This window comes from Palaemon carinicauda, chromosome 40 (assembly GCF_036898095.1).
Source record: "Palaemon carinicauda isolate YSFRI2023 chromosome 40, ASM3689809v2, whole genome shotgun sequence".
Taxonomy (NCBI): Eukaryota; Metazoa; Arthropoda; class Malacostraca; order Decapoda; family Palaemonidae; genus Palaemon; species Palaemon carinicauda.
The window spans coordinates 15,331,212-15,403,300 of NC_090764.1; the positions used below are offsets into that span (position 1 = coordinate 15,331,212).

The 72,089-nt window shown below is 44.8% G+C and overlaps 2 protein-coding genes across 5 annotated transcripts in view; one reads left to right on the forward strand and one right to left on the reverse strand.

Annotated features, from left to right (window-relative positions):
• The first annotated feature begins 1,528 nt into the window (after nt 1-1,528).
• Nucleotides 1,529-54,822, forward strand: LOC137631544 (EEF1A lysine methyltransferase 1). Of its 3 annotated transcripts, none has more exons than XM_068363325.1 (4): nt 1,529-1,694; nt 33,417-33,595; nt 42,310-42,457; nt 54,011-54,822. In XM_068363325.1, exons 2-4 carry the CDS (start codon nt 33,440-33,442, stop codon nt 54,361-54,363), a joined length of 657 nt encoding a protein of 218 aa, XP_068219426.1. In that variant the 5' UTR covers nt 1,529-1,694; nt 33,417-33,439; the 3' UTR covers nt 54,364-54,822. The 3 variants fall into 3 exon arrangements, with proteins under 3 accessions (XP_068219426.1, XP_068219427.1, XP_068219425.1); XM_068363326.1 differs by lacking the exon at nt 1,529-1,694 and adding an exon at nt 1,846-1,869; XM_068363324.1 differs by lacking the exon at nt 1,529-1,694 and adding an exon at nt 1,999-2,142.
• Nucleotides 54,823-69,863: 15,041 nt separating this feature from the next.
• LOC137631545 (serine-rich adhesin for platelets) overlaps nt 69,864-72,089 on the reverse strand; it is a 127,519-nt gene continuing 125,293 nt past the window's right edge. Inside the window, exon 12 of one of the 2 annotated variants that reach the window (XM_068363328.1) lies at nt 69,864-72,089. This exon is cut by the window's right edge and continues 2,548 nt beyond it. In XM_068363328.1, coding sequence (XP_068219429.1) covers nt 70,096-72,089 — 1,994 coding nt within the window. In that variant the 3' untranslated portion in view covers nt 69,864-70,095. The other variant, XM_068363327.1, reaches the window with a different exon arrangement.

Below are 72,089 nucleotides of genomic sequence, written 5' to 3' on the forward strand. Positions count from 1 at the left end.
ATCTAGAATAGTGTGCCCGAGTGTACCCTCAAGCAAAAGAACTCTAACCCAAGACAGTGGAAGACCATGGTACAGAGGCTATGGCACTACCCAAGAATAGAGAACAATGGTTTGATTTTGGAATGTCCTTCTAGAAGAGCTGCTTACCATAGCTAAAGAGTCCCTTCTACCCTTACCAAGAGGAAAGTAGCCATTGGACTATTACAGTGCAATAGTTAACCCCTTGGATGAAGATGAATTGTTTGGTAATCTCAGTGTTGTCAGGTGTATGAGGACAGAAGATAATCTGTAAAGAATATGCCAGACTATTCGGTGTATGTGTAAGCAAAGGGAAAGTGAACCGTAACTAGAGAGAAGGATCCAATGCAGTACTGTCCGGCCAGTCAAAGGACCACATAACTCTCTAGCGGTAGTATCTCAACGGGTGGCTGTTGCCCTGGCCAACCTACTACCTACAAATTTCAAACTATACTAACTTATAATCACTTTAATGAGATGTGTTGTGAGCGCTGTTAACGTGGTTGATCCTGTGATTGGTTATGACATCATCCGGAGTTGGATCTTATTTCATCCGGAATCTTTGCAGTGACTTTAGTCACCACAAGGTATGTTTAACTCGGTGAATAAAGACATTATTATTATTATTATTATTATTATTATTATTATCATTATTATTACTATTATTGTTGTTGTTGTTATTACTTGCTAAGCTACAACCCTAATTGGAAAAGCAGGATGCTATAAGCCCAGGGACCCTAACAGGGAAAATAGCCAAGTGAGGAAAGGAAACAAGGAAATTTAAAATATTTTGAGAACAGTAACAACATTAGAATAAATATTTCCTATATAAACTATAAAAACTTTACCAGTAAATGAACAGCCACTGGAGATAATCAGTCATGTCTGCAAAATAATTTCAGCTAATGGGCAATTTTTTATTTCTATTCATTATTATCTGTAATCAGATGCCTTTATGATAATCTTTACTTATATGTGCCAAAAACACCTTTTCATTTATTGCCAGCAGTCTGGTGGTTGAAGGTGTCTGGTTTCAGTTCTGTTTTCATCAGAATAGATACCCACCAGAACGTCAGCCAGGCAAGCCCAATCCCCCACTGTGGTGCTCAACCACAGCTATGGCCTCCCCAGTAAACAGTTTAAACTCGCAGTCCAGGGCCGGAATCGATCTGCTGCAATGTGAATGCTAGACGAACACGTTACCACTGTACTAGCCAGTGTTATGTTAAAATCTTTTGTGTTGGGCGTCGGTCATTTTTGCCCTTAATATAGATTTCTGTCTTCATATATATGTTTCTGCAATTATTATTATTATTATTATTAGTAGTAGTAGTAGTAGTGGTAGTAGTAGTAGTAATAGTAGTAGTAGTAGTAGTAGTAGTAGTTTGGTACCATAGAATACTTAACAAATATCCCCAAAACATCTTTTGACGATTTACCTCGGGCTCTTTTCTTTCAGTGAATGACCGGTATTTAGACTCTCTACCGGTTTATTCAGGATGAAACGGTGTGCACATGGTTCAATAAAAGTTGTGGAGGCGGGAATTCTGGCAGGATCCAGCCCAGGGTGTGGTCTGAATGTACCAAACTGGTGCCTGTTGGCCATAGCCACTAGACAGTGCATCGACGTCCATCGACAGTGTAGTCATCAGCAGAAGTCTTCTTCTTCATAGTATGTAAGTGTCACAGTGTCAATCATCTTACCTAGTGAATAACATTGAGTAAATTTATTCAAAATGATACTTTCAAACCAAGTTACAAGTGGAGAAGATTTATTGCTATAATATATATATTTTATATCATAAACAATACAATTTTGCAAATCAGCAGAAGTCTTCTTCTTCATAGTCTGTAAGTGTCACTGGGTCAATCATCTTACCAGGTGAATAAAATTGAATAGATTTATTCAAAATGATACCTTCAAACCAAGTTATAAGTGGACAAAATTTATTGCTATAATATAGATATATTTTTTATTATAAACAATACAATTTTGCAAATCTAACTTAACACCCGTGACCCGGTTCCCGAAACATAAGAACCAAAGTGTCATGGCCGCCTAAACATTTCAAGTTATAGGAGTCACGTTGTGTGTTTTCATTGAAACTAAAACATATTAAGAAGGTAGGATCAGTTATTCAGGAGAATTATCTTGTAGAAACCATCACTATTGTAATCCACTCAATTTTAACGTTGTAATTTGCATGAATACCGAACAAATGACAATTTGGAATTTGCACAAATACCTGACAAATGACAATTAGGAAAATTGAAAGTTGTGTTCATCATATGTACAGCAATTGTGTCTGTGCCCTTTGGAAGTTTTGGGTGTATGTATGATAACGGCCACCTGTATGTATCAGGATGTATGATGACGGCCGGAAAAGAATACTGCAGTGTAAAGGGGGTCGCATGGGAGCATTATCCTCCCCCCCCTCATTAGGTAAGTAGGTAAGGGTCCTGCTTGTAAGATAGGTTAGGTGGGGAAAGTTTAAGTTAGGTGGTGATCTTGTGTAGAAATTTGGCAGAAAAAGTCTTACGAACGACTAGAAAGGGGGAAGAAAATGCCATTTTCTATACACGGGGGAGGAACTGGCTGTTGATGTACAAAGGGCCCGTAATTTTCAAGTGCCTTATCGCATATCATGTTGGGTAGTATTATAGTATAATAATTCTTCGGTAAAGTTTTAGATTCAACCAAATTGGAAAATGTATTATATTAATATATTTTCCTAGTAAAGCACGTGATAACAAAAAACTTTCTCTCAATACATTATTGACGCTGATGTCTACTTACAGAGATAATTATTTCAGTTAATGTAGGTCTGCATTTCATTTCTAAGTGTTCTGTATACCTTTACGCTGCCACGGGACCTAGCTCTTGTTCGTTTGTATGTCTGTTTTCATCTTACTTGGCTCCGCCCCATTGCGTAATGTGACAATATTTACTTGAATGCGCATTTGCTCCTCCCACTAATGTCGCTCCTCCAATCTAAATACTACTGGGTTCTTTTCAAGGGTTATTATTGGACGATTCATTGGTCTCTCAGTCTTGTTTCAAGGATCTGTTTTTCGTGCAATATAACATTGTAAACGATAGTATTTTGTTTTTTTCCCTATTTCATTATGGGAGAAACCCGTGATTGTCGTTTGTTTTCGGTTTTCAAAAGTTCCGGTTTCTATATTTTCATCACACGTCACTTAACTGTCATGGATCCTCCGGTACGGTTGTGTGAAATATGTCGTTATTCCTATTTTGATGTGATCGGCCGATTTCATGGGAATTATAATGGAACTCCTGAAGTAGTGAATCGTTTTCTAAGGGAGCATTCCGTATTACCTTTAAGTGTCCAGTGTGGTAAATGTGATTCGCCTTTACATTTTCGTGAGGATAGACATGTGTGGTATTGTACCAAATCTGAACGTATTCCAGTATTTGATGATTCAGAAGAGGGTCAACCACAACCTTCCACATCTTCATCGTCATCTTCCGTTTAAGGTAAGAAGTGATTTAACAAAATATATATATTCAAATTTACCCCTGGTTAAAGGGGGGGTCGCAGAGGGGGCGAAGCCCCCCCCGGTAGGGGTACAGGGCCCCTAGGTTAGGTTAGGTGGGTTTGTTAGGTTCTGTGGTGCCCTGAAAATTACTGTGGCCTTAAGGGGGGGTCGCAGGGGGGGGCGAAGCCCCCCCCGGTAGGGGTACAGGGCCCCTAGGTTAGGTTAGGTGGGTTTGTTAGGTTCTGTGGTGCCTTGAAAATTACTGTGGCCATAAGGGGGGGTCGCAGGGGGGGGCGAAGCCCCTCCCGGTAGGGGTACAGGGCCCCTAGGTTAGGTTAGGTGGGTTTGTTAGGTTCTGTGGTGCCCTGAAAATTACTGTGGCCTTAAGGGGGGGTCGCAGGGGGGGCGAAGCCCCCCCGGTAGGGGTACAGGGCCCCTAGGTTAGGTTAGGTGGGTTTGTTAGGTTCTGTGGTGCCTTGAAAATTACTTTGGCCATAAGGGGGGGTCGCAGGGGGGGCGAAGCCCCCCCCGGTAGGGGTACAGGGCCCCTAGGTTAGGTTAGGTGGGTTTGTTAGGTTCTGTGGTGCCCTGAAAATTACTGTGGCTTTAAGGGGGGGGTCGCTGGGGGGCCCTACCCCCCTCCCCCCGGTAGGCCTAGTTAGGGGTATGGGGGAGGGGTGCTGGAACATTAATTATTCATTTATTGCAAATATCACTCAATGCCCCAACACCCTCCCCCCCCTTCCCCCACCCAAAACCCCGGTTCCCAAAGGGTGTCCCCCATAATTGGTGGGATGAACTAGGGTATACATAGTAAATATCTAAATCGGTTGGTTTGCAGTCAAAATAAACGTTAAATTCATTGAAACCACACTATTTCTGATGCAACAAATATATTTTTATTGCATTTTTCCAAATTTGGCTGAAATTAAAAATTTACCAATTCTTCTTAGGGGAAATGTACTTGGTTGATACAAACTTGAACTAACTTATTACTTGTCAAATTGATTTTCTGGTAAAATTACAGAATGGTGCAATAAACGGTTTGTAGAAAATAAGACGAGTTTGTTATGTATTTGTGGGTTGTATGTTTGATTGCGGCCACCTATATTCGCAGGGAGGCGGGGTTTTTGCGCAGAAGGTCGAAACCTGCTATGTACAAACGAACGAACGGGAGCGACTACAACCAGGAAGTAGAATGAGAAAAATTAAATGAAAAACACTTCTAATGTTAGCATGTTACACTAACTTTTGATCTACATCACACGTTGGCAGCTCTGGTTACCGTATTTTTTCATGAGACAGAGCCTTTGCAACGGCGCATCCAAAGTTTATCCAGTATACTTATTTGTCTTTTCCTCCGTTTATTATACATCCAAGAAGGTAATGTATAGAGAAGAAAAGGCTTGTTTTACATTTATATATCGTTTCCCCAGTATGTTTTCCCCATCCAAAACCTCAAGTTCCCACTGGGGATCCCCCATTATCGTAGGATATAGATATATATATATATATATATATATATATATATATATTTCTGAAACTATTCATTTGCGACGGGAACGAGTGTCATTTTCAAAGAGAGCGTAATTTTTTCTATAAGAAAAAGTAGTTTTTTTCCTTGGTTACATTGCCCTGTAATACAGTAAAATAATACCAAATATAGTGTACTCGGCCAATTGTGTTGGTATTTAAATAAACTCTTTTAAACTTTAGTTCCCGTCAGATATCGTCATAAAAAAACACAGCATTGTTAAAAAAGTTACTGTATATCAAAACCGAGTAACACTAATGAAACACTGTCAAAACATTGGAGCTTTTGTTTACCAGACTTCGGATGCATATTTTTCAATATTAAACTTACCCGATAATCATGTAGCTGTCAACTCCGTTGCCCGACAGAATTCTATGGAGGGATACGCCAGCTATCACAATACTAGAAGGGGGTGTACTTACCAGCGCCACCTGTGGCCAGGTACTCAAGTACTTCTTGTTGACACCTCCTCAATTATTCCTCTGTCGTGCTTCCGGCAAGACGTTCTGGGATACGCTTATGTTCTTGGAGTATTTTCACGACTTTGGTGAAGTATTTCTCTTTGATTTCGGCTGTCGCTTTACTGGAAACTTCTATATTAGCTTAGTTAGCTTTTGGAATTAATTTGATTAATTATGGTGTCGAAGAGAGCTCTCTTTCACCTTTCAATGGCCGACCCTTCCCTTAGACGGAAGTGTTGGTGTTTAAGAGAGTATACACTCTCTTTCTTAATTTTGTAACAAAAGTTATAGATTTATTTTATATCTCTCCGCCTCTTATAGGCCTCTTCGATTAACTTCCTTTTATTATAAACTTATTAAAATTAATTTTTATATTTGTTTATATTCGACCTTCCTAATAGTAGGCGGTCTTTTCTTGGTACCGAAGTTAATTAACATTGAGCCCGTCATTTCGGTTTTACCTGTTAACATATTATGCTATTTTAATGTCTTTGAAAGAATTTCTTTGATAGTCTAGTACTGTTTTCAAAGTTGAACTAACGTTTTGTTTTGTCTCTGCAGTTGTTGACGTTCAGAACGTTCAACTTGCACTCTATCGTTACGATAGAGAAAGAGTTTTCACGGTTTCACGTTGCAGTAAGAGTAACCGTGTCTAGCGTTTTGTTCATTCTTTCTTAACTTAATGGTTTTGATCCTAATAAAGGAACTTTTCATTTTGGGAAATATTTCAGTTTTTTCCTTTAACAATAATATGTTTTAACGATATATATGATTGGGCTCTTCTCTCAGGTTCTAAGTCAAGAGAGAGAGAGAGAGAGAGAGAGAGAGATATAGAGACGGAGGGAGAAAGAGGAGAATAAACGTTTCATTCAAGCCTGCCAGGCGTACGAATAACGTTGTTATCGTTTTTACTCTTCTCCCTAGTCTCTTTAGGGGAAGAAGGTAAACGTTTCTAGAGTGATCTAGTGTTTAGTCTCTTTCCAGCCACTGAATTATTTATCTTTCATTAGATTTTTCTGTTACATTGTAATTCTGTTTTCGCAATTACTAACTTTTGAGAAAGGATAGAATTGCGTGTTTCAGGTACAAACCACTTAAAGTTTCGAGTTCAGTGAAATAAGTACAAACAGAAAATCAAAGTGATAAGTGATTAGCGCAAAGTTCAGTGTTGTGCGTGAGGGTACTTCTGTGAGCGCCAGTCGTCCTCCCAGTCCGGGACCTCTTGCAAGCTCCCAAGCCCAGGGGAGAAGCAATGTCGAAGGGCAGAAGGGTTCAGCAGGCCTTGATCGGCGCACAGAAGTATCCTCGGTGGTTGTGGGCGTGTCTTACCGAGACCGTCACTCCCACCCGCAGACGATTGAGCCCTTATTTTGCTCGTCTGCAGAAGAAATTTAGGGGAGAAAACGCTGGTCTCAGGTCTCAAGACCTCTTAAACGTAAAGTCCAGACCTATGCCAGACGTACGAAGTTAGAGTTCAACAACCCGGATGCAGTCATTGGGTTAGCTCTGACTCTCCTCAGTCATCAGTTGAATGCACTCCGCCTAAGAGGAGTAAGGTTCTGCCACAACAGAGCTCGACTGTTAAGGCTTTACCTCAGCCTACTGTAGTTTCTGCCGACCCCAAGTGGACTCTACTACAGTCCATGCAAGCACTGCTTTCGGACTTGATGCGTGAGTGTCGGGCTGAGAGTGTTGCGCCTCCGCCTCCGCCTCCGCCTACACTCCCTCCGCCTGCGCTCGCTCCGCCTGATCGCAGTTCCACCTGCCAGGCGTACGATGTTGAGCCACGTTCTGAGTTTGCTGTTCCCAGTGGTGTTCAGCCTCCGCCTTCCTTAAGGCAACTTTTACAATGGGATCAGGAGGATTATACCTCTCTTCCTCCGCCTCCACTTGCTGCTCCACCAGTGATGCAACACTCGGTTGAGGTACAACAACCTCTCCCGTCCATGAGTCAGTCTCCTCAGCTCTCGCTGCAGCGAGCTCAACCCTCCTCAAGGCAAGCACCTCAACACCTTAGCCTTGCGCCTCAGGAGCCTCAACTTGCGAGATTTTTACTGCGTTCTGCGCAGCCACTACCTTTTCGCTCTCAGCTCACACCGCAGGAACCTCAACTCGTTCCTCAGGAACTTGCTACTGCGCATCCGCCAACCACTCAGCAAGCGCAACCCTTGAGTTCAGCCACTCATGCCAGGAGTCAGCCTCCTCCACCCATGAGCCTACCTTCTGCTGATCAGCCTTTGCAGACTGAGCCTCTGGTGTTCCCTCAACAGAGTCTTGAAGAGGAAACCACAACTATTGTTGTTCCAGCTCGTTCTGACTCTGCTGTTCAGCATACCTTACCTCCATTTTCAAACCTATGATAATGGAGGTTATTTGTATTACTTATAAAAATATATTTGTATTCCTGGCAATATATTTTTAACAATATCACAAAATATGGCAAAAATATGAATCATGAGTTATGAATGTAAGGTATATATTATGTTGATATTAAAACCCCATGCAAGCATGCATAAAGCACTCTAGCACTGGTCATGGAATTTCTGAGAAATGTTAAACGCCATGCACACGCTCTGCTTACCTTACATGCTCTGCTCCAGCATGCTCTGCATACTACATGCTCTGCATACAGCATGCTCTGCATTCAGCATGCTCTGCATACAACATGCTCTACATACAGCATGCTCTGCATACAGCATGCTCTGCATACAACATGCTCTGCACACAGCATGCTCTGCATTCAGCATGCTCTGCATACAACATGCTCTGCATACAGCATGCTCTGCATTCAGCATGCTCTGCATACAACATGCTCTACATACAGCATGCTCTGCATACAGCATACTCTGCATACAACATGCTCTGCATACCTTACCGCATGCTTCTCAGTCACACATCTTTGGTTGTTGCCAACTCACTAGACTGTCAAGCAGTTTCATAACGTTGCCTTCTAGTCTGCTGCTTTTGCACCAGTGAACCCTCACTGAGAGAACTTAGCTTTTCTAGGATATGGTCCCTGTAGATGAGAAAGTTCTTTTCTCCCTCCTTCTGATATTCCCTTGAGGACTCTGTCATTTGGAGGGAGCCTTTAGCTGCATAGCCTCCTATGGACTTTTATTTAAGCATAACATGCTTCCAGGGAAGGTAATGGTTCCACTTCAGTCGCTAATCCCGTCTGTTACCACACCTGCTCCCATAGACCTTGAGCTGTGTTACAAGACATGCAGTCCAAGCTTAGTCCTTGTTAGAGGATTTTTTGTTTACGGAGTCAATGTGTCACGGGGAAGACGTTCAACAACCAACAGAAGTGACTTGTTGTGACGCAGTGCGGCAACCTCAGCAACCCGATAAGGAGTTTGTCTGTACGACCCAGACAGTCTAGACAGATTCGGGTTGTCACTGTACTTCCTCGCTTGCCCATGATTGACAGTTCACAGACTGTGCAGCAGTACCATGATCTTGTGTCCGGCTCCGTCAGACGACTGGCTTTTAAGAGCTCCCACAAGTCGTCGCTGTCTGGAGATTTTCAAATGGACTATGGATCTGACCAAGGAACTGGGCCTCCTGGTCAATTTTGAGGAGTCTCAGCTCGTCCCATCCCAGACCATTGTCTCCTTGGGTATGGATCTTCAGAGTCGAGCTTTTCGGACTTTTCCGTCGGCCCCAAGGATCTTCCAAGCCCTAGAATGCATCCAGAGCATGCTGAGAAGGAACCGATGCTCAGTCAGGTAGTGGATGAGTCTAACAGGGACACTTTCATCGCTGGCCCTGTTCATCGTGTTAGGGAGACTCCACCTCCCCCCCCTTCAGTATCATCTAGCTGCTCACTGGATAAAGGACATGACGCTAGAGACGGTCTCAGTCCTGTTTCCGAAGAGAGGAGGTCTTCTCTCGCGTGGTGTAAGAACAGCTTTCTTCTCAAGGAAGTCTACCTTTGGCTGTTCAGAAACACAACCGCCGTCTCCTCTCGGACGCATCAGACACGGGCTGGGGTGCGACTTTGGACGGACAAGAATGCTCGGGAACTTGGAATCAGGAGCAAAGGACACTTCACATCAATTGCAAGGAGTTGTTGGCGGTTATTCTGGCCTTGATAAACTTCAAGTCCCTCCAGCTTAACAAAGTGGTGGAGGTGGACTCTGACAACACCACAGCCCTGGCTTATATCTTCAAGCAGGGAGGGACTCTTTCGTGGAAGTTGTTCTAGATCGCAAGGGACCTACTCATCTGGTCTAAAGATCGAAAGCTAACTGGTAACGAGGTTCATTCAGGGCGGTATGAATGTCATGGCAGATCACCTCAGACGGAAGGGTCAGGTCATCCCCACAGAGTGGACCCTTCTCAAGAATGTTTGCAGCAGACTTTGGGCCCTGTGGGGTCAGCCAACCATAGATCTGTTCACTACCTCGATAACCTAGAGACTCCTGTTGTATTGTTCTCCGATTCCAGACCCAGCAGCAGTTCACGTGGATGCTTTTCTGCTGGATTGGTTCCATCTCGACCTGTATGCATTCCCGCCGTTCAAGATTGTCAACAGGGTACTTCAGAAGTTCTCCTCTCACAAAGGGACACGGCTGACGTTGGTTGGCTCCGCTCTGGCCCGCGAGAGAATGGTTCTTAGAGGTACTGCAATGGCTGGTCGACATTCCCAGGACTCTTCCTCTAGGAGTGAACCTTCTAAGTCTACCTCACGTAAAGAGGGTACACCAATCCTCCACGCTCTTCGTCTGACTGCCTTCAGACTTTCGAAAGACTCTCAAGAGCTAGGGGCTTTTCGAAGGAAGCAGCCAGAGCGATTGCCAAAGCAAGGAGAACATCCTCTCTCAGTATCTATCAGTCTATAGGGGAAGTCTTCCGTAGCTGGTACAAGACCAATGCAGTTTCCTCAACCAGTACCACTGTAACCCAGATTGCTGACTTCCTGTTATATCTAAGGAAAGTAAGATCCCTTTCAGCTCCTACGATCAAGGGTTACAGAAGTATGTTGGCAGCGGTTTTCCGCCACAGAGGCTTGGATCTTTCCACCAACAAAGATCTACAGGACCTCCCTAGGTCTTTTGAGACCTCAAAGGAACGTCGGTTGTCCACTCCAGGCTGGAATCTAGACGTGGTCCTAAGGTTCCTTATGTCATCAAGATTTGAACCTCTCCAATCAGCCTCTTTTTAGGACCTCACATTAAAAACTCTTTTCCTCGTGTGCTTGACAACAGCTAAAAGAGTAAGTGAGATCCACGCCTTCAGCAGGATCATTGTTTTCACATCTGAAACGGCTACATGTTCCTTGCAGCTCGGTTTTTGCTAAACGAGCTTCCTTCACGTCCTTGGCCTAAGTCGTTCGAGATCCCAAGCCTGTCCAACTTGGTGGGGAATGGTCTGAAGAGAGTACTTTGCCCAGTTAGAGCTCTTAGGTACTATCTAAAAAGGTCTTAACCTTTACAAGGACAATCAGAAGCCTTATAGTGTGCTATCAAGAAACCTTCTTTTCCAAGTTCTAAGAACTCAGTTTCTTACTATTCAGGCTTCTGATTAGAGAAACACATTCTCATCTGAAGGAAGAAGACCTTGCTTTGCTGAAGGTAAGGACACATGAAGTGGGAGCTGTGGCTACTTCAGTGGCCTTCAAACAGAGCCATTCTCTGCAGAGTGTTATGGATGCAACCTATTGGAGAAGCAAGTCAGTGTTCGCATCATTCTATCTCAAAGATGTCCAGTCTCTTTACGAGTACTGCTACACCCTGGGACCATTCGTAGCAACGAATGCAGTAGTAGGCGAGGGCTCAGCCACTACATTCCCATAATCCCATAACCTTTTAACCTTTCTCTTGAATACTTTTTATGGGTTGTACGGTCGGCTAAGAAGCCTTCCACATCCTTGTTGATTTGGCGGGTGGTCAATTCTTTCTTGAGAAGCGCCGAGGTTAAAGGTTGTGATGAGGTCCTTTAGTATGGGTTGCAGCCCTGTATACTTTAGCACCTTTGAGTTGATTCAGCCTCCCAAGAGGAACGCTGCGCTCAGTAAGGAAGACGATCTTATTAAAGGCAGAGTAACGGTTCAAGTCGACTTCCTTACCAGGTACTTATTATTTCATTGTTATTGTGGATAACTGATTATATGAAATACGGGATACTTAGCTATCCTTTAATCTTGTACACTGGTTTTCACCCACCCCCCTGGGTGTGAATCAGCTACATGATTATCGGGTAAGTTTAATATTGAAAAATGTTATTTTTATTAGTAAAATAAATTTTTGAATATACTTACCGATAATCATGATTTAATCGACCCTCCCTTCCTCCCCATAGAGAACCAGTGGACCGAGGAATAATTGAGGAGGTGTCAACAAGAAGTACTTGAGTACCTGGCCACAGGTGGCGCTGGTAAGTACACCCCCTTCTAGTATTGTGATAGCTGGCGTATCCCTCCATAGAATTCTGTCGGGCAACGGAGTTGACAGCTACATGATTATCGGGTAAGTATATTCAAAAATTTATTTTACTAATAAAAATAACATAATACGGGTTTACATCCCATTTTCTATGGAGTCCTTTGTAGCAGTGTTCATCTTATTACAAATACCTCCTCTCCTAATTGAGCTAAAGATTTACAGTATTAGTTTTTGCTCTTGCCGTATGCTCGCCTCGCTCACAATTAAACATTATCTCACTGCTCCTATGTTCTGGCAAGCGTACTATGTTTCGCTACTCGCGTCAGCCGCATGGGCTAGTATTTTGGCATTATTTACCTATTATGTTAATTGAAAGGGGTAAATACACTTAACAAAGCGGTGAGATCTAACTTCGTGCTTCAGCATTTGTTTCTACCCTAACCTTATATTATTAACATGATCAATAAAATAAGAGCTATGATTACATTGCATATTCCAGTATTGAAAATAATTAATAGAGAGATTTTAAAGATAAAACTTTGGGCCCTTTATTCTGTTCGAACAAATAACTTATTGCAGATGCATCACCTATCTGTGTTTTTCTGAACTACTGGGTGGAAGGAGGCTACTATGATATGTGCTATGACATCAAAAGAAGCAAACAGGTATATTTTAAAATCTGTAACTTCGTTAATAGAGGTTTCTGCCAGTAGTATATGGTATTCAAAATAGTGTATTTGCAAAGATTTATTCAATTATGCGAGTTTCTGTGTCTTAACTAATATTGCACCATTCTATGATTGAACTGATTTTCTTTAAAAAGAAATGTTTATTTTGGTCTGAATACGATATACTGGATACGATTTACGAAACATGATTGTGTTACATTTCCAGGAGTGAAGCCTGTTGGGAAGCAAATGTTGGTTTGAGACTTATTCTTAGGGTAAACTAAGGATACAACGGTCTAAGGGGATTCGTAGGACTGGTAACTAAGGATACAACTCCTAGGTTAGGTTAGGTGGGGATCTTAGATTAGGTGGTGTTCTTGTGTTTGTACCTTTTTAAATAGTGGTTTTTCAGGATTTTATTTTACATTAACATAATTTTCCCAAAAAGTTAGCGGGGGTAGGGGGGGGGGGGGGGGTAGCTTGCTACCACTCCCATTCACACACCTGTGATTTAGTCACTTTACTTTTGGCTCAGATCGAGAGCGGTTGTTTCCTCTCTCCCTCCTCGCCTATTCTGGACTGCCATTAATTTTTGTCTTTTAACTTACTTTTCTTATACTTGTATATATATGAAAACATTCTTAATGTTTATGTATATATATGTGTATAGAAATGTGGTAAGTTTCCTTTTCAGTGTTTGTGCTGTGTGTGTGATACATATACGACAACGACACATGCGTATTAGCAAGGCCAGCACAGTTCCACTTCGTGGGGAACGACCTCTCCCTCTCTGGTCCATCGGTCTTCCCGTCGGCATATATCCGTTAATTCGGCCGCCGCAGGGGAATTGTCATCGCCTGGACTCTCTTCATTCAACTATGTCTTCGCCTCTCCTTTTTTCCTACGGAAAACATGGATTTTTGAGCGAAGGGAATGGGTCCTCTCAAAGTTTGACTACGGCCTTTCTCTTGTCGAGGTCGTTCACCTTTACGACAACAGCGTACTATTGGGGAAACTCCTTTCCCGTGCATGGGTTAGGTTGCTCTTCCGATTGTTTGTCTCAATTATTTTTAAGAGAAATTAATATTGTATTTTAACTTTTCAGCTTTTCTCCGTGGGGAACACTTCCCTTCAGAGGATCGGTAGTTCTCACTATTAGTGATTTTTCTTAGCTGATTTAGATAATTATAATTCTGTTTTATTACAGTTTCTCTGCTCCCCCCTTCTCCCGTGGATGTTGACTGGGGAAGGAAGGGCGCAATATTTAATTTTTATGTTGTTCCCTCGGGGTTCCTCTTCGGAGTTCTCCCTGGGGAATTTGTTAAATAATTAATTTTATTGTCAGCGCAATACTTATTTTATGTGGTTCCTCCGGTGTTCCTCCCTAGGGAATTTCTGTTAAATAATTAATTTTATTATTTTTCCCAGTTAACTATGCAGTTTCTCTTCGTTTGACTAAGAGTGCCAATGAAGCATTGTTCTGTTCATGCCTGGAGAATCTGCTGTCACTGCCGTCCCTCAGAGGACGTCGTCATGGGCGTCCTCACTTCTCTTAGAAGTACTCCCGTGACAACATGACCAGCACTTCAGATTATCTTAGAACGATAAAGGAGGTTCGCCTCCAGGGGTTGGACAACTTCCCTTCCGAGGGAAGTTTCCTCCCCAGGTGTGAGGTTGTTTCTCCCTTCAGAGGGAGAACATCCCACATCTTAATAAATTCATAGTCTCCGACTGCTGTTGCTGCCTTCGCCCAGACTTCTCTCCCCCCTTGCTAGGTTTCTCTTCCTTCAGGGGCAGAGCACAGTCTTGGCAAGTCTCTTCAACGAAGTGTTCACCTCCCTCGTTCGCGAGAGAGGCCACTCATAGAGAATCTTCTTCAGAGGATCGCTACTGTTAAAGGTCAGCTTGCTGATCCACTGGCCCTCAATGGGCATTCTTCTAGTCTCTTCTACGAAGTGTTAACCTCTCTCGTTCACGAGAGAGGCCACTCATAGAGACTCCTCTTCGGAGGATCGCTACTGTTAAAGGTCAGCTTGCTGATCCACCGGCCCTCATGGGTGTCTTCAATTCTCTTCTACGAAGTATTCACCTATCTCTTTCGCGAGAGAGGCCACTCATAGAGACACCTCTTCGGAGGACCAAGCAGACCTATCAGCGCAGCGCCCTTTGATCGTCCTGCCGGTTGACCTACCGATCTACCAGCGCAACCTTGTGCTGCAACGTAGTCCTTTGGAGTTCGGTCCTGGACTCTGACACAGACCTTTTTTACGGTCCCCATCGGTGGATGCTCGCCCTTCCAAAGGGCACATCCAAGTTCCTGATTATCCTGCCAGCTGACATACCGATCTACCAGCGCAACCTTGTGCTGCAACGTAGTCCTTTGGACTTTGGTCCTGGACTCCGCCACAGACCTTTTTTACGGTCTCCATCGGTGGATGCTCGCCCTTCCAAAGGGCACATCCCAGTTCCTGATCGTCTGGCCAGCTGACCTACCGATCTACCAGCGCAACCTTGTGCTGCAACATAGTCCTTTGGACTTCCGTCCTGGACTCTAACGCAGACCTGTTTAAGGTCCCCATCGGTGGATGCTCGCCCTTTTTAAAGGGCACATCCCAGTTCCTGATCGTCCTGCCACTGGTCGTCCTGCCAACCTACTAGCGCTACCTTCGCGCGCGCGCTCTATGATAGTCTTGTGCGCGCGAGTGTCGACGATCTTCCGCGCACGGGTGCCGATGGTCTCCCGCGCGCGCCAATAGTCTTCCCCACGCGTGTGCCAACAGTTTTGTAAGCACACGCCAACAGTCTTGTAAGCACACGCGCCAACAGTCTTGCACGCGTGCGCGCCGACGATCTACTGCGCGTGGGCGGCAATGGTCTCCCGCGCGTGCCCCGATGATTTTCCACTCACGCCAACGATCTTCCGCGCACGGGCACCGATGGTTTCCCGCGTGCTCTAGCGCCAATGTTTTTGCGCGCGCCGACGATCTTCAGCGCGCTTGCCCCAATGGTCTCCCGCGCATGCCCCAATGGTCTCCCGCGCATACCCCAATGATTTTCCGCTCGCGCCAACGATCTTACGCGCGCGGGCACTGATGGTCTCCCGCATGCTCTAGCGCCAATGTTCTTGCGCGCGCCGACGATCTTCAGCGCGTTTGCCCCAATGGTCTCCCGCACGCACCGATGATTTTCCGCGCGAGCGCCAATGCTCTTGCGCGCGCGCCAATAGTATTACACGCGCCAATAGTCTTGCACGTGCGCGTGGCAACAGTTCCGCGCGCGCAGGCCTACTTTCTTCCCAAGGGTCTCCCGCGCGTGTGCGCGCCGACTTTCTTCCGCGCACGGGCGCCGATGGTCTCCTGCACGCACGACAACAGTCTTGCGCGCGCGTGAGCTCACCAACAGTCTACCGCACACGCGCGCCAACGGCCTTCGCGCGCTCGCACTCCAATAATCTTGAGTGCACGCACGCAGCCTTCCGCGCATGCCGAGGATCTTCTGCGCGCAGGCGCCGATGGCCCTCCACACACGCGTGCCAACAGTCTCCACGTAGTACTCTCACGCACGCGCCAATGCACCCACCATTGCACAACCAGTCACACACTTCAGCGTATTCTAGGGAGAATGCACAAAAGTACACAGTGCCTTACTGCGCGTCAGCGCTCTTTCTCACTTTCCTGCGCAGTTATGGTCCCGGATCCAATGCGCCAGCTCTTGCCAAAGAGTCAAGGCTCGCAAATCCAATACACCAGCTCTTGCCCAAGAGCCAGCGCTTGCCTGCTCTCCAGGCAGATATTAAGCACCAGCATCATCCTGTGTACCATCGCTCCAGTACTCTCCTACACACTCGCGCAATAGTCAGTAAAAATGAACAAAACTTTTTGGACAGGTCACCATTGCCCCATTCCTCCCTGCAAACACATAAACATTGCCACCGGGGAAAGAGGAATAAGGCTTCACAGAAGGATTCAAGATCCCGAAGATTCCATCCTACAAGAGGAATCGAAACAGGAAATCCTTGGTCCCTGTCTCTTCTGAAGTTTCTTTTTCCTTGACAGACCACCGTCAGCAAACAGGAAAGCATCAACAGACTGATCTCTAGATCACTGTTGGCTGATGGCTAGTTCACAGTTTACTGATCGCTAGTTCACCTATCACCAGATCGCCAATTGCTAGCTCAATGCTGATCTTTGACCTCTAGTCCCTCCAATGACTAATAATCTCCAATTGCTAGTGTTTCCAATTACCGATTGCTAGTCAATAACCAATCATCAGCTTACTGATCACTAGATCATCGATGGGCAGCTCATCTTTCTTCAATCATTGAACTCATCTCGCTGGTCTCTGACCAGCCCATCTTCAGCTTGCTCATCTCTGACCAACCGGGGGGGACCATAATCAGCTTGCTGATCTCGAACTCACCATCGGCTCACAGACCACCGATTCATCGGTCATCGGCAACTTGCCAGCAGTTCGTGACTTGAACTTACTAGTCAACCGCTTCCTGTAGTTCCTAGATCAGAAGGTATACAACATACTTCTCACTATTGGCCGTTCGCCATCACACTAAAGTGATCGGCAAACGTTCGACAACCCTCATCAACGGCTTGCTGACAGGGAACTACAGTACTTGCGAGCACTCTCCAACTGCACAGTAACCACGATACTCAACGGTTAACCATTGATTAACATTCGCCAGATTGATTCTATTCTAAGGAATAGCATCAATCCCATTAGGGCGCATGGTAAGGCTAAGCGTTGCCTTCCTTCTGTTAGTTAAAGAAATTCTCTCTCAGAGAAGAATTCTTACATTGGGTATCGCGCCTGATCCTTTACGACACGAGTCAAGACTCCAGCGTCGACAATCTTCCATGCAAAAGGATCAGCAAGGAGCTGTCCCTTTGGGTGGATGTCCATACCATGTTGGATTTCGAACAAGGGCTAAAACCTCAGGTCTTCTTTTGCATACTGGACCTAAAGGACACTTACTCCCAGGTCCAAACCATCCATCTAGGAAGGTTGGAAGATTCAGTCTAGACAAACAAGAAACACCAGTTCAGAGCACTCTGCTTCGGTCTTTCCACTACACCCATCCTGGTCTCACAGGATCGGCTTCTGTCTCCTCTCTTTCGGGACGACTGACTGACCTTAGCAGACTCAGTGGCAACCTTGCATTAACACTGGAACTTTTGAAGTCTTTTTACCAAGATCCAGTGATCAGGGTAAACCTACGGAAGTCTTCCCTATTTCCCTTCCAGAAGACTGGTGTACCTGGGAATGATTCTAGACACCAATCTCCACAAAGCCTTTTCGAAATGAGAACGACTCCCATTCCAAGAGACTTGAGTCGGGAAAAAGAAGAAAGGAGGGACCATAGTGCTGCACCACACAACCTCAGCCCTCTGGACAGAGCCCGAAAGTACCTTCACTTAAATCTCTTAAGAGATGAAGGCCAACTTTCCGGTTCTTCAGCAGCCTTATCGGTCCCTTACAGACCACTCAGTGATGTGATGGAAGACACACCACACACCACATAGAGACTCACATCGACAAGCAAGAAGGAACTTGCTCGTACCCTCTTCTCATCTAATAGTATACTATAAACAATAAGATGGGCCAAAGTCCGTTCGGTACCACTATCAGTCCGCTTCATTTCAGACTGGAAGAACATGCTTGCCAACAATCTGTGCACATCATCTCAGATAAGGTATACCGAATGGACTTTGGATCGCCATGTAGCCAACAAAGTCCCAACTTTACGAGGTCCTCCAACTAGGAGGTCTGTTCGCAACGCTCCTGAATCTCAAGCTGCCATTGCTCACCAGCCCTAGACCCCAAGGCTCTCTGGCAACAACGGTGGGTACAACAATGACGTTTACGTCTCGTCCCTGTTTTATCTGGAGAAGGGCACTCAAGAAGGCTAGAACATTGGTCAACCTCTCAAGGCCTCTCCTAGCTCCGCTATGGAATTATGCAGAACGGTCTCCAAACCTTTTGCAGCTCTAGATAGAGTCTCCAAGAGAACCCTCTCCACATCACAGACAACCCACGTCGAAACCTACCACAAGCTATAGCTTTGCTATAATTATACGCCTGAAGACTACCCAATACTTCTTTGCGAAAAGGTTGTCTAGATATCTGAGGAATTCCTCAGCATCAGTCTACCAGGCAGTATAATGTCTTGTGTGGTTGGTGTCATGTGAAAGTGTGTCTCTTCACTCGATACCTCGATTCCAGCAATAGCGGAATCCTTGAGTATATACAAGAGGAAAAGACCCCCTATTTAGTTCCGACAGGTAAAGATGATCACTCAACCTTGATCCTTCACCTTCAAACTGAAAGAAAGGGACACCCTCTCATTGTTAGACTTTTCCTAACTCATATGGACTTACAACTTGCCTTTCCCCAGTCAGAATTGAGACCTTCCTCTCGGAGCATGGTTCAAATCTCCGATCCCTAAAGGGACCTCCTTATGTTCCACTTCACCAGGCAACAATTTTCTCCTGATTTCTAGAACACAATGTTCCTACACACTCGGACAGCAACCATACGAGTCAAGGAACTTCATGGTCTCTCTTTCGACATCGCCCATTATTGGGCAGGGCGAAAGACAATGTTCAGTTTCGTCCCTGAGTATGTCGCCAGACACAGTCTCCAGAGGTGACGGATACTACACAAGTCTCAACTCGGTATCGGACGATCCAGGTCATCCGTTACTGTACCCAGGGTAAGGTATGAGACTTTACCTAAAGAAAACGGCAACAGCCTGCCCTGGTCACTTCTCTTGTCAGCACTGGAAGAAACTAGAGAAGGATCACCGAAACATCATCTCTACATGACGACTCACAGTGTCAGGGGCATAACTATGCCCCTGGTCCTTCTTAACAGATTACTCTGTGACTTTGCAATAGTCTGAGTATGGAAGGGACAGAAAGAAGTCTAAGATGGATTTTTTGGGTTCCAAGTCTTCCCCTTTTTTTTTTTTTTGCCATTGGTGCTCAGACTTCTGTGTCTTCTGTTTCCCCTGTGAGGGAAAGGCAGAAGAAGGAAGGTGGCCCCCCCCTCCCAAGGGGGTAAGCTTCAGGAGAGCTGGACTTTTCATCTTCCCTCCACTGGAGGTGAAGGGCCCTGCCCTACCTCATGTATTGATCATGACTGCTGATGACGACAACAACTCCTCCATTGGCCTTCATTGGATATCAAAGGTATTCCTTCAACAGAGAAGTTCCTTCAATCATTAGTGTTCTCTAGATCTTCCAAGGCTGCCTCCATGCAGAATGGGCTCTTGATGTCAAGGCTGCTGTTCCTTCTCAGCCGAAGGAAGTCACTATTGAGTTTTGATCCTAGTCTTCTGGAGTGTCGCCTACATTACTATAATATCACTGACTTCGCCTGTTGACAGGTGAAAGAAGAGTCCTCGTTCTCTGCTACTGAGCCTTGGATAGTGTCACACCTACCAAAGTTGGGGAAAAGCAAGCGGCCTAAGTCATTTCAGACTTCTTTAGTCCCTCTTTACGTCAGTGTGAAAGAGTTAGGGCGCTTCATCAAGATGATGAAAACTCTCCTACAAAAGGTGGTAGTAAGACTCTCCCTTCTTTGGGTAGTAACCATATGAGATCGAGGCATAAAGGATGAGAAGAAGAATCCTTCAGAGAGAATCGTCCTAGATCTGTGAGACCTTCATCACCCGAGTCTTCCCCGCATGTTCGATCGTCTTTATATGCAAGACTTCCACACACTAATTCTTCACCCATTAGCTCTTTGTGTATACACTCACCAGCTGAGAGCTTATCACAGGAAAATTGTCTTTGCGTGCCAGATCCTGGCAAGTTAGGTCTATGTGCGTACGATCTCATAAGCATACACGATCCTCCATGTTCACATGATTTTCATTAAGTACACAATAACCTGCCGCTTCCTTAAAATTTGGCTGATGTTTCTAGGAAATCACACACTTTATCCCCTTCATGCACTACTGATGAGCATGATCAGTCTTCACAACAGACATCTTCACATTCAGAGCACTATCAGTCTAAGTCTTCAAGTGTACCAGCATGCACAAGGTTCATGCTCCTGGTCTCCCTGGGATAGTTTCCCTCACATTAGATTGCTCCTTATTAGTGTCACTTGCTATTGGCACAAAGAGACGAAGAACTTGATTAGTGGCCTTCCTGGCGCCCTTCAGAGGTACAGTGACCTTCCGTGTAATTTACGGCTTAAGCAGTGTTGAAAGAGACCTCCAGGTATATGAGTGAAACCAGTCCCATTGCTAGGACATGGGCAGGTTATTGTTCTGGGTTTGGTGATAGGGCTCGATTGGAAACGTGCTAGCCCCTATGATTTACAGTCTGAATCATTTGAGACTTCTCCAGCCCCTAGAGAGGAAGAGTCCGGGAACACTTTGGACTCAGCTACACTTGATGCTGGATCAGCTCCAGGGGAAGCCGAGAGTTTTAAGGAACCTGAACTCTTAACTACCTACAAGGTCTGAGTTTAGGAATCCTGCGATTGGGTTTTCAGCCAGTTAAAACGGGAACTTCCTCCCACCTATGGATGTCTCCTTTGTAAAAGACAAAGGTTTGTTTGTTCCAACACGGAGTACTTACCTCGAACTACTTTCTTAGGAGTATCTGGGATCTCCTCCCAACCGACCAGAATTTTGTGTAGTTAACCCTACTCCCGTTTTCTATGCGGGGGAACCTCTGGCGGAGTGATACGCGCCATGAGGCAACCCGGGGTCAGAGAGCGTGCTCGTTCAGGCTCCAGTAAGTTTCTGGTCGCGTCGTGGATAACATCTCAACGCGCTCTCCTTACCCAGTGCGACCCTTTGTGTCCCACGCTGTCCCTACGTAGTCCCATTGTGTTCATTCCATACCCTTTCCTACCCCTTCCCTCTGTGTTCCTGTGTCTCGCGGTGCCTTGCTAGTTCATTATGGAGCATCCCCGTCGTTGTCCCGGGCCTATGGCCGGTAAATCTTGTGGGGCTTTCCTATCTAAGCCGAAGGTCGACCCTCACTCCTTGTGTTCATCGTGTAGGGGCAGCGTTTGTTCCCCTACCGACACGTGTCCGGAGTGCAAGTCCTTGAACGAGGTGCAGTGGGTGCGCAACAGCACCAAGAAGAAGAAGGCGTCCAAGAGGTCGCCTAAGAAGCTGAACATCTCCTCGCCGCTTGCTTCACCCGATGCCTCTTCGGATAGAGCTTCTCACCCGTCTTCCCCTGCCCAGAGTAGGGGATGAGGTAAGTCCCGTAGGGGAGCTTTGACCCAGCAGACAGCCTTCAGACCATCCTACTCGAGCTCCAGGAGGGGACGCTCTGGCCGCGTCTCTCGAAGGAGGTAGGAGGGGAGGCCCCCTACTCCTGCCGATGCCTCAAACAATTTTGGCAAGCATGGCAGGACCACGGAGCGGATCCGTGGACCGTAGCAGTAATAAAGGAGGGATACAGGTTGCCCTTCCTAGTGGACCCGCTTCCTCTGATCCCAGATCAACAGGCGGAGTGGTTGGCACCCAAGGACCCCTTGAGAATAGCAGCGTTGCAGGGGGAAGTTTCGGCAATGCTGGCGAAAGGTGCAGTAGAACCCAGGCCCGGGACTCTACAGCAGGCTCTTCTGGTGGAGAAAGCGACAGGGGGCTGGAGACCGGTTATAGACCTCTCAGCCCTCAACAAATTCGTGTGCAAGACCTCTTCAAGATGGACACCCCGAAATCGGTCCTAGCGGCCTTGAGGGAGGAGGACTTCATGATGTCCATAGACCTCAAGTACGCCTACTTCCAGGTCTCTGTCCATCCCTCCAGCAGGAAGTACCTAAGGGTGAAATGGGGTACCCAGACGTTGCAGTTCAGAACCCTCTGCTTCGGACTGTCGACAGCTCCTCAGGTCTTCACGAGGGTCTTCACAACGGTTTCAGCCTGGGCACACGAACAGGGCATCCGCCTGATTTGGTACCTAGACGACTGGTTGTTGCTTTCAGAATCAGAGGAAGCACTGAAGGAGCAAGGCGTGAAGCTCCTGCGGTTCTGCAACTTCTTGGGTATCATCATCAACCCGGAGAAGTCTCAGCTGATACCCTCCACCAGGATGACCTACCTAGGGATGGTCCTAGACTCCCGGTTGGCGAGAACCTTCCCCTCCGCGGAGAGACTGGACAACCTAGAACAGATACTCCGGCCCTTCCTGTCGGGCCAGCCCAGGAGAGCCAAGGACTAGCAAAGACTGATAGGCCACCTCGTGTCATTGGAGAAGCTAGCCCCCCAGGGGAGGCTCAAGCTCAGGGGCATGCAGTGGAACCTGAAAGAGCTCTGGAACCAGGGGGACTCCCCGCACAAGGTAGTCCCGGTGTCCCCGGAGACGAAGGAAGTCCTGGAATGGGGGCTCGTCAGAACGAACACCCTCAAGGGAATGCCCTTCGCAGCCGACCCCCCGGAGATGCTGCTGTTCACGGACGCATCCAAGGAGGGTTGGGGTGCCCATCTACTCGACAAAACAGCAAAAGGAAAATGGGAAGTCGAGGAGACGAACCTGCACATAAACGTGCTGGAGATGATGGCCGTACAAAGGGCATGCCGGGAGTTCGTCCTTCTACTCCGAGGAAACACCGTGGCCCTGATGTGCGACAACGCCACGGTGGTGGCCTACGTGAAAAAGCAGGGAGGGCTGAAGTCGAGGGAGCTGTGCAATCTCACAACGGAGTTCCTGGAATGGGCAGAGGAGGAACAGATCAAAGTCACAGCCAGATTCATCCCCGGAAGGAAGAACGTCCTAGCCGACGGCCTCAGCAGGATGGGCCAAGTGGTGGGTTCCAAGTGGTCTCTACACCCGGAAGTGGCCGAGACCCTCATCCTGAAGTGGGGCTCTCTGGTGATAGACCTCTTCACCACGAGACTAAATGCACAGTTCCCCGTGTTCTGTTCTCCTGTGCCAGATCCAACAGCAGCGTTCGAGGACGCCTTCCAACACCCTTGGGACAACCTCGACGTTTACGCCTTCCCCCTTTTCAGGATGCTCAGACAGGTCTGCAACAGGGTGAGACGGGCGGACAGCCTGTGGATGACTTTGGTAGCGCCCTGGTGGCCGGAGAGAGAATGGTTTGCAGACCTAAAGGAACTGGCACGCCTTCCTCCTTGGCCTCTTCCGGACAGACCAGACCTTCTCTGGCAGCCTCACTTCCAAAGGTTCCACGAAAACCCTCGGTCCTTCCGCCTTCACGCGTGGAGGTTATTGAGCATCTCCTGAGGAAGGAAGGATATTCATCGAAGACCGCAGCGAGGATGTCAGGGTACCTGAGACGTTCGTCAGCCGCGGTATACCAGGCGAAGTGGGCTACCTTTACGAAGTGGTGCTCCTCGAAGAACATCAAGCCGTTAAGGGCCTCCATTCACGAGATAGCAGAATTCCTGGTCTATCTCAGGGACGAAGTGGGCTCGTCCATCCCAGCCATTAAGGGAATCCGGGCGGCGTTGGGCCAAGTCTTCCTCCTAAAAGGCATTGACCTAGGTTCTTCCAGACAGATCTCGATGCTCATCAAGAGCTTCGAGCAGTCGTGTTCCCCCCAGGCCGCTAGAGTGCCCCAGTGGGATGTGGCTAGAGTACTGAAGATGCTTTCGGAACTGCCCTTCGAGCCGGTCAAGGACATCCTAGATAAGGAATTTACCCTCAAGATGGACTTTCTCTTAGCCCTGGCATCGGCCAAAAGAGTGAGTGAGATTCATAGTCTGTCGTATGAGGTCTCACACTCTAAGGGCTGGAAAGAAGCTACCTTCAGGTTCTTACCCGCCTTCATAGCCAAGACTCCGAATCCAGCGGTTTGGGACCCTAGGTTTGAGGGCTTCTCAGTGCCAGCTATCCCGCGGTCGGATAACCCAAGGGACTTGCTTCTGTGCCCTGTCAGAGCGGTACGCAAGTACCTAGAGAGGATGGCCAACCGTCGCCCTGAGATCAAGAGTCTGTTCGTCTCCTCAGGACTGGTGAAGAAGCCGGTCTCCAAGAATACGATCTCCTTCTGGCTGCGACAGGTGATCATAAGGGCATACAGCAGCTCAGGGGTCTCTCTTCCAGGAAAGCCTAGACCCCACGACATTAGGGTCCTGAGTACTTCGTTGGCCTTTGAAAGGAACATGGCAGTGGGCCAGATCCTGAGAGCAGGTACATGGTCCAGACAATCTACCTTTACGGCTCATTACCTTAAGGATTGTTCGAGGAAATGCTTGGACGGGTTCTCGTTCGGTCCCATCATTTCCGCGCTCCAAAAGATTTAAAGTGTAGCTGCGGGTGGTAAGTCCAAGAGACACAGGTTCCTTCCTTACCCCTTTTCCACCTTCCCCTACATGACCCTTAATTCCTTCACCTGCCATGGGACACGTCTGTCAGTGAAAGAATACAGCGCCAAGGATTTGTTGCAGAGGTGAGTTACTTAGACACTCTAAGATAGTGTTTTTGCGCAGTTTTCCCTATTTTCTCGTTTTTCTCTTGGGTCAGCAGAACCTAGCCTCCTATCTAGGTTCCCTTATTTCCCTGCGTTCAACGGTCTCTAGGTCCAGAAGGCCACTCCCACCTCCTAAGGCATAAGTCTCTTAGGAAAGTAGTTCGAGGTAAGTACTCCGTGTTGGAACAAATCACAAATTTTAAGTAATTTGTATTTTTCCTAACAGTACTGTACTTACCTCAAACTACTTTCGGGTATGGTGTACTTACCTCAAACTACTTTCGGGTATGGCCCTCCCATCCTGCCCCGAGTGCCTTACAGGACTACCTAGAAACCTTCTACCAAAACTTACTGGTGACCCAGACCTGAACGAGCACGCTCTCTGACCCCGGGTCGCCTCATTGCGCGTATCACTCCGCCAGAGGTTACCCCGCATAGAAAACGGGAGTTGGGTAATTTACACAAAATTCTGTTCGGTTGGGAGGAGATCCCAGATACTCCTAAGAAAGTAGTTCGAGGTAAGTACTGTTAGAAAAAATACAAAATACTTGAAATTTGTGATATTTGTACCGGAACAAATGACGAATTTGGAGGTAATGCCTTTCAGACTACATATGAGTTATCATATGCAAAGTGTTTCACCATCTTGAAATCAGGGTTTATAACACACATGGCCCCAAAATTGCTGCGCATGTTAATGTTACTTATCTTTGAACAGCTTCCATTTCAATATGTTACTGTAGTTTTAGAATTGTGTACCTTCCTGGGTATATGGAAGTCTTTGCATAGTAATGTTTTTTGCCTTTTACCTTGCTGCCCTAAAATATTTCTTATCCATTTCGAGTTCCAACTGCCCTTAAATATTGTATACTACACATTTCTGTATATATTTTTCCTGATGTCAGATTCTTAGTAGTAGCTAGTCAAATCTTGAAACAGTATTGTGCATTTCCCTTATGCCTCTCTCTTGCTCTTGATAGGTAGTTTCCTTTAGGAGCTAACTGACCTTGTGTCAAGAATGTTACATGCATTTTTAGTAATTTAAATACAGTACAGTACTGTAATAGCTCGTCATATGAGCTTCCGAGATACGAACAGCCTCCGAGCAAAATTTTGCATTGAGATACAAGCACAACATTGTGATACAAGCATGCTAACTTTAGATGGGCTCTACGCCCACATCACTTGTTCAGTTCACAGGGTCGATGATTTCTGTAAACATCTGTGTTGTGTGTGCGTTATTTATGTAATTTTTACTGTATTCATTAACATTCTTTGGAATAAGTGATGGGTCCTAAGAAAGCGAGTAGTAAGGTTGTTAGTGAGGAGAAAAAAATGTGATGCCCGAACTCGGGGTTCAGGAGAGGGAGTTGCCTCCCATAGCGAGGCAGCTCCTCCTCCTCCCCCGGGGGAGGATTTAATTATTAATTTGTGTACTAATGATTTGTTTCAGCTTTGGTCTTCCTTGGGGCTTGAGGGTTTGCCCTCCAAGGAAGCCTTGTTTGACATGATCCGGTTGGGTGCCGCTGTCAAACAATCGCCGACTTTGGCAGAGGTTGATCCTCTGTCTATTGTCGACGTTGTTGTGGCAGAGGCTTCCGATGCGGTATCTCCGACCTCTGCACCTGATCAACCTGTTGTAGCTGTAGGCTTAGTTTCTCCCTCTGCTCATCCTTTGAGGGAGGAACTAAGTCCAACAGTCTCTCCTGCCGGTGATTCTCCCCCTCGGGGGAGTTCACTCACAGAGACTCCTCTTCGGAGAACTGATGACGGTCAGCTCGCTGACCTTATGGCCCCCAGAGGGCGCATCCGGCGTAAAGCTCGCCTTTCTCTTCGCCGGAGAGGCCTTCCTTCACCTCACAAGGGTGTGATGAGGCGCCTCTTCGGTTCATCGTCTCCGCCGCAGAGGAGCCTCGCCATCGTTCTCCGACTTTCCCAGCTACAACCCTGGACCTCTCTGCGGATCGTTCGTGATCCCCTTCGGTGGAAGGTCGTCCTTACAAAGGACACGTCGACCTTCCACCCGTCAGACCTGCTGACCTGCCGTCGCCGTTCCTGGCTGCTGATGCGCTGTGGGCGCCGACACATCCTGTTGTTGTGAGACAGGCAACGGTCCCTTCGGGGCAACAAGGGCGTATGCGCAAGTTGGCGCATACGTCCCTTACGCGCCAGTGCTCACCTGCGCGCAAGGGCTCATCTACTGCCGACGATGCTCCTGCAGAAGTGCGCCAGTACTCTCTTGCGCGCTAGCTCTCTCCGCGCCAACGATCTCCTGCGCGCCCACGATCTTCTGATCTGGGCGCAGTAGGGAAGTTGAATACTTCCCCTGCTCGTCAGCGCTCGCCAACGCGCCGTCAATCTCCACCTGCGCGCCATCCCTCTCCAGCACGCCTTCGTGCGCAGCCTCCTACTCGCGCCCACAAGGATGCGCATGCGCGCCCTGCGCACCCACGCCCATTTCCCCAGCCTGATGTGCGCACTCATGCACGGCCGCGCACAAGAGATGTCTCTCCTGCATGCGCGTGCCCAACGGTATCATCGCCCGCACGGGCTCTTCATCCTGACCCTGCGCGCACGCGAACATTCACCCTCGCGAGCGCGCAATCTTCCTTCTGCGCACCCTCTGCTGTCTCCGGCTCGCGCTCCTACGCGCCATCGCTCGCCCGCATGCACCACGCCCTCGCGCGCACCCTCGCCATTGCCCTCGCGCGCCAACAGTCTCCCGCGCACGACCCAGGGTATTCCCCACCGAGCGAGCACAAGCGCGCTCCCCAGTGCGATCGCCAATACGGGGGGTATTGGCGATCGCACTGGGGAGCGCGCTTGTGCTCGCGAGGCTGCAGGACAACGCGCGGCAAGGTCGTCATCGCTGCACACACACACACACCCCCGCAAGCGCAGAACAGCGCGCTCGCCGGCAGGGGGGAAGGTTCCAGAAAGGTCCAGGGACATTTCTTCTCCATCATCATCTTCTTTTCAGGCGAACCCCCATTTGGTAACTCCTCCCAGGGATCGGTCGATCCCTTTCCTTCCAGGGGGAGTATCTGACAGCGCAGCCGTCAGCCAGCAGCCTTGGTTTGGGACACTGGTCAGAGCGGTCGTGCAGGCATTTAAGCCTGTTCTCTCTGACCTGGGCCACAAATCCTTAGCAGCTTCTACTCCCCTGAAGAGGAAAAGAGGAGTTTCAAACGTGGTAACTTCTCTGAGGGCAAAGCTGACTCCTCGTAAGTCCTTGAGGCAGGCCTTCTCACCCCCCCAGACTTTTTCTCCCTCCCCTTCGTACGAAGACTTCCCGTCCTCAGGGGAGTCACGTGAGGTGAGGCGTTCCCCCATCGCACCAATGAGGGAAACCCCACCTCGCGCTGGAAAGTCTTCTCGGGTAGGGGTGGAGAAGAGCCTACCACTCCAAGACTGTACCAAAGTCTTCATCAAGACTTAGACCAGAGTCAGCCAGTCACTCGGAGAACGTCCGCGGGGGGATTCCCCCCAAGAAGAGCTTTTGGGGACAGGAGACTTCGCTGCTAGTCCTTCAGGAGGAGAGCTGCAGGAGTCAGAACACGCGTTCTGGCAGGTTCTGACCCTTATGAGGAATCTCAATGGGTTTGCTGACCCAGAGATTCCTCCTCGTAAGGGCAAAGACACGGTCTTGGACTGAGTCTTTGGGACTCAAAAACCCTCGAAGGCCAGTGCGGCTTTGCCCTGGTCTCAAGGGGTCAAGAGTGCCAGAGACAAGATCGGAGTCCAGCTCTCCGAGCTTGCCTCCTCCAGCCGATCCAGCATCGGCAACAAGCTCCTCCCACCTCCTCGTGTCCAACAGAGGAGGTACTTCGACATCGTAGAGGAGACTTGCTTGGCTCTTCCCCTTCACCATTCGTTGGAAGAGCTTACCAGGGGAGTCCCTCTTGAGAGACTCTCCAACCGGCAGGTCTCGTTCTCGGCAATGGAGATCCTTAGCCAGGAGAAGGTGGTGAAGTGTGCCATGCAGGCCACTTCGTGGCTGGATATCTGGCTAGGGATTTTAGGTATCCTGATACGTTTGGAGGATTTATTCAAAGAAAGTACCAGGAAGGCCATGGAGACCTTTTTACTCTCGGGCACTCGCACGATCGAGTTTCTAGCCCACCAAGTCTTGAACTTGTGGGCTAACACCGTCTTGAAACGTTGAGATGCGGTGTCTGAGAGTTTCCATCAAAAGGTCCCTAATACCGAGATCAGCAGGCTCAGACATTCTTCCGTTATGGGAAAGAACTTGTTTGAGCCTAGGGACGTGGAGCAGGCCGCTGAGAGGTGGAGGAAGTCCAACCAGTACTCTCTCCTGACAGCGGATCCAGTGTCGTTGAGCTCCGTTGCCATGGGATCAGCAAGGGGGCAAGTCCTTATGGCAGAAGAACAGACCATGTTGAAGAAGGGCGCTCTCCAAGAGGTCCTTGACGGGTCTCCAGGCTTCTTCAGTCGACTCTTTCTTGTAAAGAAGGCGTCTGGAGGCTGGAGACCAGTCATCAACCTCTCGGCTCAGAACAAGTTTGTCAAGCAAACTCCGTTCAGCATGGAGACCGCAGACTCGGTCAGACTTGCAGCGGGACCGCAAGACTTCGTGTGTACACTGGATCTGAAGGACGCGTACTTCCAGATCCCAGTCCATCCGTCTTCAAGGAAATACTTAAGATTCAGCCTAGACAACAAGGTTTACCAGTTCAAGGTGCTGTGTTTCGGTCTCTCCACAGCACCACAGGTTTTCACCAGAGTGTTCACCCTAATATCGTCGTGGGCACACAGAATCGCCATACGTCTCCTCCGTTATCTGGACGACTGGCTGATCCTAGCAGACTTGAAGTCATCCCTTCTTTGACACCGAGACAAACTTCCGGGACTTTGCCAAGATCTGGGGATCATGGTAAATCTCGAGAAGTCCTCTCTGCTTCCCACTCAAAGACTGGTATACCTAGGCATGATCATAGACACCAATCTCCACAAAGCCTTCCCATCAGACGACAGAATAGCAAGGCTGAGGAAGGTCGCAAGCCCTTTCCTCAGACGAGAAGAACTTCCAGCCCAATCGTGGTTACGTCTCCTTGGTCACCTCTCATCTTTGGCTCGTCTAGTTTCCAACGGTCGCCTCAGGATGAGATCCCTCCAGTGGTGACTCAAGTCTCGGTGGAATCAGGGTTACGATTCCCCGGATGTCATGATCCCTATGGGACCTGCGGAACGGACGGACCTCCAGTGGTGGGTGACAGACGAGAACCTACGAAGAGGAGTGGATCTTCTCGTCCTCCCCCGGATTTGATGCTGTTTTCGGACGCCTCAAAGAAAGGGGGGGGGGGGGGGGGGGCACGTTCTGCACCACAGGACCTCAGGCCTGTGGTCAGAATCAGAAAAGTGCCTCCATATAAATCTAGAGATGAAGGCCGTTTTCCTGGCCCTTCAACAGTTCCAACAATACCTGGCGGGTCACTCTGTGGTGGTGATGAGCGACAACACCACAGTAGTGGCTTACATCAACAAGCAGGGAGGTACCTTTTCAAAGCAGCTATCCCATCTCGCATTAGAGATACTGAGATGGACCGAAGTCCACTCGATTCCACTATCGGCACGTTTCATTCCAGGCAAGAGGAATGTGCTCGCTGGCAGTCTGAGCAGAGCGTCTCAGATAGTGAGTACCGAGTGGTCTTTGGATCATTAAGTAGCCAACAAAGTCCTGACTTTGTGGGGTTCCCCGACTGTGGATTTGTTCGCGACAGCGTTGAACTTCAAGCTTCCGCTGTACTGCTCCCCAGTCCCGGACCCCAAGGCGCTCTGGCAAGATGCCTTCCAACAACGGTGGGACAACATCGACGTGTACGCCTTTCTCCCGTTCTGTCTGATGAGGAGGGTGCTCAACAAGACCAGAATATCGGTTAATCTTTCAATGACCCTTATAGATCCGATATGGCATCACGCGGAATGGTTTTCCGGACCTTCTGCAACTCCTAACGGAACTTCCGAGAGAACTCCCTCCGTGACACGAGCTACTCAGACAACCACATGCCAACATCTTCCACAAAGCCGTAGCTTCGCTACGACTTCGCGCCTGGAGACTATCCAGCATCTCCTCGCTGAGAGAGGATTTTCGCAACAAGTTGCGATTAAGATGTCTGGACATCAGCGAAAGTCATCTGCATCTGTCTACCAGGCAAAGTGGAAAGTCTTCTGTGGTTGGTGTCGTGGAAGGGGTATCTCTCCACTCGATGCCACTATTCCAGCAATAGCGGAGTTCCTCGTGTATTTGGGGGAAGAAATGCGCCTTTTAAGTCTCGGCGGTGAAAGGCTATCGCTCAGCCTTAAGTCTACCCTTCAGGCTCAAAGGAGTGGACATTTCTTCCTCGCTGGAACTTTCCCTACTCATACGAAGTTATGAACTTACCTGCCCTCAGTCGGAAGTGAGACCTCCTCCATGGAACGTGGTTTGAGTTCTCAGGTCTCTTAAGAGACCTCCCTACGAACCATTATGCCAGGCTTCAGATCGCCACCTAACTTGGAAGACGGTGTTCCTACTAGCTTTGGCCTCGGCCAAGCGAGTCTGTGAACTTCATGGTCTCTCATATGACATCGCCCATTCAAGGGGATGGGGGGAGGTAACGTTCAAATTCGTCAATGAGTTTATTGCTAAGACTCAGAATCCGGGAGTGCCGGACCCTCGGTTCGACTCCTTCCAGATTTCGAGTCTTCGTTCTGTAACAGATGACCCAGACCATCTCCTACTGTGCCCAGTAAGGAGTCTGAGGCTATATCTCAAAAAAACGGCTGCAGTCCGTCCCCAGGTGCAGGCATTGTTTGTGAGCACTGGGAGGACTAAGAGGAGGGTCACCCAAAACACCTTCTCGGCATGGATTCGTAGGGTGATTCATCTGTCCCTGAATCCAGACCCTCCGTCACGTCGCCCTACAGCACATGATATCAGGGGCGTAGTTACGTCCCTGGCCTTCAAGAAAAATTTCTCAGACGCAGGTGCTTCAAGCTGGGGTGTGGAAGCGTCAGACGACCTTCACAGCCCACTACCTGCAAGACGTGACCCACAGGAGATCGATACGTTTTCTATCGGCCCTGTGGTGGCTGCACAACAGCTGGTTTAAAACCTCAGGCTCCTTAATGGACAAGTAGCAGAAGGTTGAGGGCATTGTTACCCGGTCTTAGTCTGCATGAATGAAAAGGTATGTCTGGCCCTTATTCTTTTCTTCATCCTCCCCTCTCTTGGGGAAAGCAGCATCCTGGGTTCTCTGCACAGCTGACCTCAAACCACCGCAGGTAATCCATGTTTCCTTGTGTTCCTAGTATTAAGCTAATACTGTCACGTCCCCATACCCTGACGAGGTGGTATTGAGAGAGTCCTAGCCTAAAGTTTCCATCTAAAGGACTACAGGTCAACTTCCTAGGATGAGTCACACTTATACCTTCACACACAGCTTACGTAGGCCGCATCCCTTGCGTAGCAAGGTTCTAGCGAGGTGCAGGGACTCCTTATTGTTGAGTGCTGACACACTCAGATACTGAGTCCCCGGGAAAAGCCAAAATCCAGTACTGGCTGGGACTTTCCACCCTTATTAATGGGTGAGTCACCCCTATTAAATAGTGTGGTTTGTATGTCAGTTACGGAACAAATGACAAATTCGTAGATAATTTGTATTTTTCCTAACTATACAAATCTTAGCTATTTAATCAAACTTGCCCGCCAGCCCTATCCCCCTTGAAGTCCTACCTCTAAGCAAAGTGAGCTCAAGCACAGATGTGTATATGTATTTGGAAGGGGGGGGGGTAGCAAGCTACCCTCCCTACCCTCCGCTAACTAGCGGTGGGGTAGTAAACCCTCGTTAAAATTCTAATGGCTCGTCATTTCAGCTACTCCGAAAGTAATAACCCCTATTAAATAGCTAAGGTTTGTATAGTTAGGAAAAATACAAATTATCTACGAATTTGTCATGTTAAGTGCTACGCTCTGTGTAAGGAACAGTATTGATACTGTACCGTCCAACTCTCTCCTTTCCTTCCTCCCTTCCTCCCTCCTCTGTACACACTGCTGTTAGTCGCTATCATAAATCTTTCCTGAAAGTAAGAACTCATAATAAAACTACATTTTATTTCATATTGCAGTTATCATTTATTATATAATTTTGCGTGTGTGCAGTATGTATACTTCTTAGAGAGCTGAAAGAATAAAATTTTCTTTAGTTATTTTATAGGGGAAAGACTGAATTGAGATACGAGCTTGGTCCAGGAATGAATTATACTTGTATTACAAAGTATTACCGTACCAATGATTGTATGCTCAGGGTTACACCTATTATTTATGACTGCCTATTATCATCATATACAGTACCCAATTATATTTATTCATATCTAATACAGTAAATACCTTATCTTTGATCATCCTTTTTTTACTTTTCGGGCTTAGTTGGAAATTGGAAAGCAGTCTCCATGAGTGGAAGTGATACTGATGATGATACTCCTCCTGCCTTGTCAGCAGAAACTATGGGGGCATTATTGGAATTCTATAAAGAACAAGAAGAAAGAAATGATAAATTACGACAGATTGAAGAAGGAGACATACCAAAGAGTTTTGATGAGGACTGGGTAAGCATGGAATTGACTAATGGTATCATGAATCTTTTTTATTTTCCATATGATCTTAGCTGTTCAAAGAAAGGTTGTGGCACAAAACATTAGTGCCTTCTCTACTTGCTCCTACATGAATAGAAACCTTCATGCAGTACTGTACCTTAATGTTAGTATGATTCCAGCTAAGCTGAAAAGTTTGCTGTTTAGATTATAGTGATGTGTCTGTAGTTAACGGAAGATCGCAAAAAGCCCTGCCACCCTGCTGGGGCTTCCCTAATTAGCCACTTTGATTTCAGCCGCCTATACGTATGGACGTACTGTCTGTGCTCCTAAGCTTGGCCTGTATCAGCCGCCTATACGTATGGACATACTGTCTGCGCTCCTAAGCTTGGCCTGTTTAATTTTCTTATCTTTTTCTTTTTATATGTGTTTGTGAAGTGTATGAGAATAGAGAAACCGATGGTAAGCATGCAGACCTGGCCTGGAGTTAACGATTGTAGTTGCGGGACTTTCATGAGCAGGACTTTGGTTGATCCCTCTGTCCAACCTGCAGAGGCATAATTTCTTGCAGTCATCTCTCTGTGAGGATTGCTCGGAGTGGCCATCCCCTATTGACATATTGTGGTGGAAGAAGGAAAAAGAGGTCTAATCCTGAATCCTGTACTTCTGTGTCTTCTTCGAAGTGTAGGATGTCTGCCAGATCTCTTCTACCTACCCCTGGTACCTTGCCTTCTGACCCTTCCCTGCCAGCCTCCTCTGGGGGTGGAGCAGGAAGGGCAACGGTCTTAAAGTAACCTTAGGGCAAGCTCAGGAGGGGGAAGCCTGATTTGTTTCCCTTAGAAAAACAAAGGGACATTTCTGGAAATCTATTGCAGATGTTGATTCTAGTGACAACACTTTGAGGATATCATGGCCATCTGTATGTTTGGAGGTCACTCCTTCCAAGAAGAAACTGCTGTCAGCTCTTGCCGGCTTGCTTAGAGAACCGCTACTATAGTTGTGCCTGTAGGTGCTGCCATGGTGTGTGAGGACTTTGAAGACCCTGTACACCCTTCCTAGAGGCCTGTTTGTCCTTCAGAACATAAGAAGGATTCTCTTCCCTCTGCTCAAGGAACTTGTGGAAGAACCTAGTTCTCCTTGGGATCCTTTGTCACCTGACTAGAAAAGGCATAAATTGACGTCTTCTGAGGATGAGCATGATGCTGGAAGCACCTGTTACGTGAGCTACTGCGCGCACTCACGTTTCTTTTGGGGATTGCCCCATTGTGCATGCCCACGAGAACTCTCTTATAGCAAATATTCACAAGACTTTGGTCTTTCTCCTGGTACTACACATACTGGATTGCTAGCCTAGCGTATTGCCAATACACCTCATTGAAGACACGATCCAATGAATGGGATCTTACCTATGCTCATGCGTGTGCCATAGTTTGTTTTGGCCCGATTGGGAAAAAGTGTTTGGAAGAGAAGAGCCTCCCTATGAAATGCCTGCTGGTGCTGGACAATACCCTTGCTCACCTTCCTGCCCTCGAGGAAGATATTGTAGCAGAGTATTCCTTCATCCAGGTTCTGTTTCTTCCACTAAACACTACCCTTCTCCTCCAGCCCATGGACCAGCAAGTGATTTCAAATTTTAAGAAGCTTTATGCCTTAAAATCACCGATCAAGCTTGGCAGGAGGTTTCGAAGCGCACCTTGAACTCTGCGGGGAAGAAGCTGTGGCCTGATACTGTCTCCGCACAAGATTTCGAGGGCTTTCACGGAGACCGAGCTGAAGCCGATTCCGAAAATGTTGACGATCCTGAACCTATTGCTCAACCTGAAGTTGCTGAGATCGTTACACTCGGGATGTCCATGGGTCTGGAAGTTTATGAGGCCGACATTGATGAGCTTATCAAGGAGCACCAAGAAGAACTTATGACGGATGACCTAGAGTTGGAGGCCATGTGACTGAGCGTCGTTCAGGAAGAGTACAGCTGGGGGGAGGAGGATGACCCACTGACAATGGCAGAAATTAAGGAGGGTATAGATGACTACTTTAAAATGGTGGCTCTCGTAGAAAAGAGGCACCCAGAAAAAATTCTCACAGGTTGTGCGCTTGAGTACTGTAATGAGCTTTGCTCGAGTCATTTCAGGAAAATTTTAAGAAGCAGGCAGAAACAAGCTTCTTTGGTCAATTATTTTAAAAAGAGGTTTTGGTAGAAGCAGACCAAGTGCCAAAGAAAAATGAAAGAAAAATGACAGTGATGAAGAAAATACGTACTGTAGTGTAATTAAATTTGAAGAATACTAAACTTAAAGTAAAAAAAAAAAAACTCATTATAAAAAGGCAAAAAAAAAAAAAGAAATTTAATTTTAAGTTTATCGTAAAGTTAAGTATTAATATTTCCTGCCATTTGTAAATGTGTTTCCTAAAATTAAGTATTGATATTATCTCTCATTTATAAATCTGTTTTGTAAAGTTGAAGTGTTTACGTTTTCTGCCACTTGTTAACGTTTTCCGCCGTTTGTCATCCTCTTCTACCAGCGCACTTCACTCTCGGACATCGCGTCACTCCAAAGGTAAGGTTCCTCATTTTTGTTACTGTATTTTTACTGTTTGCTCTAATTATACATTTCTTGTACAGGTTACCAATGGTTAATTTATTACAGTATAGAATGATTTAATGTACAGTATAATCATTTAATGTATTGTTTTTGTAGGGTCTAGAACAAATTAGGCTATTTACATGTAAAAGGTAACTCACAAGACAAAAAAAATCACTTTACGAAAGCCATTACGGAACCAAATAATATCGTGTTGTAAGGCATTACTGTAGTAACGTGTGGGCAGTATGAAGCATTCTTTATGTTCCTTGTTGATCTTTTAACTTGAGCGTTCTATTTTAATACATCAGGCATGCGCTAGCGCACACATTGATAAAATATATTTTCTGAACTTTCCTTAAACACTTAATATAGCTAATGGTGTGCAATATTTTCAAGATTCACCCAGATGTAATCATTGCGTTTAGGATTTAGTTAAAATTTGCCATGGGATTCATAATACAGTTCAAGTTTATCATCATTTTCTGGACTTCAATTTTGCTGAATTGTGGAGGATTCACCTAGCTTTTACCATAGAGATGAATCTATGGATAAAGTTATAACTACATAACCTGTTACTAGTTTGTATGGGGTAAATGTGGACAATTCTACTTTGTCAGGCATTTTTCTATTTGTTTTAGATATAGGCCAAGCTTTGATAATTTTATCAAAACCTAAGGGTTTGAGATATTGTCTAAATTCTTTAGACGGTAAGTAAAAAAGGAAAGGAATGATAGTGATGTTTCATGTAAATTGTCTAAATAGCATTCTATGAATAAACCATCGGTTGGAAAGGAGATCCTCCTTTTACAGTGAAGGAGATTGCTAAGAGATACCCAGAAAAAGATTAAAAAAAAAATAAGGGGATGTGCTTATAGGAATAGGGATGAATCACTAGACACCAGTTTCAGCCTCAGCTTTCTCATTCATGGGCTCACAAGTTATATAAAATCAGGGATGAAGGTAAGGAAAAAGTACAAAGGAGCACTAGCTTTGATCTACCAATTATAAATCTTAGGTACTCTATGTTGAAAAGATTGTACATACAGTACTGTAATATTGTGAAGTTATTATAAATTACAGGGATATTTTTGATATAACAATTGAAAATAGGACCATCCTTCTTCATACATTTTTTTCATCTTTTACCATTAAGGAGTTTTACATGTAATGTTCCCTTTTATGCTTTTCATTAGCATTAAAGTCATAAATTTTCACCATCAGATATCTTAATAGTTTAAATTTGTTCTGTCACTAGTAGAAACACCAGTACAACCTCAACTTCCTTCTGCTTCTTGATCTCTTCCCGAAGCTTTTGTTGAAGCGGACTCCCTGGGGGCACGATTGAGTAGAAGCAGTAACCTTTTAACGCCCGAACAACCCTTAGGACTGGAGGACTCCGCTGCTTCCCCTTGGAAAGCGGCGCTGCCCTCCACCTTAGGGGAGTCTTTTCTCCATAGATGATGTACTCCAGCTGTGGCCTTCCTTAGGGATCGCTGGTCCCCTGTCGAAGGAAGGTCTTCCAGAGCTTCTGCATTTGAGGGCACAGAGGAAGCAAAACTGCCGTACACTGGCTTCCTCAGAGGTTGACCTTGGTCTTCGTGTTACAAATTCTGAAGGTTGCGACCAGCCTTCTCACACCTCTCCTCCCAAGGATACCTCTAGTTCTTCCGGGAAAAAGGAGAACTCCAGACCTTCCTTACTCTTGCGTTCATGCCTCGAGCTAGAGGTAGGAAGGATGCCAAGACAGTGCCCACATCGAGGATGACGCCAACAGTTCAAGAGAGAGCACCAAGCTAAACATGTTCCGCAACAACGACGGTGGTTAAGGAGTTTTCCTCGACATCAAGAGACTCTTCGAGATGTCAAGAAGACCATAACTACCCACCCCGGGCTCCTGTGGGTGGATGATCTCCACGACGAGGACAAAAAAGACGACACTCCACAGAACAGCTAGTACTAGGATCTCGGCATCTAAACATAAGGAGACGGACCATTCATTCAGGCAAGTCCTGTGGTGCATGAGGGTCTAGATGACCATTCTACAGCACCACCCAAAGGTAAGGACACGGTCTTGGACCTTCTGCACGATACCCAGAAACCTACTAAAACCAGCGCAGCCTTGCTCTGGTGGAAAGGGATTAAAGGGTGCCAGGAAGAAGGCCTTTGCACAGATTATCGGAGGCTGGCGGCCCTTACGATCCAGTGACTTGACGAAGCTCCTCCCTCCTCCCTTTGTCCAGCAGAGGAGGTATTACGAGGTAATGGAGGAGGACCTGGCAGCCTTACCTCTAGACCCATCAGTGACATCTTTGACAAAGGCATCTTATTTCTGGGGCTTTTGGGTCTGCAAGTCAACTTTTCATCAAGTGACGCCTTGAACATGGAGAGGGTCACGAAGTATGCCATGCAGGCTACTTTGTGGCTTGATCTATGGTTGAGGTCTGTGGGCCACCTTTTCCAGACAGAAGACTGGTCACGAGAACTGGCGAGGTAGTCCATGTCTATGATTCTTCTCTCTGGGACAAGGACCATTGAGTTTCTAGCCCACTAAGTTGTAAACTTGTGGGCTAGCATGGTCCTCAAGCGACAGGATACAGTTATCGACAGGTTCCACAGGTAAGTACCGAAGACAGAGGTCCGTCCCTTTTCAATGTCAAGGACGTTGAGAGAGCAGCGGAGCTTTTCTCCAAAGGGCTATGAGATTGAGGCCCTATGCATGGGCTCCTCCAGCCTAGGCGCTGCCACCCACTAGATCACAGGGGAGTAGTAGAAATGTGGGTGCTCCTAAGACATCATCCAAAAAAGTCCTTTCCCGCTAAGGGACATCCCAAAGAAGTAAAACCAGCTGAGGAGGATAAGGAGGTAGAAGTAGTGCTTAAGGTTGTCCCCGTTAGCGAGGGCAAGCCTCCCATTTGTCCATGCTGGTGGCAGCACATGACCAAAGCTTGGATGATCTCTGTGATATGTTTAGGCTGTCGCATCCCTTTCACTCTATCTCTCCCTCTCCCTTGACTCAACATCTGAATCCGTCGATTTCCTACACGAAGGGATCCGTGAAGGAACAGGCCCTCAGGGCCGAAGTCCAGACTATGTTGGAGAAGGGCGCTCTCCAAGAGGTCCTAGAAGAGTCCTTAGGCTTCTACAGCCGACTCATTCTTGTAAAGAAGGCATCTGGAGGCTGGAGACCTGATATCGACCTCTCTTCCCTGGAGAAGTTTGTGAAACAGACTCCGGCCAGGATGGAGACATCAGAAACAGTCAAACAGGCGATCAGATCAGATGATTTCATGTGCACACTGAATTTAGAAGATGCATACTTCCAGATCCCAGTCCATCCGTCATCAAAGAAGCATATGAGGATCATCGTAGACAACCGATGATACCAGTTCAAGGCCGGTGATAGGATTCAGAGACTAAGGAAGGTAGCAAATCCCTCCTTCCAGCGCGGCAGTGGTTACGGCTCATCGGTCAGCTGTCCTCCCTGGAATGTCTGGTCTCCAATGGCCGACTCCGAATACAATCACTCCAGTGGCGGCTGAAGTCCAGTTTGGCTCAGTACAAGGACTCCCCGGACCTATTGGTTCCCATGTGATCTGAGCAGAGGACGGACCTAAGATGATGGATGGTAGATGACAACTTTCACAGTGGGGTAGATCTCTCTTCCCCCTGGAATTGATGTTCTTTACAGATGCATCAAAAGAAGGATGGGTGCTCACTTGCTGCATCACACGGCTTCCGGGCTCTGGTCCAAGTCCAAAAGTATTTTGCACATAAACCTCCTGGGAATTGGGGCAGCCTTTCTGGCCCTGCAACAATTTTACCATCTCCTGTTCGGTCACTCCGCTGTGTTGATGAGCAACAACACCACGGTACTGGTGTATGTAAACAAGCAAGGCAGTACCTTTTCTCAACACCATTGCCATCTAGCAGTTAGTAGTGGAGATGCTAAGATGGGCAAAAGACAACTCAGTGTCCTTATCAGCTCGTTTCATTCTGGGCAAGAGGAATGAATTCTGTTCGCAACATCTCTGAACAGCAAGCTCCCTCTGTACTACTCCCCGGTGCCGGATCCTCAAGCTCTCTGGCAAGATGCGTTTTAACAAAGATGGGACAACATCGATGTATACGCATTCCCCTCGTTTTGCCTGATGAGAAAGTACTCAACAAGGTAAGAACATCCAACAACCTAGTAATGACCCTCATCGCTCCACTGTGGCATCACACAGAATGGTTCCTGGACCTCCTTCAGCTGCTAATGGAATAAGTCCCGAGAGAACATTCTCCACGTCACGATCTACTCAGACAGCCACATGCAGAGATTTACCACAAAGCCGTAGAGTCCTTACGTCTTCATGCCTGGAGGTTATCCAGTATCTCTTTGCAAAGAGAGGATTTTCTCAACATGTTGCGAAAAAGATGTCTGGATAACTCCGGAAATCTTCAGCTGCGGTATACCAGACAAAGTGGGCAGTCTTTTAATACCACTATCCTAGTAATAGCTAAGTTTCTCGTATACCTTCGGAAGGAAAAACTCCTCTCAGTGTCGGCGGTGAAAGGCTTATCGCTCAGCCTTGAGCCTTGCCCTTAGACTGGAGGGGGTTAATATTTCCTCATCGTTGGAGTTGTCTCTCCTCATATGGAGTTTTGAGCCTTCCTGTCCTCAGTCAAAAGTTATACCACCTCCATGGAATATTGTTCATGTTTTATGATTGCTAAAAGCTGCTCCCTAATAACTGTTACGCCAGGCATCAGATCTTCGCCTGACTGAAAATGGTCTTACTACTCGCTTTGGCCTCTGCCACAAGAGTAAGCGAACCTCATGGTCTGTTCTCATAACGTCCTCCATTCAAGGAGATGAGGACAGGTAATACTCGGTTTCGTCCCTGAGTTTATCGCCAAGACTAAAAATCTGGGAGTAGCGAATCCTAGATTCAGGCTCTTCCGGATTGATAGTCTCCGTAGCCGATGACCCAGACCAACTGCTACTGTGCCTAGTGAGGGCTTTGAGTGGTTACCTCAAAAGAACTTCAGGAAATCGTCCCAGGTTAACAGATTGTCATCACAGTGAAGGTAAAGAGAAGAATCACCAAAAACACAATTTCAGCATGGATTCACAAGATCCTAGACCGGATCTTTAATCCTGATTCTTCTCCGCAGACCCGGAAACCTAGAGCTTTCGATGTTAAGAGCCTTAGCATATCCCTAGTGTTCAAGAAAAACTATTTTGTGGCGCAGTTCCTTCAGGCGGGTGTGTAGAAGTGTCAGATACCTTCACCGCCCACTACCTGCGCGACGTAATCCACAGGAACATGGAGATGTTCTCCATTGGACCTATGGTGGCTTAAATACTTCAAGCTTCTTGATGGACAAGTAGCAGTTGGTAGAGGGCAGAAGTTACCTGGGATTAAGTCTGGGTGAATGATAAGAATGGCTGGTGCCTTCTTTCATTCATCTTCCCTTCTATTGGGGATAATAACCATTTCCCTTGTGTAACCTGGTACGGTATATGCACACATATTTGTTATGTCCCCATAATGCCTTTGCAAGGTGGAAATTTGGTAATTTCTATGGTTTGGTCAAGGAAGTCCTAGGACGTCTGAGGATTCTTACCTGGACAAGTCAAATTGCTAGTATCACACAATTACACGGATTGCTCAGGCTGCTGAAGCATGCAAATGCTTGAAAGTTTAGCATAGGTGTAAGGGTGATTCTTTTTTAAGCGTGTGTAGTGCAAAGGAATGCCCTGGGTCAAAGACAAGCCAGATGGTTAGGACTTTGACTTACCTTAGGGTGAGTTTTCCTTAATAAAGAGTGAAAGGGTTTCTATTAGTGACGGAACAAATGACAAATTTAAGAATAATTTGCATTTTTCCCAACGATACAAACCTAGAGCTTTTAACACAAGTTTGGCCTGCCATCACCTATCTCCCTGCAAGTCTTGCCTGCAATAAAGAATGACGAGAGAACACAGGTGTGTGAGAGGGGTAGTCGGTACTAGCGGTGGGATAGTTACTCTTCACTAAAAGATTTATTGTCAGTCTTCCAGCTTTGCCAAAAATATATTCCCTAATAAAGGGCTCAAGGTTTGTATCACTAGGAAAAATACAAATTATTCTTAAATTTGTCAATTCTTTTTTTTAGAACCTGAGCCAGTTTTGGTATTCAGAAGAAACTGCAAATGCTTTGGCAAGAGAGTGCCTTAGAGCTGTAGGACCTAATGGATCAGTGGCATGCATATCATCCCCAACTCTGTATCGATGTCTTAAGAGCATGGACCATAACCTTACATGTAAGTCAATATCTGTTTTTAGGGGCAAATACATTTGTTAAATAATTATACCATATTGAATAGGATATTTGTAATTGAAATCAGTATCCAATTAAAATAGTCTATTTGAAAACCCTAGAGCTATTTTTTAAAGATATATTAACCCCTTAGATTGCTCCTAAAGCTGATAACATTGACATAGTGTCCTTATATGCAAACCTTTGTTTGTTCTGACATGAATACAAACCATGGTTTTTTTTACATAGGAGAAGATGACAGCACAAGGTGGAACAAGACTAAAAACTTTTAATGAAGTGTCAACAACCATACCAGATTTTACCAGTGGTTAGCAGGGAAGCACCTTCACCCTGCTCACTCACTACAAGAACACTTTGATTTCACCTTAGTTTAGAGCAGACATTTTCTTCCATGCTCCTAGAACTGGCCTGAAAACTTTACTCAAATTTTGCTCTATCTTTCACAGATGTGTGCAGTGTGCAAGCCTTGAGGTTTGCACAACATGCAGGTTTGTCCTGGCATAGTGGGCTATTCTTGTGGCACGTTTGTGTCTGTTATGGAGACAAATCTTCACAACTTTGTCCCTTCATGCAGAGGACACTCCTGCAGGCAGGCTTCTTCATGCAATAAGTGTCAGGAGTGGCCATCCTCCTAGTGGGAGCGGTATGGCAAGAGGAGGAAGTCTAAAGGGATTCTTCCTCTAAGTCAAAGGAATCCCAATTTCTTCCTCTACCTCTGCCTCTTCTCATTCAACCTCTTCCAGCAGTTGATTGAGCAAGAAAGGTGGCCGTTTAACCATCAGGCAGCCCTCGGGTCAGGAAGCTCTTCCCATCTCTCCTAGTGAGGGGACCTTTCTCCTTCGGGGAGTCTGCATCCCAAGACACTAGGCCTTTCTTGTGGCCTTCCTTGAGACTTTCGGGCCCCAATCGAAGGATAGGCCACCAGAGATGTTGGTTTGTGGGGCTCCCGAGGACAGTGCTTCGGCTCCTGCCGAAGTTGACTTCAGCACTTCCCCCGCTAGGGCCAACAGGAGAGAGTACCTCTTGCTCAGTTTCTTACCCCTGGACCTCCATCTCCCACAATCGATCCTCTCTCATAGGAGGATTTGTGGAGTAGTGCTCTAGCAAGTGTTCCCCCAGTGTTCTCACCTCTTGGGGTAAGTGTGTGCATTGAGCTTGCTCAGCACGAGGACAGGGGCGACTTTCAGCCGATGCCCACTCAAACATGAGAGCTTGTCCCCACTTGGGAGTCCATCTCCCCAGGTAGCTCAGAAGCACCAGCACAACTTGTTGCATTTAGCTGGCTCTTTGGAGCTGAACTCTCTGAACCTTGCAGACGATTGATATTGCAATCATCCAGTGGACCAGTGGCTTACCCAGTGCTCCACTGTTATTTTTGAGACTCGCTGGGTCTTGCTTGCCAAGTTTGATCACCATCGCACTCACCTGGCTGGGTTAAAGGCACAGCATGTTATTTTCTTGAATGCCAAGCTCTCCCACCTGTGCCTCACGAACGCTTTCAACCTTCTGAACATTCTCGGGTAGAGCACGCAATATCCTGCCTGGGCGTTCATCAGTTGATAAAGAAGTCTTAAGCTTTCCTATCTGGTGAGTATCCAGTTTACTCGTCACAACTATATTTATTACAGGTCTACTTCATGTTTAGAGACACTGGTGATATCTCCAATATCTGGTAACATAGGTGAACCCTCACAGCTGTTATTTGTGTTCCATCAATTGCAATTCAGACTTAGATAAGGAAATCTTTTTTGTCTTTATACCATCATGGCTAATGTACAAGCAGATGATAGAAAAGCTTTTGTATTTGTTTGTATTTAATTGCTCAATGCAGGGATTGTTTTTTAATTGTTTTGATTGTCATGTTTTAAGAGCTTTTAACTGCTTCCGTAACAGGTTATGAGAAAATCATGAATGAAGGTATACAAGTCTGGTATTTGTCTGAATCTAGCATTCACTGATTCCCCAAATGTTATAACGAATAACAATGGTCTTCCAATTAGGACATCTGATCACACTTTAATTTCATTTTAAGCTCTTAACTCTGATGCCATGGAATCCTTCCAAGGCCAGCCTCAAGGTGTTTCCTGCATCAATTAATAATTGTTCCAACACAGATACAAACCTACGCTATTTATTAGGGTATTACTTTCGGCAATGCTGAAAACCAGCCAAGACAATTTTAGTAAGGGATAATTACCCCATCCGCTAGTTAGCGGGAGGGGGTTGGGGTAGGTAGCTACCCCGCTCACTCACACCTGTCAGTTGAGTAACCACTTTTACTTTTGGCTCGGTAAAACAAATTGCCATGACTTTATTACTTTTTCTTTTTCTTTTGTGTGTGTCGGTGTGTGTATAGTTATTGTCTCAATATGCGGACATGTCCAGGGATTGAGGGCCGCCACTGCGGCACCTTCATGTCGTCCTTAGAGACAGACCCACATCCTTTATGCCTGGCTTGCCGCGGAACTCAATGTTCGCGGGACAACACCTGTTCCGAGTGTAGGGAGTGGCCTGCCTCCCAGTGGGAGAGGTTTGCGCGTAAGAAGAAGAAGTCTAAACGCAAATCTTCGCATTCGGGGTCTTCCTCGAAATCGAAGAAATCGTGGGCTTCTGCTTCCTCTACGCCCAAATTTCAGCCCGAAGCTAATCCTCGACCAGGCCCTTCCAGGGTACAGTCGAGCAGTAGCGCAGGGCTTGTGACTCCTGGTTAACCCTGTGGGATAGACGAGGATGGCGGCTCCCCTAGTGAGTCGGCTCCTTCTCTTCCCCCAGGGAGCCCCTGTTCTTTTCCAGACCTTGGGTCTGGTTCCGACACCGAGGAGTTAGCTAACTCCCCAGGGGCGGTGGCAGGGCTCTCTCCAAGGCGAGCTTCCCCTTTTGGGGGAACATATCTCTCGTTCGCGAGAGAAGGTTGCCTCTGTGCATCGGCGATCTCCTTACGCTTTAGGTTTTCCTCCAGGGGCGGAAAGAGAACCTTGTTATAAGCGTAGTTCTCCATCGGGTGAACTTCCCTCCCCTGCGGAGGATTTATTTGTTGATCTTAATCAGTCTCTCCCTCGGGCGGAGTCTTGTACGTTCCTCTCCGGAGGTTCGTAGAGTGGAGGGGTGGGTAACCCCTCTCCACCCCTGGCGTTCTCCTCCTCGGGCTGTGAGGAGACGTCTTTTTGAACCTGCTGGTTCTCCTCACGTTGACCCTTCGCGGTCTCGTGTCGATCACCCTTTGGGCTGGCGTAATCATGAGCCTTCGGGCTCTCGTCATATTGATCCTGTGGGTTCTCATGACAGCAAGAGTCCTTCGGGTCTCCGTCGCGCTGAACCTTCGGGCTCTCGCGACTTGAAACCTTTGGGTTTCTGTTACGCTGAACCCTCGGGTTCTCGTAACGACGGTAACGTTGAACCTCCGGGTTCTCGTACCGTCAGTCACGCTGATCCTTCAGGATCTCGTGACAGAGGAACCTCGATTCCTCGTTACGCTGACCCTTCGGGGTCTCGTAACCTGAGTTACGCTGAACCTTCGGGCTCTCGTAACTCTAGTCGCGCTAACACTTCGGTGTTTCGTCACAAAGAAACTCCGGTTTCTCGTTGCGTTGTTCCTTCGGGTTCGCACAACACAGTTCACGCTGAACTTTCGGGTTCTCGTGACCAGAGTCACTCTTTTTCTGACCGAGAGTTTTTAAACTCCGATGTGTTGATCGTTCGCGCTTACACAACACAAGCTATCATGAACCTTCGGGTGAACGTAGCAGTGAGTTCTCTCAACAACCTGAGAGCTCTCGCGCGCACGGCCAAATTGGCGTGCACGACCGACTTGGGGCGCACAACCGTCTTGGGGCGCACGACCGTCTTGGCGCGCGCAAACAAAATGGCGATCATGGCGCGCGGGTTCATCCTATGGCGCGCCATATGCACGAACATCCTATTCCTCGCCATGCGCGCGAACATCCTGTTGTGCGCCATGCGCCCGAACAACACACTGCACGCCAGGTGCGCGAACAACCTCATGCGCTCCAGGAGCGCGAAAAAGGTGCGCGAAACGAGCTCCCTTCCGCCTACCAACAGTTCGGCGCAAGAGCGCACGACCATCTTGGCGCTCACAATCAGTCTCTCTAGACCCTTGGGCCTCAACAGAGACAATGGTCGCCTGTGCAACCGAGCCCAGACCCTATTCCTAAGGGTAGGCCTGTGCCTATCTTGCCTGTAGGGAAGCCTCCATCTGACAAGAGGGTTAAGAAACCTGCCCAGGTTCCTAAACCTAGAGAGCAGTCCATTCCTAAGGACCTTCCCCCTAGTTCCTCAGGAGCCTGTGACCCCCCGTGGCTTAGCACCTTATTCAATGTAATGCGCCAAGCCATGAAGGGAGTCGTTCCCCGCTCCCAGTCCTTAGGTGATGCACCTAGGATTCCCTTGTCGCCTCCTCTCTTCCCAGGGTCCTCTCCTCCCTCCGATGCTAGGAGGAGGTCGGAAGTTCTCACACAGGCGGGCCCCTCAGGCAAGGGGAGACGATCATCCCCTCGCAAAAGACCTCTGGAGGAGATTAGGCATGAACCTCAGGGTAGCCCCCTGCAGTTCAGGATGCCACAGGCCAGGCCTAAGCGGGAAAGGAAAAGGATTCGTCCTTCGCCCCCCAAGGAGGATAGGGTTACTTATTATGGAGACTCCTTCCCTTCTTTACCGGTCGAGATAGCGTTTAAGGAGGCACGACTTGCGACCGGACGGGATTCACCCAATACGGCAATGGACTTACATTCCACTCGTAAGCTGACGGAGTCCTCTAGGCCCTTGGGGACAGAGGACCTCCGGCCTCGTAGGAGGGAACCGAAGGAGTTGTTCACCATCCCCAAATCCTCGGCCAGGCTTCCTTCCAACTTGCAAATGACCCTTATAGCTCCGCTATGGCATCAAGCAGAATGGTTCCCGGACCTTCTGCATCTCCTCACGGAGATCCCAAGGGAGCTTCCTCCACAGCACGACCTCCTCAAACAACCACATGCCAAAATCTTCCACAGAGCCATAGCCTCGCTTCGACTTCACGCCTGGAGACTATCCAGCACCTCCTCACACAGAGAGGCTTTTCGCAACCGGTTGCGAAAAGAATGGCTGGACACCTCAGTAAATCCACAGAGGCAGTCTACCAGGCGAAGAGGTCAGTTTTCTGTGGTTGGTGTCGTGGAAGGGGTATCTCTCCCCTCGATGCCTCTGTTCCAACTATAACGGAGTTTCTTGTATACCTTCGGGTAGAAATGCTTCTCTCGGTCTCAGTAGTCAAAGGCTACCGCTCAGCCTTGAGTCTCGCCTTTAGACTGAAAGGAGTCGACATTTCCTCCTCGTAGGAACTTTCTTTGCTCATATGCAGTTACGAGCTTACTTGTCCCTAGGCAGAGCTAAAAGACCTCCCCCTTGGAATGTGGTTCGGGTCCTCAGGTCTCTGAAGGGCTTCCCCTAGAACCACTACGCCAGGCCTCAGATCGCCACCTCACGTGGAAGACGGTGTTCCTGCTCGCTCTGGCTTCGGCCAAGAGAGTCAGCGAACTTCATGGTCTATCTGCTGATGTCTCCCACTCTAAGAGATGGGGGGAAGTAATCCTCAACTACGTCCCTGAGTTTGTAGCTAAGACTCAAAATCCGGGTGTGCCGGACTCCAGGTTCGGCCCATTTCGGATAGAGAGTCTTCGTTCTGTAACCGAAGATCCAGACCAACTGTTACTATGTCCAGTGAGAAGTCTGAGGTGTTTCTTAAAAAGAACAGCAAAAGCTCGCCCCCGTGTACGAGCACTTTTTTTCAGCACGGGGAAGGTCAAGAGGAGGGTCACGGTCACAAGGAATACTATTTCCTCCTGGATAAGGAAAGTAATCGAATACAGTACGCTCTATATCCAGATCCTCCTCTGTCCAACTGACCCAGAGCTCATGACGTCAGAGGCATTGCAACGTCTCTGGCGTTCAAGAAGAATTTTTCTGTGGCACAGGTATTGCAAGCGGGCGTGTGGAAGCGTCAGACGACCTGAAAGACGTAACCCACAGGAGCATGGAAACCTTCTCCATTGGTCCTGTGGTGGCCACACAACAAGTGATCTAATCCCTCAGGCTCCTTGATGGACAAGTAGCAGAGGGATGAGGGCTGAGGTTACCCGGGTTAGTCTAGAGTGAATGAAAAGAATATCTGGCTCAGTTCTTTCTTTCTCCTTCTCCCCCCCTTGGGGAAATAGCTCCGCAAGACCGAAGCATAGCTGACCTCACCCCTCTGCAGGTAAGAATCATTTCCCTTGTGCATCCTGGGTATGAATGAATACTTTGTTACGTCACCAATACCTCTTGAAGGAGGGTATTGGATATGTCTTAGAATCCTCGAGTTCCTATGTGAAGACAAGCCACGAGTCTCTCACACAAGCTTCTGCAGGCCGCTATCAGTGAGTTACCTTGTAACTACTTTGATTTTAGCGAGGGTAGGGTTCCCTCTACTATCGATCACAGATCGAAATAGAGAGGACCCCGGGTCATGACTAAGGCCAGTTGGTAAGGACTTCCTCCCTCCTAAGAGTAAGCCACCTTAATAAATAGCGAAGGTTTGTATCTGTGTCGGAACAAATAACAAATTTGGAAATAATTTGTATTTTTCCTAACATACAAACCTGGAGCTATTTATACAAATTGGCCCGCCACCCTGTCCTCCTAGAAGTCCTGCCAGAAAGTAAAAGTGTTTACTCAACCGACAGGTGTGAGTGAGCGGGGTAGCTAGTCTACCCCAACCCCCTCCCGCTAACTAGCGGATGGGGTAATTATCCGTCACTAAAATTGTCTTGGCTGGTTTTCAGTGTTGCTGAAAGTAATACCCTAATAAATAGCTCCAGGTTTGTATGTTAGGAAAAATACAAATTATTTCCAAATTTGTTATTTTGGTGCTGTTGCCTTCTTTTCCACTACTTGTGACGTTGGTAAAATAAAGCAAGTTTGTTCTATCTGGTGCAAAGCCAGTGACCTTTTTGATACATCAGTCAGCAAACCAATGGTCTAACTGGGTCCTGAAGAGAAGGGATACTGTTGTTTTCCTATTCTACAGCTAAGTTGGATAATAGGTGACATTGAGAAGTTCTCCAGCACTTTAGTTTATGTTCCTTTTCCTTAGAGAAATGTAGAGGCAACGTAGAAGGAAGGCTGGCCATGACTCCCTCATCCACTATGCTGTTACCTTCAGAGGCCCAGACTTATAAAGAGGCTATGGTAAGATGTTATGTCTCTGCCACGTCTTCAGTATCAGCTTTTAAGAAGCTTTAGCTTCCTTCAAAGCTTGATCAGGGCCACAAGCTGCTTTTTTAAGATTGGTGGGTAAAGAGCTCCAACTTTCATGCCTAACCTAGCTGTTCGGGAGGGTCGGTTGAGGTAAAAAGAAGTCAGCAGTCCCCTTCAGCTGCTGAGATTGGGGAGGCTCCTCATGCCATTGGGCAACATAGCAGTAACATGGAATAGAGCTGTGAGTGGTAGAAGTCCTCCGGGGACAGATACCTCCTGCTCTTCATAGTTCTTCATCCTCCTCTCACTTGCACACCAATTATATTCTGGAGGTAACCTTCAAAATAGCCAAAAGCTCTGGCCTTTACGGCAGAGGTGAAAGTGATGTTGAATAATTTGCTGGAAGTCATTCTTGCAGGTTCCGCGGTTCTACAGTCGACTCTTCCTGGTATTTGACTGGGAGCTGGAGTTCAGTTATTGACCTCAACACTGAATAAGTTTGTTTTCAATCTTTATCCAGCATAGAGATGGCAAGTACCATGCATTCTGTTATCAGAGAGGAAGATTTCTTGCTTTTGGTGGACCTGTAAGATGTTTATTTTCAAATTCCTGTTTATCGGTCCTACAGAAAACACTAATGCTTCTTCTTTGAGAGAATTGTGCACCATATCAAAACCCTGTTTCTGACTATCCACTGCTCCCCCCCAAGTGTTCCTGTGAGTGTTGAGTGGTCTCAACTTGGGCCGTCTTAAAAAGGATACGTTTTTTGAGGAATCTTCTTACTGATCCTGGCCTCTTACTAGAGGAACTTGCTTCTGGATCGAGACCAGTTACTCTTTAGTACAGTACTGTATTGCTATCTAGGCTTCGTGATTATTTGGGAAAATTTGAGTCACACGCCGAAGCAGAGTATCACCAGGCTCAGAGATGTGGCGATCCCGTTCTCGCTCACTCCAGGCTCGGTGGTGGTAATGTCTTCTGGGGCATCTTCTTTGGAAAGCCTTATTCCACATGGGCATCTCCTCCAGCGATCACTTCAATAATGTCTAAGGCATCACTGGTAAGCTGGCAACTATCTCCATCCTCATCTTGTTTCATAACAAGAGGTACAGGATGATCTTTCCTGATGGTTGAAGGATGAAATCCTCATAATGGGAGTTTCACTTAACTTCTCACCTTCTGAGATATTCTGTTTATTACTGCATTTAAGAAGCCGTGGGGCAAACCTGTGAGGAATCAAGTGCTTCAGAGATGTGGATCCCAGAAGAAAAGAACTTGCATATCAGCTTGTTGGAAAGGCCTGTGGCGTTCCTGTCACTGTAAGATTTCCAGCACTCAGTAGTGTTGATGAGCAAAAACACATGTCATAGCATACATCAATAAATAAGGAGACTGTCTCGTACAGTGTCTGCGAGTTGACAAAGCAGGTACACATCTGGGTAGCAGTCTATGTTGTAGAATGGCAAACTCTGTAAGAGTCTAGCTTGACTCATTGGGCTAATAAATCTCCTCCCTTTAACCCTTTTACCCCCAGGCTATTTGGAACGTTCCAACCCTTAACCCCCAGGCGTCTTTTTTTTTTTTTTTTAAGCACATTTTGCAATATATATTATTTAAATTGCTCTAACAGCCTTAATTTTTGTCATAGAGAGGTCAGGTTGGTCTCATTCTTTTGGAAAATGCCTGAAGTTTCTCATAAAGCTATCAAAAATATGCAAAAAAAAATGTAAATTGCAGTTTTTAGCAAGGACGTACCAGTACGTCCATGGTGGTAAAGGGATGAGTTTTGTGAAACGTACCAGTACGTCCATTGGGGGTAAAAGGGTTAATAATGATAATAATATTAATAAAAACACTGTAGAGTTGTTGGCTAGGTCCATTCCTGGGATGAGGACTGTTCTGGCAGATACACCCAGTTGGCAAGTGCAGGAATCTCCTGGTGTTCTATTTCCCCATTTCAGGGCATGAAGGACGTATATGTTCAAATACCTGTTCATCAGTCCTACGAAACGTACCCCTGGTTCATCCATGAGGAAGTATTATACTAGTTCAAAGCACAGTGCCTTGGACTGTCCAAGGCTCCGCAAGTCTCAACTTGGGCCCTCTCAAAAAGTGTCTTTTGAGGAATCTCTATGACTGACTGGGCTCTTTCGAAAGGCAGTTGTTTCAGGATCGAGACCAACTACTCTATTTTATCTCGATCTAGGCTTTGTAATGAATTGGGAAAATTAGTCCCATGCCCAAGCAGCCCATGAAATACCTGGCCATCCTAATAGATACATAGCAGCAAGTCTCTTTCCACTAGATGATCGCATCAGCAAGCTCAGAGAGGTGGCGCTCCTGTTCCCACTCAAGCAAGAACTCCCGACTCATACAGTCTTTGTGAGTTGACAGCAGATGCACATTTGGGCAGTGGACAGTGCTGTAAAGCTGCCATCTAGGTTCATTGTTGGCAAGAGGAACATTTTAGCAGACTCAGTGAGGCGTCAGGTGCAGGTTGTAAGTTCAGTCATCCCTTCTTCTTGTGACGGAAAGGCCTCTTACTCTCTGCGGATCACTGGTGATCGACCAGCTTGCCATATGGCTAAGCAGGAATCTTGTAGTATTCTGTTTCTCAGTTTCAGAACCATGTCTCGCCCCTCAACAACATTTCAGTTCTCACAAAAAATTTTTATGGAAACACCCTCACTATTTCTGGGGGTAATAAAGGAAAAAGATTAGATGTTTTTAATAGATTTCTCAGATGCACATTTTCAAATCCTGACTGCTCGATTCAGAGAAATACTTTCATTTTGTACATGGGTCAAAGGTTTACCAATTAAAGTGTCTTATGTTTAGGTCACAGGATGCCCCCCTCATGTGTTCACCAGAATTGTGACCCCCTTTTTAATTTGGTTAAGAATTCTGGTACTAAAAATTATTTTATACCTGGATGATTAGCTATTTGTGAGTAATTCAATGGAAAGGATTTGGGTTCTATGTGTAGATGCTCAGGTTACTGGATCGGTCAGGGATCCCGGTCAACTTGAAGAATCTTTTCTGGTTCTGACTCGGATGATTCTATCTATATTTGGGAATGATAATAGCAACGGTTCCTTTTTTGGTTTTATTCGACAGAGTTCTTCTTTTGTTGCAAAGAGTTCAAAGTGTCTATGTCAGTTCAGATGTGGATGAGACTGCTAGGCACCATGGCTTCCACAGAAAATTTGTTCTGATGGGACATCTAAGGATGAAGGTTTTCCTATTTCATCTCAAGCTATACTTGAACAGAATACCTGATCTTGATACAATTCCAATTCCAGTGATAAAAAACAACTTCAACTGCTGAGTTGGAGGATGCAGGTGGTTTGCTCAGAGAATATCTTTGGATATGAAAATTTCAGACTTTAATCTGTTTGCAGATGCTTTGCAGGAAGGTTAGGAAGCAACTCTATTTTGCACTAATGTGAGTCTCCAAAGCAAGAGAAATAATGTCCAACTCCCCTGCCTCAAAAATTTCTCATGAATGATTCCAAATTTACCAGAGGAGCTAAACACTTGTAACCATCTCTAAAGGATGCCTTACCTAACGTTATCTCTAAGGAAAAATTGGCCCGATTACTCTCATATACAAGGACCCGACATTACCATGAGTACGTTTTACATGTGCAGCCATCCTCTTTTACTGAGAATCATTTAAACCACCCTTGGGTGTATAGTCATCTTGGTGTGTTTCTTTACTCAATCCAGCATGCGGAAATGGAATTTCTTTAATGAGAAAAAGGTTCTATTAGTTTCTCTCCTCTTTATTTGCTTGAAGTTTGGGGTATGCTTACTTTACGCTCACTGGGGTTACTTTGCTTAGCAACACCAACCGAACTGAAATGCCCTGATATGCTTTCAAACAAAGGTTTGCACATGTATTGGATAAATGGGAAAATTTTCTGTATTCCAGCTTTGAAAAACTTAAACTCTTAATGTAAAGAGCCTGATAGATTTATCTTGTGGAGAAATCAAGGGTCATTTGTGGCAGAGAGAGAGAAATATATTCCATTATTTGGCCTTACAGCCAAAACCTCATAATCAATCATTGAGTTAAGATAGTTATTTCATGCAAGTACAGTACCAAGTCAATCTGACAATTTTTTTCCAATTTTTTGTATTGAAACAACTCTATTAGTAACAATTTGGTTAGTGGTACTTATCAGTCATGACTAGGAACAAAGACTGCATCAACACATTCTTTAGAATTTTAGATAATAAATTGCTCAACCATAGGTGATTGCAATAATGCATGTGCAAAATGTTAGTGATCTTTTATGCTTTTCAGTGAAAATATTTGAGTATGATACGAGGTTTGCAGTTTACAAGGAAGACTTTGTATTGTATGACTTCAAGAGCCCATTAACAGTTCCAAAAGACATGAGAGAAAATTTTGACATCATTGTAGCTGATCCACCATACCTAGCTGAAGACTGCTTGGCAAAAACTGCTGTCACAATTAGATTCATCATGAAATCAGATGCAAAGATAATCCTGTGCACTGGATCCATAATGGAAGAACTAGCAGATAGATTATTAAGTGTGAAAAAGTGCCAGTTTGAAGTTAAACATGAAAACAGACTTAGCAATCCATTTTTATGCTATGCTAATTATGACTTGGATGAATATTGTAAAAGCTGATATAAATTTGCTGACAAGTACAAGATAAGCAACCCAAAACACACTGAATCTTTCAGTTAGAAATAAATAAACAGTGCATAATGGTAAGTTCATTATTTGTCATGTAGTTTTGCAGATATCAATGAAGATCTTATGTTTTGTACCAAGTGTTTTTACTTTGTATTTGTGCTGCAGCAAGTTTTAATGAATTTATTAGAATTTAAGATGATAATGTATAAGGAATGTAGAAGAAAAATGGTTAAAGAAAATAATAAGTATAAACACAAGTCCAGTGCAATATTGTAATGAATCGTGAAACAAAAGAAATTTAAGTAAACAACTTTGAACTAAAATAAGGAAAATTAAGTTGTCATCGCCAATAAATGCAAAACTTATACTTTGAAATGTTAAAAAGAAAAAATGGTAAAAGACAAAGAAAGCAAGGATTTTTTTTTTCTTACATTACAATAATTAAACAAACTGTGGTTTTGTTAATTCCCCAACCTACCATGGGTTAAACTGTCATTGTTCCGGAACTGGAATACAAACCTACGCTATTTATAAAGGGTTATTACTTTTAGCGAAGCTGAAAGGACGATCCATTAAAATTTTAGCAAGGGTTAACTACCCATTCCGCTAGTTAGCGCGGTTAAGGGGGGGGGGGGGGGGTTAGCTTGCTACCTCTCCCGCTCACAGACCGGTGATTTAGCTCAATTTGGTTTTGGCTCGGACGGTGAATGGTCATTGCCATTCTTCATCCTCACCTATTTTGGATTGCCATTATTTGCTTTTGTTTGTACTTTCTCTTTGATTAGTGTGTGTGCTTGTTGACTTCCGTGACCCTGCGTACTTGCCCTGGACTTGAGAGTCGGCCTATGGAACCTTCATGACAGGTGTAGTGAGTGTAGGGAGTGGTTTGCCTCCCAGTGGGAAAGGTGTGGGCAACGGCGCAAGAAGAATCAAAGCGGGATATTTTTCTTTCGAAGGTTTCTTCGAAAAGGGAAAAACCCAAGACCTCTTCTTCTGCTTCCCGACCTTCCTCCGAAGCTCTTGCTCATTTGGTCTTTCCCTGGAGACCGTCTAGTAGTAGCGTAGACCCTTTAATTTGTGACCAACACCGGCCCTCGAGAGATGGTGTTGCTTCCCCCCAGCAAAGCGGCCCCCCTTGGTGGGGCCTTGTTTATCTTCCTTTTTACAGGTGTGGTCATCCTTGCGGCTTCCGGGTCCGCCCTCCAAGGACTCCTTGCTGCAATTCATTATTCGTGGTGCTAGTGCGCAGCTTCGTTGACCTCGGAGTTGGATCCTCTGTTGTACGGCAACGTTGTGGTGTCTGAGGCGTCTTCCGTGGCCGCTGTTGACGCCCCTGCACCTTCAAACTCTCAAGCTGTTGCTGCCGACTGTGTTTCCCCTGTTCCTGTTTATCCTTTGAAGGGGAAACTAAGTCCTTCATCTGTCTCTCCTGTGAGTGTTTCTCCTCGGAGGAGGAGTTCACTCAAAGAGACTCCTCTGCGGAGGACTGCTGGTTCTAAATGACAGCTTGCTGATCCACAGATCTTGCCCTCTGCTTCGCCTTAGAGGTGGCCCATCACCATCGGTGAAAAGGCACCTCTTCGGCTCTTCAGCCTCATCGCAGCCTTCCCCCGCAGAGGAGACTCTGCTCCAGTGGTGTTCCGGCCCTCAACCTTCTCCTGACGACATTGCCGCTAGTCCTCGGACTTTGGCCCTGGACTCTTCTATGATCGTTCCTGATCCCTGTCGGAAGATGTTCGCCCTTCCAAAGAGCACACCCCTGTCCTGTTCCAGACCTTCCTTCACACTGACCTGCTGACCTGCCTTCTCCGTTCCTGTCTCCTGTTCCTCGTCTGCCTGCTCATAATGCACCTTTGAAGCGTTTGGCTGCGCGCCAACGTTCTCCAGCACCCTTCAGTGCACCAGCGCTCTACAGAACTTCAATGCTTCCCAGAGCATCATCCTTCTCCAGTGCTCTTCGGTGCATTAGTGTTCGCCTGCTCGTCAGCAGTTTCCAATGCCTCAGCGATCTCCTGATCGCCGGCTGTCTCCAGCACATTCCCGCGGTTCTAGAGACCAGCGTTTGCCAGCACGCCAGCACACTTTCACTCGTCAGTGCTCTCATGCGTGGAACCTTGGCTTCTCCCCTGAAGAGGAAAAGAGGCGTCTCAGATGCGGTTACATCCTTTAAGGTGAAACTAACTCCTGTTAGGCCTTCAAGGCACATCCTTCCAGTCTCTCCTGGTGGACACTCTCCTACCTCATATCTGCCAAGGGAGTTTCGCGAGGCTCGGACTTCTTCCCTTCTACTTTCGGAGGAAGTTTCCAATCGCACGGAGAGTTCACCACCGACGGAATTCAGTAGGGACAATCCCATCCGGCCTTCGATCCTTGAGTCCTACCTCCTTCCTCGGAAGGAATCAAAGGACTCAAAAACTCTTGTAAAGTCCTCTTCAAGGACCTCCAGGCCTGCAAGAACCACCAGTCCCTCCTGGGATGCCCACGACCCACTCGCAGAGGTGCTCTCTGGGGTGGAAGAAGGAGACTTCGCTGCTAGTCCCACTTTGAAGGGGGAGCAAAAAAAAAAGGTCAGAACATGCATTCTGACAAGTGAAGACTCTTATTAGGGTACTCATTGGGTTTACCGACCCGGAGATACCCCCACGAAGTGCAAAGACACAGTCTTAGACCATGTCTTTGGCACTCAGAAGCCCTCAAATACCAGTGCAGCCTAGCCCTGGTCTCAAGTGCTAAAGGGTGCCCGGGCTAAAATTGCCCAACAGCTCTCCTCCCAACCTTCTGGCTCTACTGCCAAGCTTCTCCCACCTCCACACGTCCAGTAGAGGAAATATTTTGAGATTGTGGACGAGCCGCGTCTAGCTCTTCCTCTCCATCACTCTCTGGAAGAGCTCACCAAGGGAGTCTCTCTGGAGAGGCTTTCCTGCTGTCAGGTCTCGCTCTCGGCATCTGAGACCCTCAACCATGAGAAGGTCACGAAGTATGCCATGCAGGCTACTTCGTGGGTTGATCTGTGGTTGAGGACCCTGGGAATCCTAGTATGAACCGAGGATTTCTCCAAGGAACGCACCAGGAAAGCGATGGAAACTTTCCTTCTCTCCAGCACTCGCACCATGGAGTTTCTCGACCATCAAGTCTTGAACTTATGGGGGAACACCATTCTGAAACGTCGAGATGCTGTATCTGAGAGATTCCATCAGCAGGTCCCGAATGCCGAGATCACTAAGCTCAGGAACTCCTCTTTAGAGGGATTCTCTCTTTTTAAGCAAAAGGACGTGGAACATGCTGCTGAGAGATGGAGGAAGTCCCACCAGGACTCCCTCCTCCATAGGGCTTTGACATGCAAGCCCTATAAACCACCAGCTTCTCAGCAGTCATGTCCAACGAAGATCACGACGAACAAGACAGCAGCGAAGACAGTGGTGTCTAAAAAGCCCTTTCTGATCATACACAGGAAAGGCACTAAGTCCTCCAGGGGAGGAAAATTTCCTAGAGGGAGCAGCCGAGGCCACAAACGTTAGGAAAGGCATTCCCTCTACTTGTCCACAAGTGGGAGGATGCCTACAAAGTTGCTGGGACAGGTGGAAGCAACTCTGGACAATCTCCGTGATTTGTACAGGGTATCGCGTCCCGTTCACGACATCTCCCCTGATCAGGAATCCAGTGTCAATAGACTCCTTTGCGATGGGATCAGCAAAGGGGCTAGCCCTCTGTGCAGAATGTCCAGACCCTGTTGAAGAAAGCATTCTCCAGGAGGTCCTCGACGAATTCCCCACGCTTCTTCAGTCGACTCTTTCTTGTGAAAAAGGCGTCTGGAGGCTAGAGACCCGTCATCGACCTCTTGGCTCTGAACAAGTTTGTCAAACAAACTACATTCAGCATATAGACGGCAGACACAGTCAGACAAGCGGTAAGACCAAGGGACTTCATGAACACACTGGACCTAAAGGACGCATACTTCCAGATCCCAATCCATCCGTCTTCAAGGAAGTACTTAAGATTCAGCCTAGACAACAGGAAATACCAGTTCAAGGTGCTGTGCTTTGGTCTTTCCACAGCACCTCAAGTCTTCACCAGAGTGTTCACCCTAGTATCATCTTGGGCACACGGGATTGGCATCCGTCTCCTCCGTTATCTGGACGACTAGCTAATCATAGTGGACTTGGTATCAACCCTTCTTCAATACTGAGACAAACTTCTGAGGTTTTGCCAAGATCTGAAGATCATGGTAAACCTCGAGAAGTCCTTCCTGCTTCCTACGCAGAGACTGGTATACCTAGGCATGATAGACACCAATCTCCACAAAGCCTTCCCATCAGACGACAGGATAACGAGGCTTAGAAAGGTCGCAAGACCCTTTCTCAGACGAGAAGTACTTCCAGCTGAGACGTGGCTTCATCTTCTCGGACACCTTTCATCTCTGGCCTGTCTAGTTCCCAACGGTCGCCTCAGGATTCGATCTCTCCAGTGGTGACTCAAGTCCTGGTGGAATCAGGCCTTCGACTCCCTGGACATCCTGATCCCCATGGGATCAGCGGAACAGACGGACCTCAAGTGTTGTGTGTAAGATGAGAACCTTCGAAAGGAAGTGGATCTTCTCGTGTTCCCTCCAGATTTGATGCTGCTCTCAGACACTTTAAAAAAAAAAAAAAAAAAGGGGGGGTGGGGGCCCACGTGCTGCACCACACGACCTCAGGCCTCTGGTCAGAATCAGAAGAATACCTCCACATAAATCTTTTAGAGATGAAGACCAGTTCCTGGCGGGCCACTCAATGGTGGTGATGAGCGACACACCACAGTAGTGACCTACATCAACAAACAAGGAGGTACCTTTTTGCAGCCCCTTCCCATCTAGCAGTAGAGATACTGAGATGGGCCAAGATTCACTCGATACCACTATCAGCGCACTTCATTCCAGGCAAAAGGAAAGTACTCGACGACAATCTGAGCAGAGCATTGCAGATAGTGAGTACCGAGTGGTCTTTGGATCATCTAGTAGCCAACAAAGTCCTGATTAGCCGTCTGTGGATATCTTCGCAACGGCACTGAACTTTAGTCTCCTGTTGCACTGCTTCCCAGTCCCAGACCCCAAGGCTCTCTGGCAAAATGCATTCCAACAACCGTGGGACAACATCGACGTTTACACCTTTCCCCCCGTTCTGTCTGACGAGGAGGGTACTCAACAAGGCCAGAACATCGGTCAATCTCCCAATGACTCTCAGCTCTGCTATGGCATCATGTGGAATGGTTTCAGGACCTTCTGCAACTCCTGACGGAGTCTCCAAGAGAACTCCCTCCATGACACGATCTACTCAAACAACCACATGCCAACATGCTCCACAAAGCCATAGCTTCGCTACAACTTCACGCCTGGAGTCTATCCAGCATCTCCTCACTCAGAGGGGATTTTCGCAACAAGTTTCGAGCAGGATGTCTGGATATCTGTAGAAATCATCAGGAGCAGTCTACCAGGCATTGTGGTAAGTCTTCTGTGGTTGGTGTTATGGAAGGGGTATCTCTCCTTTCGATGCCACTATTCCAGTAATAGCGGATTTCCTCGTGTATTTGCGTGAGGCGGTTAAAGGCTATAGCTCAGCTTCAAGCCTCGCCCTTGTTGTTACTGAAGCATTGGATGAATGTCTTGGGTAGGAGAGCAATGAGTGCAGCTGGCAATATCCTGACCAGCATTGCTTATGCTTGGTTTTGCATGAGACCCAGCACTGATAGCAGTAACATGAGATACTAAGATACTCTATCTCGTTTTAAAAGACACCTCATCGTTAGGAGGGTTGGTTTTTGTTACAACTCTCATTCTCCCATGAAACCATGTCTTAAAATCTATTGAAGTCTAATGAGATTTGGCCCGATAATTCACCCACAAGGAATCAGTTAATGTCTCGTGAGACTTGGCTTGATGAGTCGTCGGTGAGGAATCTGTTGACGTCTTGTGAGACTTGGCCCAATAAGAGTCATCCACAAGGAATCTGTTGATGTCGCGTGAGACGTGGCCTGATGAGTCATCCACAAGGAATCTGTTAATGACTCGTGAGACTTGGCCCAATGAGTTGCCCAAAGGTTCAGTAATCTGTTTCTCTACTTCCTTATACAGAAACTGGTGAGGTACAGGTACCAATATATGAACATGGGGAAGGTAACATTCCCAATACATACCATCTCACCTCACGAAGGAGGCGAGAGCATACTAGGATCTTTTTTAGATTAGATATGTTATCTGTATGCACCCAACAACAACTTCTATGTCAGCAATGGAGAAAGAAGGGGAGCTCCCTTCCATCCAAACCAGCAGTTTGTGCTCAATCCGTACAAGTTGTGAGTGACAGATGTTTCTTCCAACTGTGGATCAACTCGCTGTGCTCACTCATGAAAGAAGGTCCTTGATACTGCACTCTCCAACAGGAAGAGAAATGGCATAAGTCATATGTATGCAACTCATCGATCGGTCTTCCTAAACTTCTTAAAGCAAGTCTTCTGTATTTTCTTCACCTCAAATTTACAGCATAGTGAAGATGAGGAAGGGGAGAAGGAAGAACTTGAAGAATATCTTCTCCAGGGTCATACAGGCTGATGATGACAAGGAAAATTACCACTACAGCACAGCTAGGTGGTATGACTTTAGTGCCTTCTGGTATCAGTAGACACCAAGAGAAATGAGGCAGAGCAATCCTGTTCAGACACTGCATCTGCATTAACTCCCTCTCAAACATGAGCACCAGCGATGTCTAAGAACAACCAACTTTCTTAGGTTCGCACCCTCATAATTGTAAGGCCACACACAAAGAATACAATAGCACTATACATACTAGCTGGCAGGAACAAGCCAGTCTCTCGGTGACTGACAAGTGGGCAGGGCTTCCATGTGACCTACTCTTTCACAACATCATTAGCAAACAACCCTGTTTAACAGTTCAACAAACATAACAGCTCATGCTGAAGTAGTCTATTTTAGAGGACAAAAGGTTTGTATACTCACAAGTTACAGTACTTTAAAAATTTTATAGTAAAACTTGAAGTGCAACTTTTTTCATAAGAACATTTTAATTAAACAAGTTTATTCTCATGAACTAGAATTTAATACCACTGAATTATTGAAAACATTGTTACCGATGTTTCATTTATTTTCTTCCATTTACACTTTGCTATATATATATACAGTAAATATTTACAATGACAACATGAAAATTGTACTTGTAGGTATCAAGTATAAATTCTACAGGTATCATAAGTTATGCCAGTGTCCAAGGGGTAAGCTATAGCACAATGCAAATACCTTAATGGTGTTCAATAAAAAAAATACTAGATAAGCACTATCAAAATAGTCAATCTTTGAAAAATGAATTATATACAGATGACTTAAAAGTATTAGTAATGGATATGCATAACTACACATTATCCTAATCACAGGTTATAGCAATGAAGGATAAAATGCTTGGCTTACAAAAATGACTAAATGGAGAGAAAAATTTACACGACAGACACAATGGTTGTAACATAATTGTCAAGACTTGCTACTAGACCTTGTGTAGAGAAGGCTTTTACCACTCAAAAAGAAGTGAAAAGAAAATCAAGGCTAACTTTTGTGCTTATATAAGATTTATCATTACTACTGAAAATAAGTTTAATACTATTAGAATATCCTGGAGAATTAAGTTTTAAGTAAAGCGTCTTATGACAGGAAAGCAGGTACAGTACTACAAAGTAAACCTTTCTAGGTCTAGAATTTTACATATTTTAACAAAATATACCTAACAGAACAAAAGGTCAATTTTAATTGACATGTGTTATGTTCAAAGGAAATATAAACAATACCTCATATACTTACCTTAATAACCCTCAATATCTAGAAACCACCAGTAGCAAAATAAAATAAAAAATGTATCTTTGGCAACTAAACTGTTTACATTACGTAAAACTTTTAATAACCAAATAAAAATCCTCTGTACCACAAAGGGCTGAAAAATGTTTTTAAGCACAACCTGTTAAAAACACTAAACCAATAATTATTAATAAAAGTTTACTGTCGATGTTATGCAAACACCTTATTAACTCACTGGACAGAATTTTTTTTTTCAAATAGAAGCACCAGTTTTGGTTATTCTTAACTAAACCTCTCACAACAGTCTGAAATAGCTAGCAATTCACAATTTGACTTTATTTGTGGTTGCTACAGAATTAGATTGGCCTTGCCCATTGGTAATAATACGCGTGTTCAATGTATCTTGCCTTTTTTCTTTCTTTGGTAATGGACTGCTACCCAACTTCAGACGTGATGAGTATCTTGTCATAGTTGGAGATTCTTTTCTTAATGATTTTGAGCTACTACTACTTTCAGATATTTTTTCAAAAGTTTTCGTTTTCAATGTTTCACTAGGCTTTGATTTATTACCATCTATATGAAATGTCAAGCTTCCACGAGTATTAGCATCAAGTCGTCTGCGCACTAACCTAACTTTTCGTTTTTCAAGGGAATCTTCATAATATGAAGATTCTAGTTCATCAGGATCAGAATCTTGTTGCTGCGGTACAGGAAGAGCCTCAACTTTCATTCTTTCTGTACATGACAAACTGCTACCGTTGCAGGACTGACTTTCATATGCTTCATCCTCATTTCTTGACTTCTTGATATTTGAATCTAATTTCAGTGAACTTCTCCTCCTTACACTAGATCTTCCTTCATCCGAAGGCAAAATTATGCAATCGTCGTCATCATATTCTGATGTCTGAGAAACGAGTCTTTTGGTTTCATATATAAAATCCTTATGTTCTACAGTCCGTTTCACTCGGGAAGGCCTCCCGATGGTTTCATCTTTAGTATTCGGAAAGCCAATGAAATCAAGGGATGGGTCATCGATAAGAAGTGGTTTGGTCTCATTTTCTACACTAAAAGGCATGTCCAAATTGGTTTGTTTAATGTCTCCAAATTTACATATCTCAGTTAAATGAGCATCTTTATAAGTCGGCCCACGAGGACTCTCTGATTCAACTGAAATAACACTCTCGTTAGGGGGCTCCCAATCGATCTTTCCTCTATCTATTAACCTACATTCTATTTCTCTTTCATCAATCAAGGCTTCAGATTCAATTCCCACATTTAATATTTCATCGTTTTCAGCACAAAAAGCAACAGCAATACTCTGCAATGGAGTATTTTCAGGTGATTCAATTACATTGTCTTGTTCACTCATTTCTAAATTAGTTGACATGGATTCTGGATTAACTTTTTCCACACCTTTGTCAGAAGAACATTCACTCAAAAAACTTGGAACGCCTTCATCTGCCTCGGGTTTAATACTCGGTTTTTTTGAAAATATTTTATCATCATTGAGAGGTATTGTGGCCTTAACACCATTGGTATCAAATAAGTTATCAGTATAATGATTGACCGATTTGCTTGAATTATCAGTGCTGACAAAGTTTGAGTTTTTCATGTCAGATTCTGACTGATGGAGTTTTTCACTGGAATGTTCCGATATATTTAGGATATCTTCCTGAACCTGTGACTTTTCCAAATTAATACCTCCTGTAGAAGTGTTAGGCATCTCAGTCACCCTTTCCCCTGATTTTAAAATTTTATCTTGATTGGTAGCAATCTCATCTTTACATAAAGCACTATAATCTTCCTCTCTCGACAAAAAATTCTTCAATTCTGTATCAGGAGCTTCCTTGCCTTCATGCTCCATTGAAATGGATGTGCTAGCTTCTGTATGTATATTCAAATTGCCATGGTTTTTCATATCTAAATCAAGATTGTTTTCTTTCTTCAAAGAATTGGAATCTGTGATTATCTCTACACTATTACTACACTCAGGTTTATTATCTGGTGCTTTACAAATCAGACTTTTATCAAATTCATTATGGGGATCAATAACTTTTGTAACAATAATGTCTTCCTTTGAATCATTTTCAATTTTGCATGAAATACTTTCTTCAAGAGGTTGATTTAACACATTAAAACTTGAGCATTCTTTAGGATTTTGACTATAATCTGCAATTTGGGTTTCATGTAATATATTTTGTTCAACACACTTAACCTGTGAGTGATTTTTTTCAATATTAGAGTCACACTCAATTGATGACAGGAACTTACTTTCCACAGGCATATCTTGTGTGTGATTCTCCTCAGTAGAGTCAATAGAGAGCCCTAATTTATTTTCAACAGACTTATCCTGTCTGTGAATTTTCTCAATATTAGTGCCACAGTCAATGGTTGACACTAATTTATTTTCCAGGTTATTACTATCGGGTTGAGAAGAATTATTACTTGTATCCTTTGTGCTGGAAAAATCTGAGAAGTTATCCTGATCAATATCTGAGGATACTGAAGCAGCATCTTCATTTTCAAGGAAATATTTCAGTAGTCCAACATATTCTTTTTCAATCACCATACCTCCTGCAATACCTTCATTCACATTATGTTTTACAATACAGTGATTTATGACTTCATATCTGTGGAAACTTTTGTAAAGGCATAGGTTGCACTGAAATCTAGTCCAGTCCATATGGAAAGCAGCATGTCGTTTCAAAGTTGTAATTGTCTGATATGTTCTACCACAAGGAATACAAGAGAAACTTGACAAATCACAAAATTCACCCATCATTTCCTCTATTCTTGACTGGTTCTCTCTTTCTTGAGGAGTCTTTGGTACTTTAAACATCACCTGTGTATATTTTGAATCACACAGAGTGGGTAAGTTTAGTTCAAAAGGTGTCACTGATTTCTTATAATCCTTTCTAATTTGTATAGCTATTTTCTTTTCTGGAGTTTCAGAACGCAAAAGTGGGTTTCTCGGGGTTACTGGCCGAACCATTTGCATAAGTGAACAAAATTTATCATGAGACTCCAGTGCTGATGATGTGCTGAATTTACGGTCACACTTTAAGCAACGATGATCAGGTGATCTTGTGGCTCCACAATCCTCATTTTCATTCTGAAATTAAAAGGAAAATATTCAGTATAGCAGTGCTGTAAAAAATATTCTGAAAGAGTATGACGACATTCATTTTCTAGTTGTAACTAATAAATATTAATCTAATATCCTACAGAAAGAAAAACTTATATATTCTCTATATGTAATTTCTGCAATTGACCTTATAATGGACAAAATTACTAAAATAAAATATTGTTCCCAAGATGAGATTCCCTTTTTTCATAACAGTATAAATTACCATTTTGTATTCATAATTAAAAATCTAAAATAATACAAGAGCAATTTGAAGTTATCACTCACTTATAAAATCTTAACAAAATAACAGTGCCTGATGTTCATATTGCTTCTCCGGGGAGAAAAAAAAAAGGATTACCCATTTCTCCTTTCAATAGACACATGACTAGTTAAGTATAGTAAAGAGACATTAGTGATTAATGGTAAAAACACAGATTGTCATAAGTTTTATTGTGTTTTAAGGTACTGTTGTGAGTTCCATTGCCTAACTATTCCTCAAAGGGAAAGTATGTTTGAAGCTTGACAGTTAACACAGCTTGCTTTTAGTGGAGTGGAAATTCCGGAGAAGACTAGGCTAGTTGATTATGACGTGGATGATGACGATCATTACATAAGCATTGTTTTTTATACTGACGAGCTTCAAGATCTATTAAATTCTCAAGCTTCATTTCTTAAGTGTTGGAAGACCTGTGAGTAATCACATAAAGCACAATGCTAGCTATAAGCCCAAGGGCTTCAACAGGGAAAAAATAGCCCAGTGAGGAAAGAAAATAAACTGTATGAAGTAATGAACAATTAAAATAAAATATTTCAAGAACAGTAAGAATATTAAAACATTTTTTATATATAAACTATAAAAAGAGACTTATATCAGCTTGTTCAACATGATAAAAAAAAAAAAAAAAAATTGCTGCAAGCGGTAATAAAGTTTCATTTAGTAAGGGTTCTGATAGTTCACTGTGCCTTACAGATTTGAGATAAATGAGCCTAAATTTAATTCTTGAATATCTTTATACCTTTATGCTGCTAAACCCTTACATTCCTGGTCACTATTAGACTGCTAGATTTTAAGGCAAAAGACCAAGATGGTAATCTGGATCCTACTATCCCTCCACTGCAAACTTTTGAGGGAGATTCAGTACTTGTTTGCACTAGTAATTAGTGTGGTGCATTAGGTGCACATATTAGACTAATTCCGATTAACAATCAAACTTTCCGAATGGGAATAAACAAAAAATTCCCTCCTCAGGCAGGAAATTACCAGTGCGAGCATGAAAACTCTGGCTCCATGAGTGGTGTATATGGGTTGGCTTATTTGATTAGAGGGTGAAAGTCACATTGTGGGAGAATTGTATTCTACCTACTTCAATTATTTTGTACTGTTTACCTGTGGTACTCTATAGTCATGAAAGCATCAAGATAGAAGCTTAACTTTTGTCTGGTGATGGCAATGTCTTCCATAAATGCATTTAACTGTTTTGCCTCCTCCAGCCAATAAGCTTGAGATTCTAGATCATATAGATCAAGGCTGATCTAGAGGTTGTGTTATTGAACATTATAGTACTATATACTAAAGACAAATATGTGTAACATTGTTCACACTAAGAGGAGGAAACATTCATATGTCCAGGAAGTTGGAAGCAAACCCAGTTAGTACAATACCATTGCTTGAAATTAGGTTAAAATTATTGTTTGGATGATAAATTTAATGAAAAACATGTTAGCTGGGGTAACTGCAATGGATTCATAAGAATTGTACAAAATAAAAGATACTGTGCTATATATACACGTGAAAAAGGCTTAAGAATTCAATTTAGTATATCTATTATGCCTCTTACTCAACAATGTGCTTTACATGAATAAGATTTACTTTTAGAGAAATCAAATGTTGTTTTTGCTTTGCTTCCACTCAAAAATCTGATTTACGTATAGTTTCTCACTTTCTTTTACAATATACAGTATATTTATGAATACTGTACAACAAAACTTAAATCAGCTACTTTTTTTTTCTTTGTTAGTAGGTAATAGTGGTACAAGCAAAGTGATGATAAGAAAAAAGCAAAATTATTCAAACATGGCTGTGAGGAAGCAGTACCCTCAACAGCATTTGTTAAATGCAATGGTTTGCGTTACCTAATTGATGGCGACTGCTGTAAAGTTTGCACGCCTGCAAAACCTCACTGGGTTCAAGGTGTCTAAAAGGGTAATATTTCTTTTTTATACTTTGTTATAAACCTAATCTTACAATTCTTACAGTTCATGGCAAAGATTTGGATGCTAGAAGAGGTCATTAACAAGATTCAGAAAGAATTCTTAGATTTGATAAAAAAGCAATTACTTTTTGGCTTGTAAATCTATAACACATGAAACTGGGCTGTTTCATTGCTCTTTGCTAACTAATACCTTTACTGACGAGTCTGGGAGGTTACTGCAATATTTGTCTGCTATGGGTACTGTAATGCACATTCCTCTGGTATTCATGGGAACTTACATTATTTAGACAAGAAAAGCAGCTACGGTGTCTTCATGAAATGATGAACAGTTTTCATGTAATTTGGTACCATGCTTTAAAGGATTGGTTCACATCCAATATTGTATATATTGGATTCACAACCATTCATGCAGGGAGGTATCCATTTGTCAAAGAGAAAATTAGTATTCCTTGAGTTTTCATAAAGGCTCTCATACTTCTTGATAATGCCCCTGCACATCCTACAGTGACAGTTGGTTAGAAAAAATAAAAATATTAGTTTCCTTTGTTTTATTTTTTTGCCTCCTAATATGTTGATTATCCTTCAGACAATGGATCAAGGTATTACCATGGCAGCAAAGGGTTACCATCAAATGTATTTCCTAGATAAAGTCATGGTGATGTACAAGGTTAAGGAAAATAACTCCACTTGGATACTCATTCAAAGCCGAAGGTAATCCAAGAAACCATACCTTTAAGATGGCAATCCACAATTGAGCACTTGCTTAAAGTGACATCTCTGCTCATATCTAGGAGCTGGCTTAGAGTCTTAAATCCTTATTTCCCAGGGTTCAAGGTTACTCCGGGCCACCACCGCTTAGTAATGTCTAAGAAGACATTACCGATTACAACATTAGTGAGTGGCTGGAACTGGTGATTCTACCATCAGATAATGATCAATGAGGAGATCGCTACTACCACTGGTTCTCATAACCAGGGTGCTAAGAAAATAACAATGATGATGCTACCACTCCCAGACTGGCCACATTTGGGAAGATCAAGGTAATAACCAATGTCCTCACCTATTTTTTTTTCTTTTTTTTTTTACCATCAAAGTATGACAAGAAATGGCTACAAGAAGATATGACCAATGCTCTTTGATCCCAACAACCAAGATCAATTTTCAACAGTGGCAATTCTTGGGTAGAGTGAGCTCCATAATTACTTTAGTTGCAATATGAAGCAACAATTACAAAGTTAGACAGAAGATGAAAAAAGCCAGAATGGAGGTAAAGTGGAAGGCTAAAACGTGAGTGCCTTAAAGGGCTAAAGAGCCACTATAAACAAAAACCCTCAAATAATGCCCACAGTGAACTGCATGTGGTGCACTGATGGGACTACCCACCTAGAGGGAGAATGTACATTTAAGCCAGGCTTGTTTTTTAAAATCAGAAGCTCACACTTACAATTCTTTTGTGTAATGAAATTTTTTCCATTCAGTACAATATGTACATTGCATACATAGATGTACAATTGTTATACTGTACATTAATGCATACCTACTTATTATTTTTAAAAATAGAAGAGTGAACTGTACTGTAGTAATATTCTTGTAGAGTAATGACTCATAGGGAATTTTGGGGGTTAAAACATGTACTGTACTGTACTGTACACTGCTTTTGCAATTTAAAATCCTTATATTTTGTATTCTAGGCATTTGCATGTTTGTGTTTCGCAAAAGATATACTTTGCTAGGGCAAGATTTTTAAGGGTAATCTAAATAAGGCTAGTTAGGTTACTAACCCATGTTTGTTTTTTACCCCTTATCTTTAACCCTGTCAGATTTAGTGTGAATGCAGTAAGGATTACTGAATTGTACTTCAAAATATATCTTCTAATACTACCTGGTAATGTTATTATGAATTCCTATAGTCTATATGACAATCATCTTACGAGTCAAAAGAAAAAAAATATATAGAACTAAACATATCATAGAGCTGCAATTAAAGCTAACTAATCAGCTGCAATAATAAAATTTGGTTAAGAATATAACAAGATATAAACAATGTAAAAGGAAAGTTTGCAGTATATAGAAAACAAAACATTTCTAAAGGGGTATCAAAAAATGATTACAGAAATCGGCTACGAGAATACATTTCCTTGTTTATACCTCTGCATGTGCTGATTTATAAGACAATCATACATGATGTTTCTTGGTATAATAGTTACATGGAATTGCACATCAACTACAATTGAAATTAAGATAACATTGTAAATCTAGTGTTAAAAATGCATTAAAATATCAATAAATGGTTATCCCTAATACATACCAAAGTACAGTATATATGTTAACTATTTTTTACTTTGTTTAAAGTCAATATAAACATACTATGCTCTGATAAATTATTATAGTTGCTGTCTAGGCACTTTCATCAATATTTAGCCATCAATTCTACCACTCAAGAGTATGCCCTACAAGATGGCTAATAATAAAGTTGAATGTCATAGAAACCATAAACACAAAATATGAAATTTTATCATCTACTTACTGAAAGTTCTTGTGTGAAGAAGAAGTCACTCATTTAGATCATAATCATAGCTTAAATCACCAAATGTGGTATGGCTCTGTATTACAGCAGCTTCATCAATTGTACTATCCGCATCAGTAGTCAAAGGATCTAGCTCACTTGGTGCGACTTTTGTCATGTTTACATCTTTCAATAAATCACATTTAGAAACTGTTTTCAGTGCTGATGAAGACGCATGTTGTGATGACGAAAATCTTTCCCTGCCTCTCTGACAGTTTTCTTCAGAGAATGAAGCGTCTGAAGAGCTGAAGTCCTTAATCTCTGGTTGAGATGAACCTCTTTCTTTCAGCCTCAAGATCTCAGAAGATTCCCTCTTAATTTTTTTCCTGTAATGGCAGTCAGCACTGTCTATTTTTCGTTTCATGTCTTGTGAATAAGTCTGTGATCTACTGTCAATATTTTTCAGTTCAGATTCTGTACTGCTACTATGTGATGTTTCATCCTCGAGAAATCCAAAATTTTCTTCAATGTCTGCCATACGTTTACTTAGGTTATGAGTCTGATCATCAGCTATTCCATCTTTATTATTCCCAGAAACTGTGGAGCTGATCTCTTTTCCTTGGGACTTCAGAGAAGATTGAACTTTAATTCTCCAAACTTCTTCATTTGCCCCTTTCTTAGTATTTACTTTGTGACTTGAAACAGGCGTTAGTTTGGGAGTAAACAAACTTGAGTGGTGAGCTTTATTTTCTTCATGAATTTCACTTGCTGAACTACAGCACGGTTTCACACCACCACTTATGCTGCTAATGCATATGCCTTCAGTATCTTGAATAGTCTTTTTAATTTTAGCATAAACTTGTTTGCTTTCAGAACTATCCTTATTTCCACTAGTGTCAGAAAAACCTTCAGAGGTAATACATTCAGGATTTTCATATGACCTTTTTTCAGAAATCTGAACTTTTCCAGAAGAAATAGAACTTGCTGTGTCTTTTTCCCTACTTGAACAAACTGTCCCCTTGCTTTTCACCTTTTCCAAATAATGTGAGCTTTTATTTATTTCTGGCACTTTTCTCTGCACTATTTCAAAATTCTTTCTCGTGTCACAAAATTTTTTTTGATAGTCAGCATCCTGAATCCTTTTTGTTTCTTCATACTCCAAGGACTTAAGACTCTCTCCCTCTGTTGCATTTCCTACATTTTCAGTTGTTGCGAAATTTTTCTTTACACTTGACAATGACCCTACTTCATTTGACCTTTGCAATTTCATTTTATATGACGGAATCAATCCAGGTATTACAGGTGGTGAATTCTGAGATTTCTTTTCCAAAATATTTTGAGATTCTGAATGATCACATGGCCGATGCTCAGATACCTCAGAAGTATTGATAAAACTTGCAGAACCTGGCACGGGTAGACTTTCATTGCTTAAACATAAATTTTCCCCTTTTTTTGTTTGTGCCAAGTTAATAGAAGAAGGCATAGGTTTAGATAAAACTTCAATCATTTTGTCAGGTATAGGCAAAGAAGTGCCGGACTCTGGTATGCTTATACTTGGACCAGAACTCCCTCCAATTACTTTTTTAGTTGTAGTTTCTGAGTCTGGGGTTGTAGGAACAGTTTTGGGTGAACTGGTTAAACTTGACATATTAATATCTGGTGATTGAGTTTTTTCTGATTCTCCTGACTGTTCTACTTTATAAGACCCTTGACAAGTTATTCTAAATTGGGCTGCATTTGTATCAGATTTCGGTTCAGTTAAATCTTGTGGTGACTTTACTGGATCATATTGCACTAAACTTTGCTTATTTTTACCTTCAGAGAGAACATGCACTGATTGGTAGGTTCCATGAGCCTTCAAATGAGTTTTAACTGATGCTGATGACTCTACAGAAGGTAGATCTATTTTTTCTTTCTTTTTAAGTAAATCTGTTGATTCATTGCTTGCCGACTCAGATTTGGTATTCGAAAATCTTTTTACTTTTACTGGAGAGGAACCTGTGCCAATCCTTTGGGTAGCAATAGGTATTGTTGTTCCTG

Excerpts from the sequence above, each read along its gene's own strand:
- LOC137631544 (XM_068363325.1), top strand. The coding sequence starts at position 33,440 with ATGAGTGGAAGTGATACTGATGATGATACTCCTCCTGCCTTGTCAGCA. Across the intron at positions 33,596-42,309 it reads AGAGTTTTGATGAGGACTGG|AACCTGAGCCAGTTTTGGTA; the intron begins GTAAGCATGGAA and ends TCTTTTTTTTAG. Across the intron at positions 42,458-54,010 it reads CATGGACCATAACCTTACAT|TGAAAATATTTGAGTATGAT; the intron begins GTAAGTCAATAT and ends TATGCTTTTCAG.